This window comes from Triticum urartu, chromosome 1A, assembly GCF_056163025.1.
Source record: "Triticum urartu cultivar PI428250 chromosome 1A, HENAU_Tu73, whole genome shotgun sequence".
Classification (NCBI taxonomy): domain Eukaryota; kingdom Viridiplantae; phylum Streptophyta; class Magnoliopsida; order Poales; family Poaceae; genus Triticum; species Triticum urartu.
In genome coordinates this window covers 487,809,390-487,881,478 of record NC_141873.1, presented here as the reverse complement: position 1 = coordinate 487,881,478, position 72,089 = coordinate 487,809,390, and the positions used below count along the sequence as shown (strand labels likewise).

General features: G+C 44.8%; 4 protein-coding genes across 4 annotated transcripts; 2 read left to right on the top strand and 2 right to left on the bottom strand.

Moving 5' to 3' along the window:
- Positions 1-28,061: 28,061 nt before the first annotated feature.
- On the bottom strand, positions 28,062-29,048 carry LOC147991847 (uncharacterized). Its single transcript, XM_087538841.1, has one exon. It carries the CDS (start codon positions 29,046-29,048, stop codon positions 28,062-28,064), a length of 987 nt encoding a protein of 328 aa, XP_087394967.1.
- An 806-nt stretch (positions 29,049-29,854) lies between these two features.
- On the top strand, positions 29,855-33,266 carry LOC125536081 (uncharacterized). Its single transcript, XM_048699209.2, has 3 exons — positions 29,855-31,127; positions 31,670-31,781; positions 32,779-33,266. The coding sequence occupies exons 1-2, from the start codon at positions 29,855-29,857 to the stop codon at positions 31,759-31,761; spliced, it is 1,365 nt and encodes a 454-aa protein (XP_048555166.2). The 3' UTR covers positions 31,762-31,781; positions 32,779-33,266.
- Positions 33,267-38,030: 4,764 nt separating this feature from the next.
- Positions 38,031-41,453, top strand: LOC125536071 (uncharacterized). Its single transcript, XM_048699199.2, has 3 exons — positions 38,031-39,271; positions 39,764-39,873; positions 40,620-41,453. The coding sequence occupies exons 1-2, from the start codon at positions 38,083-38,085 to the stop codon at positions 39,838-39,840; spliced, it is 1,266 nt and encodes a 421-aa protein (XP_048555156.2). The 5' UTR covers positions 38,031-38,082; the 3' UTR covers positions 39,841-39,873; positions 40,620-41,453.
- A 2,957-nt stretch (positions 41,454-44,410) lies between these two features.
- LOC125536065 (cytochrome P450 89A2) lies at positions 44,411-46,257 on the bottom strand. Its single transcript, XM_048699191.2, has one exon. It carries the CDS (start codon positions 46,208-46,210, stop codon positions 44,681-44,683), a length of 1,530 nt encoding a protein of 509 aa, XP_048555148.1. The 5' UTR covers positions 46,211-46,257; the 3' UTR covers positions 44,411-44,680.
- Positions 46,258-72,089: the final 25,832 nt, after the last annotated feature.

Below are 72,089 nucleotides of genomic sequence, written 5' to 3'. Positions count from 1 at the left end.
TTGGGGGGTACGTGAATATATATAGGAAGAAGAAGTAGGTCGGTGGAGCAATGAGGGGCCCATGAGGGTGGAGGGCGCGCCCAGGGAGGGTAGGCGTGCCCCCTGCCTCGTGGCCTCCTCGATTGTTTCTTGACTCCCACTCCAAGTCTTCTGGATAACGTTTGTTGAGAAAATCACGTTCCCGAAGGTTTCATTCCGTTTGGACTCCTTTTGATATTCCTTTTCTGCGAAACCCTAAAATAGGCAAAAACAGCAATTTGGGATGGGCCTCCAGTTAGTAGGTTAGTCCCAAAAATGATATAAAAGTGTAAAATAAAGCCCATTGACATCCAAAATAGATAATATAATAGCATGGAGCAATCAAAAATTATAGATACGTTGGAGACGTATCAAGCATCCCCAAGCTTAATTCCTGCTTGTCCTCGAGTAGGTAAATGATAAAAGAAGAATTTTTGATGTGGAATGCTTTCTAACATATTTCTCAATGTAATTTTTTCTTTATTGTGGCATGAATGTTCAGATTCGAAAGATTCAAGATAAAAGTTTAATATTGACATAAAAATAATAATACTTCAAGCATACTAACTGAGCAATTATGTCTTCTCAAAATAACATGCCCAAAGAAAATTATCCCTACAAAATCATATAGTCTGGCTATGCTCTATCTTCACCACACAAAATATTTAAATCATGCACAACCCCGATAACAAGCCAAGCAATTGTTTCATACTTTTGATGTTCTCAAAGTTTTTCAATCTTCACGCAATATATGAGCGTGGGCCATGGATATAGCACTATATGTGGAATAGAATGGTGGTTGTGGAGAAGACAAAAAAAGGAGAAGATAGTCTCACATCAACTAGGCGTATCAACGGGCTATGGAGATTCCCATCAATAGATATCAATGTGAGTAAGTAGGGATTGCCATGCAACGGATGCACCAGAGCTATAAGAAGCTCAAGAAAAGAAACTAAGTGGGTGTGCATCCTACTTGCTTGCTCATGAAGACCTAGGGCATTTTGAGGAAGCCCATCATTGGAATATACAAGCCAAGTTCTATAATGAAATATTCCCACTAGTATATGAAAGGGATATCATAGGATACTCTCTATCATGAAGATCATGGTGCTACTTTGAAGCACAAGTGTGGAAAAAGGATAGTAGCATTGTCCCTTCTCTCTTTTTCTCTCATTTTTTATTTGGGCCTTCTTTATTTTTTCTTGTTGGCCTCTTTTCTCTTTTTTATTTTTATTTTTATTTTTCGTCCGGGGTCTCATACCGACTTGTGGGGGAATCATAGTCTCCATCATCCTTTCCTCACTTGGGACAATGCTCTAATAATGATGATCATCACACTTTATGTACTTACAACTCAAGAATTACAACTCAATACTTAGAACAAAATATGACTCTATGTGAATGCCTCCGGTGGTGTACCGGGATGTGCAATGATGCATGAGTGACATGTATGAAGAATTATGAACGGTGGCTTTCCAAAAATATGATGTCAACTACATGATCATGCAAGCAATATGACAATGATGAAGCGTGTCATAATAACGGAACGGTGGAAAGTTGTATGGCAATATATCTCGGGACGGCTATGGAAATGCCATAGTAGGTAGGTATGGTGGCTGTTTTGAGGAAGGTATATGGTGGGTTTATGGTACCGGGGAAAGTTGCGCGATACTAGAGAGGCTAGCAATGGTGGAAGGGTGAGAGTGTGTATAATCCATGGACTCAACATTAGTCATAAAGAACTCACATACTTATTGCAAAAATCTATTAGTTATCGAAACAAAGTATTACGCGCATGCTCCTAGGGGGATAGATTGGTAGGAAAAGACCATCGCTCGTCCCCGACCACCACTCATAAGGAAGACAATAAATAAATAAATCATGCTCTGACTTCATCACATAACGGTTCACCATACGTGCATGCTACGGGAATCACAAACTTCAACAGAAGTATTTCTCAAATTCACAACTACTCAACTAGCATGACTCTAATATCACCATCTCCATATCTCAAAACAATTATCATGTATCAAACTTCTCATAGTATTCAATGCACTTGTATGATTTTTTTTTATTATTGCCATGTTGTTCTAAAGGACTCTCAAAATAATATAAGTGAAGCATGAGAGATCAATTATTTTTATAAAATAAAACCACCGCCGTGCTCTAAAAGATATAAGTGAAGCACTAGAGCAAAAACTATATAGCTCAAAACATATAAGTGAAGCACATAGAGTATTCTAATAAATTTCAAATCATGTGAGTCTCTCACAAAAGGTGTGTACATAAAGGATGATTGTGGTACACTAAAAAGCAAAGACTCAGATCATACAAGACGCTCCAAGCAAAACACATATCATGTGGTGAATAAAAAACATAGCTCCAAGTAAAGTTACCGATAGACGAAGACGAAAGAGGGGATGCCTTCCGGGGCATCCCCAAGCTTAGGCTTTTTTGTGTCCTTGAATTTTACCTTGGGGTTCCATGGGCATCCCCAATCTTAGGCTCTTGCCACTCTTTGTTCCATAATCCATCAAATATTTACCCAAAACTTGAAAACTTCACAACACAAAACTCAAAATAGAAAATCTCGTGAGCTCTGTTAGCGAAAGAAAACAAAAAACCACTTCAAGGTACTGTAATGAACTCATTATTTGTTTATATTGGTCTTAAACCTACTGTATTCCAACTTCTCTATGGTTTAGAAACTCTTTTACTAGCCATGGATTCATCAAAATAAGCAAACAACACACGAAAAGCAGAATCTGTCAAAAACAGAACAGTCTGTAGTAATCTGTAGCTAACGCAAACTTCTGGAACCCCAAAAATTCTAAAATAAATTTCTGGACGTGAGTAATTTATATATTAATCATATGCAAAAAGAATTAACTAAATATCGCTTTCCAAATAAAAATGGCAGCAATTTTCGTGAGCGCTAAAGTTTCTGTTTTTTACAGCAAGATCAAAAAGACTTTCCCCAAGTCTTCCCAACGGTTCTACTTGAAACAAAAACTAATTAAACACAAAAAACACAACCAAAACATAGGCTAGATAAATTATTTATTACTAAACAGGAGAAAAAAGCAAGGAATACAAATAAAATTGGGTTGCCTCCTAACAAGCGCTATCGTTTAACGCCCCTAGCTAGGCATAAAAGCGAAGATAGATCTAGGTATTGCCATAATAATAGGATAGATCACAAAAAATCATTTCATATTCTCTACGTTCAGCAGCAAGTTTTCTTTGAGGCAAGCAAAAGTAATCAAAAGGGCTAAATTTAATGGGACAGAAGTCCGCAAGATCAATATTGCGAGGTATAGGTTCCTCCTTTGGCCCTTCATATTGCACAACCAATTCATCATTATAAGCATTCTTTTGACAAAACTTCGTGAGCCTATACTCGAGAGAATATCCTAGCTCATTATCTCGAATAGCAAAATCATTATTAAGTTCGGAAATTCAATCAACTAGAACATTGGTAGGAACCTTTTGTCTAAGGTTCTCATTAAAAGCAACAAAGTCTAAAGATTGAAAGTGCATTATTTCCTCTTGATCAAAGAGGATTGCCTCTGTGGGAGGGCGGCCAGCGTCCACCCTATAGTGCGCAAAGATTTCTTTGGCCTCTTTTATGATAAATCTGAACTCACGAGCGAAAAAGATAGTAGTGGCACACTTAACAGAAGAGTGCTCAATATTAGAAAATTCTTGGAAAATCCTTTTATGCAAGGATGCATGTGCATAAATTGCCTTTCAAGTTCAACTACAAGCATGGCGATAGCGTCCGCAAGACTACTAGTTCTATGATTATGTATTGCTATACAACTCTCGTTTAAGATATTTTGCAGGCAAACTTCTCTATAAATGGGAAGGTCCTTACGTTATCAAGGAGGTCTATCGTTCCGGTGCCATAAAAATCAACAACTTCGAAGGCACAAATCCGAGGGTGTTGAACGGTCAAAGAATTAAACATTATATCTCAGGTAGTCCTATAAATGTTGAAACTAATATTATTGAAACCGTAACCTCGAAGGAATACATAAGGGACACTTTCCAGAATGTTTCAGACTCCGAGAAGGACTAGGTATGTGGTACGGTAAGTAAACCGACTCCAAAACAGTTCTAATGACAATATTTCTTCGTTTTGGAATATTTAATAAAATAGGAAAATAAGAAGTAGAATGGAAAGGACACGAGGCTCCCACGAGGGTGGGAGGCGCGCCCTACCCCACTGGGCGCGCCCCCTACCTCGTGGGCACCTCGTGTGCTCTCCGGACTCCGTTTTCTTGCATGATACTTCTTTTGGTTGGTAAAAATTCATTATATAATCTCCCGAAGGTTTTGACCACCGTATCACGCAAATATCTCTTGTCTTTGTTTCGAGCTGTTTTCTGTCATGGTTGTCAAGGCCAGGCATTATATCGTCTCCCTCCTCCAACAATGGTGACAACGATGCTTGGATAATGAAGATAGAGCTGAAGAGGGAAGAACCTATGGAGATCAACAAGGATGAAGAGATCAAGAAGGCCACGGAGGACCAAGTTCCGGCAGCTGGAGACATCCTTGAACTTGATCACAATCTTCTTACGCCAACTGAGATCGAAGCTTTCAAGATGATTGAGTTAGCTCGTATACAAAACAAGTATCTCACACATGAAAATATTTTGTTGAAGGAGCATATCATCGCACTCAAGGGCATTATCCGCAAGCTGGAAGACCTCCTATGCTCAATGTGCGACTATCCATCATCACCAACACCCTCTTCGCCGACAAAGAAGGAGATATAATCACATTGGTATGGGCACTCCCCTTAGCAACTTCCAAGCTTGGGGGAGTGCCCCGGTATCGTATCACCATCACAACTTTTATCTTTACTGTTTTTCTTAGTTCGATCCTTTTGGTAATATCTTGATCTAGTAGAATAAAGTTTTAGTATGATCTAGTAGTGAGTTTTGCTTTATGATCCCTCTATGTAATCGAGTCCGTGAGCTATATAATAAAGATTAGTGTTGAGTCAAGGGCTTGATTATTTTGCTATGATCCTGAGGGAATTAAATAAAATAAAAGAGAAGAAATAAAAATAAACAAAGAGATCATATGGATCTTATGGAAAGTAATGAGCTCACATATAAAGAGTATGATGAATAAAAGTTGTTGAGAGTTGACAAACATAGTTTTGGTCATCGTTGCAATTAATAGGAAGTAATAAAGAAAGAGAGCTTCACATATAAATATACTATCTTGGACATATTTTATGATTGTGAGCACTCATTAAAGTATGACATGCTAAGAGTTGATGTTGGACAAGGAAGACAACGTAATGGGTTATGCTTTCTTATATCTGAGATAAATTATATTGTCATGGATCATTCAACATGTTGAGCTTGCCTTTACCTCTCATGCTAGCCAATTTCTTTGCACCAAGTAGAGATACTGCGTGTGCTTCCAAATATCCCTAAACCCAGCTTTGCCATGAGAGTCCACCATATCTACCTATGGATTGAGTAAGATCCTTCAAGTAAGTTGTCATCGGTGCAAGCAATAAAAATTGCTCTCTAAATATGTATGACTTATTAGTGCGGAGAAAATAAGCTTTATACGATCTTGTGATATGGAAGAAATAAAAGCGATAGACTGCATAATAAAGGTCCATATCGCAAGTGGCAATATAAAGTGACGTTCTTTTGCATTAAGATTTTGTGCATCCAACCATAAAAGCGCATGACAACCTCTGCTTCCCTCTACGAAGGGCATGTCTTTTACTTTTATCTTCTACCTTACATAAGAGTCATGGTGATCTTCACCTTTCCTTTTTACATTTTATCCTTTGGCAAGCACAATATTTTGGAAAGATCATGATATATATATAGCTAATTGGATGTGTGTCTTCATGAACTATTATTGTTGACATTACCCTTGAGGTAAAACGTCGGGAGGCAAAACTATAAGCCCCTATCTTTCTCTGTGTCCGATTAAAACTTCATACCCATAAATATTGCGTGAGTGTTAGCAATTGTGAAAGATTAAAAGATGGTTGAGTATGTGGACTTGCTGAAAAGCTCTTATATTGACTCTTTCGTATGTTATGATAAATTGCAATTGCCTCAACGACTGCGATTAGAGTTTGTTGGTTCTCAATGAAGTTTATGATTCATACTTGAAATTTTGATTGAATTGTTACTTTAGCATAAGAGATCTCATGACAATATATGTGTGTGTGTGTGTGTTGTTGTTGTTCTAAGAATGATCATGATGCCCTCATGTCTGTATTTTATTTTTATCGACACCTCTATCTCTAAACATGTGGACATATTTTTCGATTTCGGCTTTCGCTTGAGGAGAAGCGAGGTCTAAGCTTGGGGGAGTTGATACGTCCATTTTGCATCATGCTTTTATATCGATATTTATTGCATTATGGGCTGTTATTACACATTATGTCACAATACTTATGCCTATTCTCTCTTATTTTACAAGGTTTACATGAAGAGAGAGAATGCCGGCAGCTGGGATTCTGCGCTGGAAAAGGAGCAAATATTAGAGACCTATTCTGCACAGCTCCAAAAGTCCTGAAACTTCATGGGCATTATTTCCAGAATATAAAAGATACTGAGCGCAAGAAGTACCATAGGGGGGCCACCCACCAGCCACGGGTGGGGGCGCTCCCTACCCCCCTAGGCGCGCCCCCCTGCCTCGTGGCCCCTTGGTGGCCCTTCGATGCCCATCTTCTGCTATATGGAGTCTTTCGTCGAGGAAAAATCATAAGGAAGCTTTCGGGACGAGACTCCGCCGCCACGAGGCGGAACCTTGGCGGAACCAATCTAGGGCTCTGGCGGAGCTGTTCTGTCGGGGAAACTTCCCTTCGGGAGGGGGAAATCATCATCATCGTCATCACCAATGATCCTCTCATCGGGAGGGGGTCAATCTCCATCAACATCTTCACCAGCACCATATCCTCTCAAACCCTAGTTCATCTCTTGTATCCAATCTTTGTATCCAAACCTCAGATTGGCCTGTGGGTTGCTAGTAGTGTTGATTACTCCTTGTAGTTGATGCTAGTTGGTTTACTTGGTGGAAGATCATATGTTCAGATCCATTATGCATATTAATACCCCTCTGATTATGAACATGAATATGCTTTGTGAGTAGTTACGTTTGTTCCTGAGGACATGGGAGAAGTCTTGCTATTAGTAGTCATGTGAATTTGGTATTCGTTCGATATTTTGATGAGATGTATGTTGTCATCCCTCTAGTGGTGTCATGTGAACATCGACTACATGACACTTCACCATTGTTTGGGCCTAGAGGGAGGCATTGGGAAGTAATAAGTAGATGATGTGTTGCTAGAGTGACAGAAGCTTAAACCCTAGTTTATGCGTTGCTTCGTAAGGGGCTGATTTGGATCCATATGTTTCATGCTATGGTTAGGTTTACCTTAATACTTCTGTTGTAGTTGCGAATGCTTGCAATAGGAGTTAATAATAAGTGGGATGCTTGTCCAATTAAGGACAATACCTAAGCACCGGTCCACCCACATATCAGATTATCAAAGTACCGAACGCGAACCATATGATCGTGATGAAAACTAGCTTGACGATAATTCCTATGTGTCCTCGGGAGCGCTTTACATCATATAAGAGTTTGTCCAGGCTTGTCCTTTGTTACAAAAAGGATTGGGCCATCTTGCTGCACCTTATTTACTTTTATTACTTGCTACTCATTACCAATTACCTTATCACAAAACTATCTGTTACCGATAATTTCAATGCTTGCAGAGAATACCTTGCTGAAAACCGCTTATAATTTCCTTCTGCTCCTCGTTGGGTTCGACACTCTTACTTATCGAAAGGACTACGATAGATCCCCTATACTTGTGGGTCATCAGTGCCAGAAATGGCTCGTTGTCGGGAGTAAAATCTTGACTTGACTTGGCGCGAATCTCCCCGGTAACAGCGCCAGAAATCCTTCTTGCTACCTCTTGAGCACTGTGTTGGTTTTCCCTTGAGTAGGAAAGGGTGATGCAGTAAAGTAGCGTAAGTATTTCCCTCAGATTTGAGAACCAAGGTATCAATCCAGTAGGAGATCACGCTCGAGTCCCACGCACCTACACAAACAAATAAGAACCTCACAACCAATGTGATAAAGGGGTTGTCTATCCCTTCATGGTCACTTACGAGAGTGAGATCTGATAGATATGATAAGGTAATATTTTTGGTATTTTTATGATAAAGAGAAATAAAGATGCAAAGTAAAATAAACGGCAATAGAAATAACTAAGTATTGGAAGATTAATATGATGGAAGATAGACCCGGGGGCCATAGGTTTCACTAGTGGCTTCTCTCAAGAGCATAAGTATTACGGTGGGTAAACGAATTGCTGTCGAGCAATTGATAGAATTGAGCATAGTTATGAGAATATCTAGGTATGATCATGTGTATAGGCATCACGTCCGCGACAAGTAGACCGAAACGATTCTGCATCTACTACTATTACTCCACACATCGACCGCTATCCAGCATGCATCTAGAGTATTAAGTCCATAAGAACAGAGTAATACTTTAAGTAAGATGACATGATGTAGAGGGATAAACTCATGCAATATGATATAAAACCCATCTTTTTATCCTCGATGGCAACAATACAATACGTGTCGTTTCCCTTTCTGTCACTGGGATCGAGCACTGCAAGATTGAACCCGAAGCTAAGCACTTCTCCCATTGCAAGAAAGATCAATCTAGTAGGCCAAACCAAACTGATAATTCGAAGATACTTTCAAAGATAAACCAATCATACGTAAAAGAATTCAGAGGAGAATCAAATATTGTTCATAGATAAACTTGATCATAAACCCACAATTCATCGGATCTCGACAAACACACCGCAAAAGAAGATTACATCGAATAGATCTCCAAGAGAAACGGGGAGAACTTTGTATTGAGATCCAAAGAGAGAGAAGAAGCCTTCTAGCTAATAACTATGGACCCGTAGGTCTGAAGTAAACTACTCACACATCACCGGAGAGGCCATGGAGTTGATATAGAGGCCCTCCGTGATCAATGCCCCCTCCGGCGGAGCTCTGGAAAAGGCCCCAAGATGGGATCTTTCGGGCACAGAAGGTTGCGGCGGTGGAATTAGGTTTTCGTGGTTCTCCTGGATGTTTGGGGGGGGTACATGGATATATATAGGAAGAAGAAGTAGGTCGGTGGAGCAACGAGGGGCCCACGAGGGTGGAGGGCGCGCCCAGGAGGGTAGGCGCGCCTCCCTGGCTCGTGGCCTCCTCGATCACGTTTGTTGAGAAAATCACGTTCCCGAAGGTTTCATTCCGTTTGGACTCTGTTTGTTATTCCTTTTCTACGAAACCCTAAAATAGGCAAAAAACAACAATTTGGGCTGGGCCTCCAGTTAGTAGGTTAGTCCCAAAAATAATATAAAAGTGTAAAATAAAGCCCATTGACATCCAAAATAGATAATATAATAGCATGGAGCAATCAAAAATTATAGATACATTGGAGACGTATCATCACTAGGGCCCGAGTGCCATGATTTCAGATCTGAACCTATTATGTTTTCATGAATATATGTGAGTTATTAATCCTATCTTGCAAGTCTATAGTCACCTATTTCGTGTTATGATCCGTTAACCTTGAAGTGACAATAATCAGGATACTTACCAGTGATGACCGTAGTTTGAGGAGTTCATGTATTCACTAAGTGTTAATGCTTTGGTCCGGTACTCTATTAAAAGGAGGCCTTAATATCCCTTAGTTTCCAATAGGACCCCGCTGCCACGGGAGGGTAGGACAAAAGATGTCATGCAAGTTCTTTTCCATAAGCATGTATGACTATATTCGGAATACATGCCTACATTACATTGATGAACTGGAGCTTGTTCTGTGTCACCCTATGTTATAACTGTTGCATGAGGAATCGCATCTGGCATATTTATCCATCATTGATCCATTGTCTACGAGCTTTTCACATATTGATCTTTGCTTAGTTACTTTTCCGTTGCCACTGTTACAATTACTACAAAACTGCTACTGTTACCTTTGCCACCGTTACCACTATTATCATATTACTTTGCTGCAGATATTAAGTCTTTCAGGTGTGGTTGAATTGACAACTCAACTGTTAATACTTGAGAATATACTTTGGCTCCCCTTGTGTCGAATCAATAAATTTGGGTTGAATACTCTACCCTCGAAAACTGTTGCGGTCCCCTATACTTGTGGGTTATCAGCGACCGGGCGACAAAGGCAGCCCAAACGGCCGCTGTTGCTTCTCAGGTGGCGGCAGCAACATCTGCCTCGGGGATAGCAACTGGCGAGAGCGGCACAACAGCTGTTCGTTCCGCAGCGGTGGCCTTAGCCCTGATGGAGGCCGCCCACAACCATGTCGAGGCCGCCCACACCCAGCTCCTGGCGGTCACGGCACAAATCGAATGAAGCTTCTCCGACAACAGTCGATAGCCCACGGCCGAAGAGCTGGCAATCATCGAGAGTGTTCGAGCAGCCGTCCGTTCCTCCGCCGCATACCTTGCGACGGCGGAGCCCGTCCAAGCCCAGATTGCGTCCGCCCACGCCCAGCTCGTGGCGGCCTTTTCGAAAGAGATGGTGGACGTGGATGGCGAGATGCTTGCTGAGTATGGTGCGATGGATGCCATGGAGCCCCTTCCCCAGGAGACCGTCGGGCGCGAGCTGGACATGGAGGCGGCGGCAGAGATCGACGAGCACCAGCCATAGTAGTACTCTTTGTTTTGTTTAATTAAGAGCGCTGGTCTTTAATTTGTTAGAGTAATGTTTAGGTCAGCTAGCTCTGTTTAATTGCTGAACTTGCTTGATTAAGAAGTGTGGGTGTACTGTAGTCTCCTTTGTGTACCCAAATTATGCAATGACGTGGATGACCACTGTAATGGAAATTCAAACCAAAACTTTTGACGTTCAAACTCATCACACACGGGTGAAGCTATCTAAATCGTTTGTGATGTCCACATATCGTACACAGTTTTGAATAAGGGACCGTGTCTGATGACACTTTGCGCGCAAGATTTTTGGCTGAAGCGATTCCAAATTTTCGGTTCCCGCAGAAATATCTACCTCCCCGCCCCCTCCCCCTTACCAAAAGCCACATTTCCCCTATTTTCGCCTTCCTTTCCAAGTTGAAACCTTCACTCCTTACTTGCAGCGCCGCCTCCTCATCGGTGACCCTCCTTCACGCTGCTCGGCCTCGTCTATCCAGGCATGTAATCCACACCCAACCCCCATCCTCCTCCTCCTTCCACATCCCACATGCCCCGACCGCTGGCGCGAACGCGACACCTTCCACCCAAATCACCGACCCCTCCACCAAACAAGCGCCGCCCTAAGCCATGGTGCACACAGTATAGCTAGGATCTCAAGGAGCATTTGGCAGCGGAGAAGCAAATCGCGACCGCACGCGCGGATGAGGTCGCGATGGCTGTCATTCGTGCCGACCCCCAGATCTTGGAGGAGCGCCTTGCCATTTGCTAGCTACACCGGTTAAGCATGCTCGGTTTACCCGTTGCGTGTGCTGCTCCTGCCTTTCCTTCACAAATTCTAGTGAATTGTGCTATCTAATTTTACCATGCAATCTGTTGCTCTAGTGTATATGTTCTATATGTCGTGCAGTGTGGTGCTCACTTATTAACTATTTTGTTAATTAGTTGTCGTCTTCAATTAACTGTTTGGTCCAATTCTGCAAATGTGATGTTCAATTCTTCAGGCTGCAATTTTGTATTGTCTTCCATGTGAGAAATAAATCGAATTTATCTTTACAAAATACATGAGAAACAAATACAATTGCTATATTTTCAAGTTATCAAGCATGCTTGGTTTGGTTATACATTGTGCAATGTGGTGCTCAGTTAATGTTTGGTTCATTTGTGTTGTGGTGTTTAGTTAACAGTTTGGTTCAATTCTACAATGCGATGTTCAATAGTTGTGGGTGCATTCTATTATTGTATACCATGTGCGGAATAAATTGAATCTGGCTATAGTAAATACATGAGAAACAAATACAATTGCTACAATTGGCTATAGTTAACTATTTCGTTAACTGTCTGATCTTCTAGTAGGAGTATGTTATATTGTGCAATGTGGTGCTCAGTTAATGTTTGGTTCATTTGTTGTGGTGTTTACTTAACTGCTTGGTTCAATTCTGCAATGCGATGTCCAATTGTCGTCGGTAGAATTTTGTATTATTGTGCATGTGGGGAATAAATCAAATTTGGTTGCACTTAATACATGGGAAACATATACAAGTGATATATTTCCTAGTTCTTAATCATGCTTGGTTTGGGTAAATGGGTTTTCCGTGTGGCTTGAATTAATCTGATGAATCTGCAATGTGCTTATTTTTCATCAACATATTTTACTGATAGCATGTGAACCCTTACTTTACCTGATGATTAACTACCTTATATGTGTTGCGGGGAAACAATGGGAAGCAATGAGGTTTACAATCGAGGTTAGCACGTGCATGGTCCGTTCTCTAATAGCACATTATTGTGCAATTGAAGGAACCATTCTAATATTTTGGTTTTTAACAATTTGGTCTTGCACGTGTAGGTCCTGCTGTCAGAGGTTTTGACCCACTGTTCGCCCCTTTTTGCATATGGGGAAATGAGTTGTCCATGAATATCAATCAAATCAAGAAACTCAGAAAGATTGTTAGGATAAACAAATTAGTGACAAAAAACAACAAGATCTTTGTCTGCACAATGAAGAAGACATCAGTTCACTACAAGATCGTACTAACTATTATACCTTGCCTTTTTTATTCCTTTGTCCCATTTCCAATATAGAGAAGATATTTATGCACATCCTTATTTTCAGGCCTTTCCAAAGCAGTTCACTAATGATTACCTCTCAAACCACCTCTATGGTCAGGAGGCGAGGAAGGTTTTCATACAACACTCACGGTTCAATATTGAAGTGTTCCTGAAGAGGACGAAGGACGGACGGTCAATCATCCACAGGCACTGGCCTAAAGTTGCAAAGACCTTCAACATGAATGAAGGCTCAATATTCGCCTTCTGCTTCAGCAGTTTTCCAGATGAGATGCATCTGTCTATATACCGTATATGATGCTAATTTCAAAAGGTTCTACATGTTGCATGTGGAACTTGTTGCTGGTGCAGTTGTGTAATGGGGTAGCTGAGTGCTGAAGCTATATCATGTTGTACTCTGATGTATTTCAGTTACGAAATTCTGCTTCCTTAATATGGAGATGAAATATATTGTGTGCTTAATATGAAATGTCAATTAGATTAATAAATGGATTATGAATAATCGGATTATTAGCATGCTAATGGCAAATTAGCCTGCTAATCGGGTTTTTCTATTCCAGACGGTTGTTGAAAAAATACCATGGGCGATGACCTCAGGCAACGCACACCGTTTCTAGGAATAAACCGTGTTGGATCAATGAACAATCACACATGACTTTCTCTTGAAAACTGTTAGCGTTAGGCCACCTTGCGCAAACGTTTACCACATAAAACCTGTGTGTGATGGACAGCCTTTGCCACACAGTTTTTTCTACGGACCGTGTGTGATACATTCAATAACGCAAACGATTTAACGGGAAAAATTGTGTGTGATGTACCTGTGAACGGAAATGTTTTCCTTGGAGCGACTGTCTGGGATGTACATATGAACGGAAACGTTTAGCGGGGACTGACTGTGTGGGATGTACTTGCGACCAGAAACAATTTCGCCGTATAATTGTATTTCTTTAGCTCTACTGTACGTGTTTCTGTATTTGAGCGCTGGCCGGTCGCACACGACCTCATTTTGCCGAGCGTGTGTGCTAGGAGGGCATATCCCCGACGGTTTCTGGGTCGTGTGGGAAGGACCCCCCTATCGCCCACACTCACTTGGCGATGGTTACAAATGTCATTACGGAAAGGGGTTAAAAATCGTTTGTTTAGGACCGGCACACACCAGTGTGCTAGTGTTTCTATAATTCCGAAATCTTTATATGATGTGCTTGGTCTTACTAATCTTGAAGAATGTTCTTTGAATTTGCACTTGGCGGATTCTATTATTAAAAAGCCTATGGGAAGAATTAATGATGTTCTTATTCTTGCAAATAGGAATTATGTGCCCATAGATTTTATTGTTCTTGATATTGATTGCAATCCGTCTTGTCCAATTATTCTTGGTAGACCGTTTTTACGCACTATCGGTGTCGTGATTGATATGAAAGAAGGCAATATTAAGTTCCAATTTTCTTTGAGGAAGGGTATGGAACACTTCCCTAGAACTAGAATTAAGCCACCTTATGAATCAATCATGAGGGCATCTTATGGATCTCGAACCAAAGATGACAAAACTTAGATCCTTGCTTTATGCCTAGCTAAGGGCGTAAAACTATAGCGCTTGTTGGGAGGCAACCCAATGAATAAAATTTATTTTTTCTTTTTTCTTTATGTTTTTGTGTGTTAGCACAATTATGATATGTGTTTTGCTTGGAGCATCTTGTATGATATGAGTCTTTGCTTGTTTTATTTTGTTTTTTAAGTCATCAATCCTTGCTGGACACACCTATTTGAGAGAGCCAAAATTATGGCATGACTTGTTAGAATTGCTCTCTATGCTTCACTTAAATCTTTTATGAGCTAGGACTTGCTCTAGTGCTTCACTTATATCTTTTTGAGCATGGTGTGCTTAGTATTTTTGAAGAAATGCTCTCTTGCTTCACTTAGATTTATTTTAGAGTTAGTAAAATTTTGAAGAAATTCTCTCTTGCTTCACTTAAATTATTTCATGAGAAAGAACATTTGTTATGCTCATGATCTTCACTTATATTTGTTTGAGCTTATGAAAAGCAACACAAGAAAATTAGTCCCGAAGTGATAGATATCCAAAAAGGATAAAGAAAAATAAAAAATATCATGAAGATCGTTGGACAAAATAAACTTGATTCTTAGTGATAATTTTGAGATATGATGATGTGATATGTGAGTTATGTTGATGAGTAATTATGCTCTAGTAGGAATATTGGTGTTAAGGTTTGTGATTCCCGAAGCATGCATGTATAGTCTCTCATTATGCTATGATGTTGGAGCATGATTTATTTTTGATTGTCTTATGAGTGGCGGTCGGGGACGAACGATGGTCTTTTCCTACCAATCTATCCCCCTAGGGGCATGCGCAGTAGTACTTTGCTTCGAGGGCTAATAAACTTTTGCAATAAGTATATGAGTTCTTTATGACTAATGTGAGTCCATGGATTATACACACTCTTACCTTTTCGCAATTTGCTAGCCTCTACGGTACCGTGCATTGTCCTTTCTCACATCGAGATATGGTGCAAACTTCGCAGGTGCATCCAAACCCTGTGATATGATACGCTCTATCACACATAAGCCTTATTATATCTTCCTCAAAACAACCACCATACCTACCTATTATGGCTTTTCCATGGCCATTCCGAGATATATTGCCATGCAACTTCCACCGCTTCCGTTTGATGACTTTAGCATTCACAGTCATATTGCTTTGCATGATCATATATCTGACATAGTAGTTGTGGCTCAGCCACCGTTCATCATTTTTCATACATGTTACACTAGATCATTGCACATCCTGGTACATGCCAGAGGCATTCATATAGAGTCATACTTTGTCATAGGTATCGAGTTGTAATTTTTATTTCTTTTGAGTTATAAGTAAATAGAAGTGTGACGATCATCATTATTCATTTTTAGAGCAGTGCCCCAGTGAGGAAAGGATGATGGAGACTATGATTCCCCCACAAGTCGGGATGAGGCTCCGGACAATGAAAAAAAAGAAAAAGAAAATAAAAGAAAAGAAAAAGAAAAAATAAACAAAGAGAGAAGGGGCATTGTTAGTATCCTTTACCACACTTGTGCTTCAAAGTAGCACCATGTTTTTCATATGGAGAGTCTCCTATGTTGTCACTTTCATATACTAGTGGGAATTTTTCATTATAGGATTAGATGCACACCCACTTAGTTTTTATATTGAGCTTTCGTACACTTATAGCTCTTAGTGCATTCGTTGCATGACAATCCCTACTCCTCACGTTGATATCGATTGATGGGCATCTCCATACCCCGTTGGTTAGCCGCATCGATGTGAGACTTTCTTACTTTTTGTCTTCTCTATATTTACCCCTATCATCATACTCTATTCCACCCGTAGTGCTATATCCATGGCTTCTGCTCATGTATTGCGTAAGAGTTGAAAAAAGCTGAAGCGCGTTAAAAAGTATGAACCAATTGCTCGGCTTGTCATCGGGGTTGTGCATGATAAATACTGTGTGTTAAGAAGACAGAGCATGACAAGACAATATGATTTTGTAGGGATAACTTATTTTAGCATTGATATTTTGAAAGACATGGTTGCTTGTTGATATGCTTGAGTATCTAAATTATTATGTCAACACTAGGCTATTGCTTTGAATCACATAAAAAGTCCAAATGTCCATGCTATAAAGAAAATAATATGATATGACATGTTAAACATCACTCCACATCAAAAATTCTGTTTTTATCACTTACCTACTCGAGGACGAGTAGGAGTTAAGCTTGGGGATGCTGATACGTCTCCAACGTATCTATAATTTTTGATTGTTCCATACTGTTATATTATCAATCTTGGATGTTTTATAATCATTTTATATCATTTTTTGGTACTAACCTATTGACATAGTGCCAAGTGCCAGTTCCTGTTTTTTCCGTGTTTTTTACATCGCAGGAAATCAATATCAGACGGAGTCCAAATGCCACGAAACTTTACGGAGATTTTTTATGGACCAGAAGGAACATGTTGGGCCCTGGTTGCACCTGGGGGAGTCCCGAGAAGGGGACAACCCACCAGGGCGCGCCAGGAGGCCCAGGCGCGCCCTGGTGGGTTGTGCCCACCTCGGGTGCCCCTCGGACCGCCTCTTTGCTATATAAATACCCCAAAAATCTCCGAACCCTAGGGGAGTCGACGAAATATTCATCCAACCGCCGCAGAGTCCGGAACCACCAGATCCAATCTAGACACCATCTCAGATGGGGTTCACCACCTCCATTGGTGCCTCTCTGATGATGCGTGAGTAGTTCTTTGTAGACCTTCGGGTCCGTAGTTAGTAGCTAGATGGCTTTCTCTCTCTCGCTGAATTCTCAATACAATGGTCTCTTGGAGATCCATATGATGTAACTCTTTTTGCGGTGTGTTTGTTGGAATCTGATGAACTTTGAGTTTATGATCAGCCATATCTTTTTATATCCATGAAAGTTATTTGAGTTTCTTTGATCTATTATATGCGTGATCTCTTATAGCCTCGTATTTCTTCTCCGATATTTGGGTTTTGTTTGGCCAACTTGATCTATTTATATTGCAATGGGAAGAGGTGCCCGGTAGTGGGTACAATCTTACGGTGCTTGATCCCAGTGACAAAAAGGGAACCGACATGTATGTATCGTTGCTACTAAGGATAAAAAGATGGGATCTATATCTACGCAATAGATAAACGGATCTTCTCTACATCATGTCATCGTTCTTATTGCATTACTTCGTTTTTCCATGAAATTAATACACTTGTTGCATGCTGGATAGCGGTCGATGTGTGGAGTAATAGTAGTAGATGCAGACATGAGTCGGTCTACTAATCTTGGACGTGATGCCTATGTAATGATCATTGCCTGGATATCGTCATAATTATTTGAGGTTCTATCAATTTCCCAACAGTAAGTTGTTTACCCACCGTTTGCTATCTTTCTCGAGAGAAGCCACTAGTAAAACTTACGACCCCCGGGTCTTCTTTCTCATATATTTGCTTGCAATCTACTTTTCCTTTGCATTTTTATTCAGATCTATTAAACCAAAAATACAAAAAAAATTACTTTGTTGCACTTTATTTTATTTGCGATCTATTATTTCAATCTATCACAATCTTTGGCATCGTTACCCGAAAGGGATTGACAACCCCTTTAACACGTCGGGTTGCGAGGTGTTGTTTACGTTGTGTTGCTTGATTCTCCTACTGGTTCGATAACCTTGGTTTCTTCACTGAGGGAAATACCTACCGTCGCTGTGCTGCATCATCCCTTCCTCTTTGGGGAAATACCGACGCAGTCCTAGCAGACATGAGCTTTTTTGGCGCTATAGTCAAAGAGGAATCAGAGACTAGCTCCGGTGGCTCCGGCACCCAAAGCCTCCGAAACACCGGCACCTCCTCAGGATCCACGCACCAAGCCCTCAACTTGAACAACCACAGATCCTCCTTGCTGGCCGTCTCTAGCACCAAGCTATATATCAAGCACGCACTTCCAAGAAGCTCTGCCGCCGTCTCTTGAGCCCAAGCATGGGACGGGACACCCTCGATCATGACATCAACCTGAACCCGCATCAGCCTCGAAGCCGCTTGCGCCTGCCTAAGCCATGGCTTGATGAAGAACTTGACACCAAGATGCTCAATCGAAGGAACTGCCAGTGCCCTTTTCCTGAACTCGTGCGCCGCGAACACAACCAAGAAATCTTCCGGGTGGAACTTGTGGACTGAAAAACGAAACCTTTGAATCCCCAACTGCGCCGAGATCGCCACCGCCGCATCCTCGCAAGAAATGCCCGGCCGCGCCCCGCCCACATACATCACCACCACCAGATGTAGCCGGCGCTCGAGATCATCCATACCCTCAGAGCGCTGCAGCATGCAGATTTCGGACGGCACCACCGGTAAGGCCGCACCCGACGGCACAGGGTGAAGGTTGGGTGCAACTGGCGAGAGCGGCGCCACCGGCGCGCTCTACCTAGGCTCCGACAACATCCGTCGTATGGCCAGTGCCTGCCTGGGTGCCTCCGACCTGCGAGCAACCTTGGCAATCACCGCACGGCGCAGCTCCTTCGCAGAGATGGGACTGCGTGGCTCCTGGCACTGGGATGAAACATGCCTGGCGTGGCCACAGCGGATGCATAGAGGCTCGTTGGTGCAGTCTTGACGCCGGTGACCATCCTCGAAACACCTGAAGCATAGGCCGATCTCTCCCCTCCTCCCATGGCATCTGGATCCCACAGTCCCCCATCGGTCTCGTCGGCATTCCCGAGGGAGCGGCCTATCATCTCGGGGCTGGGGCTTTCGGGGTCGCCAGGCTCGGCGCGCTCCTCCTCGGCCACTGGTGGTCAAGCGGCCAGCCCCACGCCGGCACAAGCGGAGGGCTGGCGCCGGCCGGGCCCCTCCCACAAGGCCATGTGGCGGCGGCGTCGTGCTCTCAGGAGGCAGGATCTGACGCCGCTTGATGTATACTACACAACCATCTTCTTGTAGACGTTGTTGGGCCTCCAAGTGTAGAGGTTTGTAGGACAGTAGAAAATCTCCCTCAAGTGGATGACCTAAGGTTTATTAATCCGTAGGAGGCGTAGGATGAAGATGGTCTCTCTCAAGCAACCCTGCAACCAAATAACAAAGAGTCTCTTGTGTCCCCAACACACCCAATACAATGGTAAATTGTATAGGTGCACTAGTTCGGCGAAGAGATGGTGATACAAGTGGTATATGGATGGTAGATAATAGTTTTTGTAATCTGAAATTATAAAAACAGCAAGGTAACTAATGATAAAAGTGAGTGTAAATGGTATTGCAATGTGTGGAAATAAGGCCTAGGGTTCATACTTTCACTAGTGCGAGTCCTCTCAACAATACTAACATAATTGGATCACATAACTATCCCTCAACATGCAACAAAGAGTCACTCCAAAGTCACTAATAGCGGAGAACGAACGAAGAGATTATGGTAGGGTACGAAACCACCTCAAAGTTATTCTTTCCAATCAATCCGTTGGGCTATTCTTATAATTGTCACAAATAGCCCTAGAGTTCGTACTAGAATAACACCTTAAGACACAAATCAATCAAAACCCTAATGTCACCTAGATACTCCAATGTCACCTCAAGTATCTGTGGGTATGATTATACGATATGCATCACACAATCTCGGATTCATCTATTCAACCAACACAAAGGACCTCAAAGAGTGCCCCAAAGTTCTACCAGAGAATCACGACGAAAACGTGTGCCAACCCCTATGCATAGGTTCATGGGCGGAACCCGCAAGTTGATCACCAAAACATACATCAAGTGAATCATGTGATATCCCATTGTCACCACAGATATCCACGGCAAGACATACATCAAGTGTTCTCAAATCTTTAAAGACTCAATCCGATAAGATTACTTCAAAGGGGAAACTCGATTCATTACAAGAGAGAAGAGGGGGAGGAGAAACATAAGATCCAACTATAATAGCAAAGCTCGCGATACATCAAGATCGTGCCAAATCAAGAACACGAGAGAGAGAGAGATCAAACACATAGCTACTGGTACATACCCTCAGCCCCGAGGGAGAACTACTCCCTCCTCGTCATGGAGAGCACCGGGATGATGAAGATGGCCACCGGAGAGGGATTGCCCCTCCGGCAGGGTGCCGGAACGGGTCTAGATTGGCTTTCGATGGCTACGGAGGCTTCTGGCAGCAGAACTCCCGATCTATTGTGCTCTCGGATGTTTTTAGGGTATATGGAGATATATAGGCGGAAGAAGTACGTCAGGGGGCCACGAGGGGCTCACGAGGGTGGAGGGCTCGCCCAGGGGGGTGGGCGTGCCCCCCTGCCTCGTGGCCTCCTCGTAGAGCCCCGACGTGCACTCCAAGTCTTCTGGGCTTCTTTCCTTCCAAAAATAAGTTTCGTGAAGTTTCAGGTCAATTGGACTCCATTTGATTTTCCTTTTCTGCGAAACCCTAAAACAGGGTAAAAATAGAAACTGGCACTGGGCTCTGAGTTAATAGGTTAGTCCCAAAAATGATATAAAAGTGTATAATAAAGCCCATAAACATTCAAAACAGTAAATAATATAGCATGGAGCAATCAAAAATTATAGATACATTGGAGACGTATCAGCATCCCCAAGCTTAATTCCTGCTCGTCCTCGAGTAGGTAAATGATAAAAATAGAATTTTTGATGCGGAGTGCTACTTGGCATAATTTCGATGTGATTCTTCTTAATTGTGGCAAGAATATTCAGATCCATAAGATTCAAGACAAAAGTTCATATTGACATAGAAATAATAACACTTCAAGCATACTAACTAAGCAATTATGTCTTCTCAAAATAACATGGCCAAAGAAAGTTCATCCCTACAAAATCATATAGTTTAGTCATGCTCCATTTTTGTCTCACAAGAATGCTCTCATCATGCGCAACCCCGATGACAAGCCAAGCAATTGTTTCATACTTTAGTAATCTCAAACCTATAAACTTTCACGCAATATATGAGCGCGAGCCATGGACATAACACTATGGGTGGAATAGAATAATGAGGGGGTTATGTGGAGAAGACAAAAAGGAGAAAGTCTCACATCAACGAGGCTAATCAATGGGCTATGGAGATGCCCATCAATTGATGTTAATGCAAGGAGTAGGGATTGCCATGCAACGGATGCACTAGAGCTATAAATGTATGAAAGCTCAACAAAAGAAACTAGTGGGTGTGCATCCAACTTGCTTGCTCACAAAGACCTAGGGCACTTGAGGAGGCCCGTTGTTGGAATATACAAGCCAAGTTCTATAATGAAAAGTTCCCACTAGTATATGAAAATGATAACATGAGAGACTCTCTACTATGAAGATCATGGTGCTACTTTGAAGCACAAGTGTGGTAAAAGGATAGTAACATTGCCCTTTTTATTTATTTTCTTTTTTTTGGGCCTTTTTTTTTTCTTTGGCCTTTCTCTTTTTTGGGGGACAATGCTCTATTGAAGGATGATCATCAAACTTCTATTTATTTACAACTCAATGATTACAACTCGATACTAGAACAAAGTATGACTCTATATGGATGCCTCCGGCGGTGTACCGGGATATGCAATGAATCAAGAGTGACAAGTATGAAAAAATTATGAACGGTGGCTTTGCCACAAATACTATGTCAACTTCATGATCATGCTAGCAATATGACAATGATGAATGTGTCATGATGAACGGAATGATGGAAAGTTGCATGGCAATATATCTCAGAATGGCTATGGAAATGCCATAATAGGTAGGTATGGTGGATGTTTTGAGGAAGATATAAGGAGGTTTATGTGTGAAAGAGTGTATCATATCACAGGGTTTGGATGCACCGGCGAAGTTTGCACTAACTCTCAATGTGAGAAAGGGCAATGCACGGTACCGAAGAGGCTAGCAAGGATGGAAGGGTGAGAGTGCGTATAATCCATGGACTCAACATTAGTCATAAAGAACTCACATACTTATTGCAAAAATCTACAAGTCACCAAAAACCTCGGCACTACGCGCATGCTCCTAGGGGGGTAGATTGGTAGGAAAAGACCATCGCTCGTCCCCGACCGCCACTCATAAGGAGGACAATCAAATAACACCTCATGTTTCAAATTTGTTACACAACGTTTACCATACGTGCATGCTACCGGACTTGCAAACTTCAACACAAGCATTTCTCAAATTCACAACTACTCAACTAGCACGACTTTGATATTATTACCTCCATATCTCAAAACAATCATCAAGCATCAAACTTCTCTTAGTATTCAAAACAATCATAAGAAGATTTTACTAATCTTGAATACCTAGCATATTAGGATTTTAAGCAAATTACCATGCTATTTAAGACTCTCAAAATAATCTAAGCGAAGCATGAGAGATCAATAGTTTCTATAAAACAAATCCACCACCGTGCTCTAAAAGATATAAGTGAAGCACTAGAGCAACAACAAACTACTCCGAAAGATATAAGTGAAGATCAATGAGTAGTTGAATAATTATGCAACTATGTGAAGACTCTCTAACATTTAAGAATTTCAGATCTTGATATTTTATTCAAACAGCAAGCAAAACAAAATAAAATGACATTCTAAGAATGGCAAACATAATGTGAAGAAGCAAAAACTTAGGATCAACCGATACTAACCGATAGTTGTTGAAGAAGAAAGGTGGGATGCCAACCGGGGCATCCCCAAGCTTAGATGCTTGAGACTTCTTGAAATATTATCTTGGGGTGCCTTGGGCATCCCCCAGCTTAGATGCTTGAGACTTCTTGAAATATTATCTTGGGGTGCCTTGGGCATCCCCAAGCTTGAGCTTTTGTGTCTCCTTAATTCCTATTATATCAAGGTCTCCCTAAATCTCAAAAGCTTCATCCACACAAAACTCAACAAGGACTCGTGAGATAAGTTAGTATAAACCATTGCCAAAACCTTATCATACTCTACTGTAGCAAATCGCTAAAATTATTATTCAACATTGCATACTAAATGTCTCTGCATATTTAATAGTCCTATCCTCAAATAGAATCATTAAAGAAGCAAACATATGCGAACAACGCAAACATAACAGCAATCTGCCTAAACAGGATAGTCTGTAAAGAATGCAGCAACATCCATACTTCCCTAGCTCCAAAAATTATGAAAGAAAATTCCCACTGTAATAAATTTATCAGATCTTAATATGCAAAAGGTTTCAACATTTTATCACATTCTGACTTTTCTAGGCAATTATTGCAACAGCGGTAAACTTTCTGTTTTCAAACAGCAACATGTGGACTTCTAAAATAGGCATAGTGAAGGCTATCAATGCCACTTTTATTGAAATAAAAGATGCAAAACATTGTTATAAATAACAGCAAGCAAATCCTAATAAAATAAATTGACGCTCCAAGCAAAACACATATCATGTGGTAAATAAAAATATAGCTCCAAGTAAAGTTACCGATGAATCAAGACGAAAGAGGGGATGCCTTCCGGGGCATCCCCAAACTTAGGCTCTTGGTTGTCCTTGAATATTACCTTGGGGTTCCTTGGGCATCTCCAAGCTTAGGCTCTTGCCACTCCTTATTCCATAGTCCATCGAATCCTTACCCAAAACTTGAAAACTTCACAACACAAAACTTAACAGAAAACTCGTAAGCTCCGTTAGTATAAGAAAATAAATCACCACTTCAAGGTACTGTAATGAACTCATTCTTTATTTATATTGGTGTTAAACCTACTGTATTCCAACTTCTCTATGGTTTATAAACTCTTTTAATAGCCATAGATTCATCAAAATAAGTAAACAACACATGAAAAACAGAATCTGTCAAAAACAGAACGGTTTGTAGTAATCTGGATCTAACGTATACTTCTGGAACTCATAAAATTCTCAAATAAATTGCTGGACCTCAGGAATTTATCTATTAATCATCTGCAAAAATAATTAACTAAATATCACTCTCCAAATAAAAATGGCAGCAATTCTCGTGAGCGCTAAAGTTTCTATTTTTTACAGCATGATCAACAAGACTTTCCCCAAGTCTTCCCAAAGGTTCTACTTGGCACAAACACTAATTAAAAGCATAAACCACATCTAAACAGAGGCTAGATGAATTATTTGTTACTAAACATCAACAAAAATCAAGGAACAAAAAATAAAGTTGGGTTGCCTGCCAACAAGCGCTGTTGTTTAACGCCCTAGCTAGGCATGATGATTTCAATGATGCTCACATAAAAGATAAGAATTGAAATATAAAGAGAGCATCATGAAGAATATGACTAGCACATTTAAGTCTAACCCACTTCCTATGCATAGGGATTTTGTGAGCAAACAACTTATGAGAAAAATAATCAACTAGCATAGGAGGGCAAAACAAGCATAACTTTGAAACTTTAAGCACATAGAGAGGAAACTTGATATTATTGCAATTCCTACAAGTATATATTCCTCCCTAATAATAATTTTCAGTAGCATCATGAATGAATTCAACAATATAACCAGCACCTAAAGCATTCTTTTCATGATCTACAGGCATATAAATTTTATTACTCTCCACATAAGCAAAATTCTTCTCATGAATAATAGTGGGAGCAAACTCAACAAAATAACTATCATGTGATTGAAAATTAAGATCAAGATGACAAGTTTCATGGTTATCATTATTCTTTAAAGCATACATGTCATCACAATAATCATCATAGATAGGAGGCATGCTTTCATCATAATAAATTTGCTCATCAAAACTTGGGGGATAAAAAATATCATCTTCATCAAACATAGCTTCCCTAAGCTTGTGGCTTTGCATATCATTAGCATCATGGATATTCAAGGAATTCATACTAACAACATTGCAATCATGCTCATCATTCAAATATTTAGTGCCAAACATTTTATAGATTTCTTCTTCTAGCACTTGAGCACAATTATCCTTTCCATCATACTCACGAAAGATATTAAAAAGGTGAAGCGTATGAGACAAACTCAATTCCATTTTTTTATAGTTTTCTTTTATAAACTAAACTAGTGATAAAACAAGAAACTAAAAGACTCGATTGCAAGATCTAAAGATATACCTTCAAGCGCTAACCTCCCCGGCAACGGCGCCAGAAAAGAGCTTGATGTCTACTACACAACCTTCTTCTTGTAGACGTTGTTGGGCCTCCAAGTGCAGAAGTTTGTAGGATAGTAGCAAATTTCCCTCAAGTGGATGACCTAAGGTTTATCAATCCGTAGGAGGCGTAGGATGAAAATGGTCTCTCTCAAGCAACCCTGCAACCAAATAACAAAGAGTCTCTTGTGTCCCCAACACACCCAATACAATGGTAAATTGTATAGGTGCACTAGTTCGGCGAAGAGATGGTGATACAAGTGGTATATGGATGGTAGATAATAGTTTTTGTAATCTGAAATTATAAAAACAGCAAGGTAACTAATGATAAAAGTGAGTGTAAACGGTATTGCAATGTGTGGAAATAAGGCCTAGGGTTCATACTTTCACTAGTGCAAGTCCTCTCAACAATACTAACATGATTGGATCACATAACTATCCCTCAACATGCAACAAAGAGTCACTCCAAAGTCACTAATAGCGGAGAACGAACGAAGAGATTATGGTAGGGTACGAAACCACCTCAAAGTTATTCTTTCCAATCAATCCGTTGGGCTATTCCTATAAGTGTCACAAACAGCCCTAGAGTTCGTACTAGAATACACCTTAAGACACAAATCAATCAAAACCCTAATGTCACCTAGATACTCCAATGTCACATCAAGTATCCGTGGGTATGATTATACGATATGCATCACACAATCTCAGATTCATCTATTCAACCAACACAAAGGACCTCAAAGAGTGCCCCAAAGTTCTACCGGAGAATCACGACGAAAACATGTGCCAACCCCTATGCATAGGTTCATGGGCGGAACCCACAAGTTGATCACCAAACATACATTAAGTGAATCACGTGATATCCCATTGTCACCACAGATATCCACGGCAAGACATACATCAAGTGTTCTCAAATCTTTAAAGACTCAATCCGATAAGATTACTTCAAAGGGGAAACTCGATTCATTACAAGAGAGAAGAGGGGGAGGAGAAACATAAGATCCAACTATAATAGCAAAGCTCGCGATACATCAAGATCGTGCCAAATCAAGAACACGAGAGAGAGAGAGAGATCAAACACATAGCTACTGGTACATACCCTCAGCCCCGAGGGAGAACTACTCCCTCCTCGTCATGGAGAGCACCGGGATGATGAAGATGGCCACCGGAGAGGGATTGCCCCCTCCGGCAGGGTGCCGGAACGGGTCTAGATTGGCTTTCGGTGGCTACAGAGGCTTCTGGCGGCGGAACTCCCGATCTATTGCGCTCTCGGATGTTTTTAGGGTATATGGAGATATATAGGCGGAAGAAGTACGTCAGGGGGGGCCACGAGGGGCTCACGAGGGTGGAGGGCGCGCCCAGGGGGTGGGCGCGCCCCCCTGCCTCGTGGCCTCCTCGTAGAGCCCCTGACGTGCACTCCAAGTCTTCTGAGATTCTTTCCTTCCAAAAAAGAGTTCCATGAAGTTTCAGGTCAATTGGACTCCATTTGATTTTCCTTTTCTTCGAAACCCTAAAACAGGGTAAAAACAGAAACTGGCACTGGGCTCTGGGTTAATAGGTTAGTCCCAAAAATGATATAAAAGTGTGTAATAAAGCCCATAAACATTCAAAACAGTAAATAATATAGCATGGAGCAATCAAAAATTATAGATACGTTGGAGACGTATCACCGCTCCGAGGAGGATGGCGACGCAGCGCGGCCGGAGCCATCGCCATCCACGTGCTGCCTCCTGAGAGCACGATGACGCCGCCACATGGCATTGTGGGAGGGGCCCAGCCGGCGCCAGCCCTCTGCTTGCGCCGGCGTGGGGCCGGCCGCCTGATCACCAGTGCTCGAGGAGGAGCGCGCCGAGCCTGGCGACCCCGAAAGCCCCAGCCCCGAGACGATAGGCCGCTCCCTCAGGAATGCCGACAAGACCGACGGGGGACTGTGAGATCCAGATGCCATGGGAGGAGGGGAGAGATCCGCCGGGAGGGGGATGCCGGGACCAAAGAGGTCACCGGCGGGGAGGGGGTGGACGCTGGTGGCGGAGTGGCAGCCGGCGTGAGGGGAGGGAAGGGGCTCTCGCTCTTTGTGGAGAGATTTAGGCCAACTCCACCGCGCGACCCCAAACGGACGTCCGTTTTGTCCGGTTTCTATCCGTTTGGGTAGGGCAATGGGGTCGTGTCCGGGCGTGTCCTGGGATGCGGTGGCCATGCGCCCAGCGCGCGGCTGCATCCATTTGCCCCATCCTGTCCGTCAGGGCCAAAAATGCCCAAATTTTCATCAAAACTAGTTTTCCAACCCAAATATTTGTCTGAAAATAAAAATAGTTTTACAACCCAATTGAAATTGTCTTTAATAAAATAGTTTTACAACCAAATCGAAATTGTCTTGACTGAACATAAAATGGACCAATACATCTATTGGTTGCCAATGTGATCCCACACGTGCTCAACCAAGTCATTTTGAAGATTCAAATGAGTGTTCCAATCACACATCTCACGGTGGAATTGGGCAAAGTGTTCAAATGTGGCCGGGTCTTGGTGCAGGGGCTCAATATTTTCACCTTGATGATCAAATCCTTGGTCGAAGATACTCTCATCACGCTCGTCCTCGACGATTATGTTGTGCATGATCACACAAGCAGTCATCACCTCTCAAAGCTTCCTTTCATCCCATGACAGTGCAGGGTTTCGAACGATACCCCACCGGGATTGAAACACACCAAAAGCACGTTCCACATCCTTTCTAACACTCTGTTGCATTTGGGCAAATCTCTTTCTCTTCTCACCTTGGGGTTTCGAGATTGTCTTCACAAAAGTTGACCACTGAGGATATATACCATCTGCTAGATAGTATCCCTTGTTGTAATGGTGGCCGTTGATCTCAAAGTTGACAGGTGGGAAGTGGCCTTCTGCAAGCCTCGCGAAGACTGGAGAACGCTGCAGCACGTTGATATCATTGTGAGAACCTGCCATGCCGAACAAAGAATGCCATATCCAAAGATCATGCGATGCCACCGCTTCTAATATGACAGTGCACCCGTTGACATGCCCCTTGTACTGGCCCTGCCAAGCAAATGGACAGTTCTTCCATTCCCAGTGCATACAATCTATGCTGCCAAGCATGCCTAGAAAGCCTCTAGCTGCATTGGTCGCCAACAATCTCTCTGTATCAGTGGCAGTTGGCTGCCTCAAGTACTCTGGGTCAAACACCTCGATCACAGCCTGGCAAAACTTGTACATTGACATCAGACATGTTGTCTCACTCATACGCACATAATCATCCACCAGATCGCCTGGAATTCCATATGCAAGCATGCGGATGGCCGTTGTGCATTTCTTGTAAGAGGATAATCCAAACTTGCCAAGGGCATCCATCTTGCACTCGAAGTATGGGTCATGAGCAACCACTCCCTCTCGGATACGATTGAACACAAGCCTTGCCATTCGAAAACGGCGACGAAATTTATCCGGCTTGAAGAGCGGGGTGTTGGCAAAGTAATCAGCATAGAGCAGGGCGTGGCCTCTCTCCCTGTTGCGGTTCAGGTTGGGAGCACGGCCAGGGACTGACCCACCTGTACCGAGGAAGCTGCCGTTGAATGTGGTCGTGAACGACCAGTGCAGCCACCACAAGATCTTCATTATCCGACGACGAATCGTCCGATGAACAAAGGAAGTGATGGAAGAAAAACTCGTCTCCACTGTCCATACCTTTGTGGGCAAAATGCCGAACACCTTGCGGTCGTGGTGGCGAAGAGGCCGTGATGATCACCTTGACGCAACAGGGGTGGTTGTCGGCCGGCTACTGGCCGCTCTGGAGCTCTCGTCGGAAGCTGCCGAGGCCGCCGTGGTGCGTCGCCGACGGTCCTGTCCCCTCTGCGGCCGGCAAAGACGGCGATGGCCAAACCTCCGATCGACGGCCAAAACACGGGCTTGGTGGCGACCATGTCGAGAAGTGGTTGGGTAGGGACGGCCGGAGGCTGGGCGATGAGGAGGCGACCGGAGAATAGCGGCGGCGGCGGCGGAGACGGGGCGGGGCGGGAGAGAGAGGGTGAAAGCGTTGGGAGCGGAGGGACTGCTACTGTCCCTGACAGGCGGGCCACGGGGGGAGGGGGGACAAGGGCGTGCGTCCAGACCGTCTGCGCGCGTCCGTTTCACCCCAAACCGAGCACAAGTTTGGGCCGGAATGGGTCGAAAACGGACGAAATCCGGACATTTGTCCATTTGAGGCCGCGCACTGGGCCACGCTATTCGTCTGTTTTACCCCAAACGAACAAGGTCGGACAGGATAGGTCGCGCGGTAGAGTTGTCCTTAGAGCCGCCAGGTAGCCGCGGAGTACTATGTATTATTTGGATTTGGAAATTCGAACTCTCCTTTCTCGCTGTCGTCTTCTCTGCGAGACCAGGGAGGGACCCCTCCTTGTGCCAGAGCCGGCTGGACCGAGTCCATGTGCACCAACCAAACCCCCCTTCCTTCTTTCCCTTCCCCGTACCGTCTCTCTCCACCACGGCACCACAGACAGATCGCTCGCGGCCGCGCAAAACCCTCCCCCCTCTCCACTCCAGTCTCCGCCCCCAGAAGCAAAATGCTCCGACGCGTCGCCGGCGCCGTCGCGGCGCCCCTCCGACGCTCCCTCTGCACGGCGGCCTCGCGCTCGCACCCTCCCTGGGCCCTCACCTACAGGATGGCGCCGCTGGGCGCGCCGTCGCCGGGCGCGCGCCCGTCCTTGGACCTCCACCAGCCCCCCCGCGTCTCCCAGCTCTCCGTCCCCGCCCACCTGGCCGACGGCATGGACTTGGCCGCCGTAAGCATCCAGGCCGCCAGCTGTGACGGCCTCCTCCTCCTCGACTTCGCCGGCACCCTCCGCGGTGACCGCGACTACGGCCACAGCCTGCCCGCAGTGGCCGCTTTTGCCGCCGCCTACGAACCGGGCGTCAGGCGCTTCGTCTGCAACCCCCTCAGCGGCGAGCTGTTCCGCCTCCCGCTCCCCAACATGGACGCCGAGAAGATAACCATGCCCTTCGGCCTGCTCACCCAATCCGACGCCTCCCACGGCCCGCCTGACAGGTTCGTGGTCGCCCAACTCTGCCTCCGGGAAAGGGACGGCCAAAGGGTCGTGCGCCGATTTCTGTCCGAAACAGGGGAGTGGGACGAGCCGCCGCTGTTCGTCCCGGCCGAGGCCCCGGGTTGGCGCGCCATGCCCCTCCACGAGGTGGTGGCGTTCGGGGACCGGCTGTGGTGGCTCGAGCCTTACTTTGGCGTCTTCTCTGTCGACCCATTCAGTGACCGGCCGGAGCACGGCTTCGTCGCGCTGCCGCGCCCGCTGCCCAACTTCGACATGGAGGTGCAGCCAGAACTGTACCGGCTCTTGGGTGTCAGCGAGGGGAAACTGCGCTATGTCGAATTGACCATCAAAGAGCCGTTTATGCTCTACTCCTTCTCGCTCGACGATGAGGGATCCTCCTGGAAGCTAACACATGAGATGAGAATGCACCTGGTGTTGCCTGACAAGTCTACACCACGGTTAGACCAACTGCCGTGGATTTCTGCAATTGATCCATTCAATGCCAACATATTGTACTTCCAACATGGTGAAATTATTAGTGCCCTCGACTTGGCTGAGGGGGAAAGGATTGGGAGGAGTGCTTTTCCACGCGACATCAAATCTCTGTACCACGGCTTTGTGCCCCTAGTACTCCCACCATGGCTCCCCAGCGCAGGTATATATATGTGCTCCTTTGACATGCATGTTTGATTCATTTGCATATTGAAGCTTTGAAGCTTATTGCACTTTAATTGTTAGGGTGCACAGGTTTTAGTCGAACATATTTTCCAGTTCATGTGCTTGGAACCTTTGTACACAGCATGGATATGTTTGTTAATTGACCTGAATTGTATCTGTATTGAAGTTTCTGAAGGGGGTGATTTGGTGGCTGATATCTCAAATGTTGTGTAGACTTAATCATTTCATATAGGCTCATACGTTTCAGAACTAAACTGGCCATGATTAGAAGTGGTCTATCCTGAACTTAAATTCCGCAGGCGGAATTATGTATTACTAGAGAATCTGGTGTATTTTGTTGATTGCACTGGACATGTGATATATCACGTAGAGTAAATATGTTTTTCTTCTCTATTTAATGTCTAACATATATCTGTGCAACTGTCATGTTAAATGCCTAGCAGTATTTTCTGATCCAAATCTTGCTGTGATGAAGAAACATATACATTTGTGTTTAAGTTCTTGTATCTATGGATATAGCTGAAGGAACACTTTCGAGCAAGACAACCAATTGCACAAGCAAGACTTTGGCAGACATACTGGTTCGTGTTGACAAAGACCGGAGAAATTGATGCCAGCTAACTTATCTTTGGTAACTCATCTTAATAATTCTTTCTTGTTTGGGTACCACTTATTATTTTCATTCGATATTTAGTCTTATATTTTCCTTTCTCGTGTTCGTTCCGCGTATCTCATATACTTGCAATGTGTTACTTCTTACTTGTAGGAGCAAGTAGTTTGATCATGTTTCCGAGGGCATGTTTGGATGGTAACCAAAACTAACTGTATTAATTTTTTTGTCATAGCTAAAATTTTGGCTCTTGGTTGGATTATTGCCAATATTTTGGTATGCATATACACTCTGGCAACGCCAACTCTAGTTCATTTTTCTTGCCAACATTGGTCAAAACATGGGCAACCATTTTTGGAGGGTTTGGCTTGGCCTCAGATGAAACACACCCCAAGTCACTATGTGAAATTGCTTGTCTTAATTGTCCGATCCTTATACTACAATACTATTGTTATCCTTAATTGAAACTTCTTTTGTTGAATCATGTTCAGTCACATATGCCTACGAGATAATGATGGTGTCTTAGTTTGGAGTGGCATTTATCAAATTAACCCTTGAATATTTTTTTTTCTCAAATGTACTGCATTTTAGGGGGGCTGGGGGTGGAAGCATGCTTTTGTACGGGAGCATTGTCTGAGCTACGTACTCTAGTACCAGGCTGGTCTGACTTGACCCATTTTTTATCGAAAAGAGGGGAAAGTCCCTCGGCCTCTGACTTAACCCAATACCCAGACATAACTAATATGAGGAAAAGGCTACAAGTTGTCCTGCCTTTTCACCTTGATCAGCCTTTTCTTTTACTAGTCACTAATCCTGATATGTTATTACCAAATCAAGGCTGAGCTGAAGTATGTTTCTTGCTAGTATCTCTTACGAGGTAACCTTGCTGTGTTTGAGATTTGCAAAAACAGGCATACAGTGTTGTATTCTGGTATGAGTATACCATGTTTTTTGGAGAAAGGTGTCCAAGAGAATATCCTGGTATTTCTGTTTTACTGTCTACTCTTTTGCCTTGCAGATTCCTTACAATGGACCGACAACTGAGCTGCTGGTGGTACCGGAAGACATGAACTCTCATTTTGGGGAAATTCTGGGACAACCTTGGCATGCTTCGTTTGCTGACGCGCTCTCTGAACCATGCTCTTGGCGCACCAGTTAAATAGAATGGCTGCATTCCATCGGCAATTTAGATGGAACAGTCTAACAAATGCACTGTTACTTGCAAGGCACGATGCTTTATCTTCTCTGCAGAATGTTATTTGCTTCATCGGTTCGCGTTACTCATCTCTGAGATCAAAGGATGTGTTTGATCGGATTGTTTTGCTGCGCTCTCTTTAATCTAGAATAGAATACAATGGCCTGAAAAATACTCTTTCCACAGGAACATGGGCTATTTTTCCTGGTCTAAATGTTAGTTTGGTGCTATTGACCGGAGTTTAGGCCATCATTCCTAGTACTGCAATTTGCTTTCCAAACCTATTATTGACGTATAATCCATTGAATAACTTTTGTATTCTGGTTAATGGTACACGTTCTGGATGGGCATGATGGGGTTCTCGCACTGTTCTATCAGCTGCGCTGGCCGTCGTTGGGTACTGAGGCGTGTGGGCGGTCAAGGATTTTGTGGGCAGCTAGAATATCGTGGAAGACTTTAGTGATACTCTGTACACTGATAGAGGGAGTGCTATGCAGGTTGTTAGGCCAGCTCCAATGCACCTACCCAAATGGACACAATTTTCTTCTGTTTTTCGTTCGTTTGGGTCGGCCAGACGGATACCAGCGTCCGTTCTTGTTCGTACACCCATATATGTGCCCCAATGCAGCCGACACATTTCAGCAAATTGAAATTGAAAATATTTCATGTTGCCACCAAAAATCCAGGCCATACATTAACTTAAACTAATAAAAGGACATAAATAACTTGGACTAAATAGAACATCGCTGTTGCTGTCGCCCGCGGTGAGGTCGACGAAGGGTGGAGGCTACCATGGGAACGACCACGGGACAAGTGGTGTCGGCTCATGCGGTGGTGGAGTAGGTGGTACCTGTTGTGGCTCCAATTGCATCCGCACCACAGGTTGTTGCGGCTCCAGTTGTGTCTACACCACGTGTTGTTGCTGCGGTGACCACGGCTCCGCGCCCACCCAACTGGCCAGAGCCGACACCAATTCCAGCATGCAGGGCACCATGGTTGTCCACGACTAAGATTGCCCCACCAATGCCTCAAATGGCATGGCCGGCTCCTCCTCCTACTTCTCCACCTCCAACTCCCCTGACTCGGGGATGGGGATATCGGCTGCGGCCGATAAGACTAGCTACGTCGCCAGGCCCTCCCATTTGGAGAGCTAGGTGAGCTCCGATAACTCCGTGGCCTTTTTAAGGTGATTGTTTTCCTCCTCGACGATCTGGAAGGCCTCGTCAGACACAACAACTTGGGGCGGTGGACTAGGAGCTGAGAATAGGAAACGAAAGTCTAGATAGTCCTGTATGAAACTCATATTGCATAATCGCTGTTGCCTCTGATACTGCTAGGCTACTAGCAAATATTTGAAAATCCTCAGACATTCAAATGCTCAGTGGTACCAAATAATATGCAGAATGTGGCCCAGAGCCTGCATACCCTCAAACAGGGTCAACTGGGTCACATATGCAAAGTGCCCAAAATCCGTGTGAATAACCAAAAGCATCCTTAGGTCATTGTTGTAATCTGATTTAGGAAAAATAAAGTGACTCAAAGGAACTGACAATAGGAAACGAAAAACGTAGATACTGCTGTATGAACAACTCACATTGTATAATCGCGATTGCCTCAAATACTGCTGCTACCAGCAAAAAATTGAAGATCCTCGCACCAAGGTTTAAGTCATGTTTAATTTCTGGGGTGTTTTTTTTTGTAACTTATTTTCTCGACAAGTCTTGTGTTTTGTGTCTTGTACTATTTATCGTGCGGTTCTATCCGACAGGCCCATTATCCGGTTCGTTTTATCAGGATTGACAGATAATTTAGGCAGGACTGTATACAACCCATGGGCTACTTTGTACTAGCAGATGCCCCAGGTGTACAACATTTTGACTCTGAAACAGGGGCATCGCTATGTCTCGCGTTCAGCAAGTCGAGGCTTCTGACTCGCTAAAGCGCGTGACCTTATGAGCCGCCCAGGTTCGCGGGTACTACACTGCCTCGTTTTCTTTTCTGTTTTTTTTCACATTTTTATTTCGTTTTTTGATTCCATTTTTTATTTTGTTTACACTTTCAAATAGTCAAAAAAATATTAAAAAATATAACTTACATAATATTTAGAAAAATATTAATCATGCATTTGAAAAATGTTGAACAAATATTTAAAAGATGTTGAACAAGTATCTAAAAAAAATGTTGAACAACTATTTGAAAAAATGTTGATCATGTATATAAGAATGTTGAACAAGTATTTGAAAAATATTGAACAAGTATTTGAAAAAATGTTGAATAAGTATTTGAAATAATGTTGATCATGTATATAAAAATGTTGAACAAGTATTTGGAAAATGTTGCACAAGTATTTGAAAAAAAAATACTGATCCGGTATATAAAAATGTTGAAAAAGTATTTGAAATATGTTGAACAAGTACTAAAAAATGTTAGATGTGTATTAGAAAAATGTTATTGACGTATACAAGAAATATAAAATACTAACCAAAAGAACAAAGAAAACCAAAAAATAAAGAAAAGAAATGAAAAAAAATGAAGAAACAAAGTGCAAAAAAGTATGAAAAAATGGAGAAGAAATAAGAAAACCAAAACCCCCAAAAGAAAAGAAAACTCAACGAAAATTGGCTTGAATCGCCTCAAGTACAACGCGCACCTACAACTTATCACTAACATGACTTGGGCGGGGTGGTAGCAGGTCCCGCGGTCACCCATGCTCAGTGGTGCGAGTGCAAGGTACGAAATAATATGCAGAACGTGGTCCAGAGCCTGCATACCCTCAAACAGGGGTCAACTAGGCCACATATGCAAAGTGCCCAAAATCAATGTGAGTAATCAAACGCATCCTTATGTCACTGTCTGATTTAGGGGGGGGGGGGGGGGAGTTACTCAAAGGAACCAAGAACAAGAAACGAAAAAAGTAGATACTGTTGTATGAACAACTCACATTGTATAATTGCTATTGCCTCTAATACTGCTATGCTACTAGCAAAAATTTAAAAATCACCGCTTTATTTAGACAAGACTGTATACGGCCCATGGGCTACTTTGTACTCGCAGATGGGCCAGGTTACAACATTTTGACTCTGAAACAGAGTAGTTTTGTTGAGTACACTAAAAAAAGAATAGTTTTGTTGAGGAAAAAGCATGGGTGGTGATGATTTTGGATTTCTAAATTCGAACTCACCTTTCTCCTTTCGTCTTCTCTGTGAGGGCCGAGCTAGATCCAAGCTGGCCAGGCGTGAGGGCAGCAACTTGAGCTTGACTGGAGGCGTGGTGGAGCGGCGGGTTTGGCGGGGACCGGCGGCGGTGCAGTAGCACGTCGATGGTGGAGGAGGCGGCATGAGCTCAAGATCACGTGGGTGACGACGCTGAGATGGCTTGGCCAGACTGGGGTTCTAGCGAGCAGCAAGCGACCGATCACCCCTCCGTAGTGTGGCGAGTGGCGGTGCTCTCCGGATGGTGTCGATATGTGTGTTCTTCGTGGTGAGGCATGTCTAGCCATCACAAAGCTGTCCCGTGGAGTGGGAGATGGTCGTCGCGGGCGGTCCTGCACATTGCCGGAGGAGCGGGTGGCTGCGGTTCTCCATGCAGGGCGGGAGATGGTGTTGTGGCCACGTCCCCCCCCTGTTGCGCGTGTGGCCGGTCTCCAACCCTCGGCTTTGCGGCTAAGTCGACTAGGTGTTACAGTGGCAATGATGTGAGGTTACTTGGATGGTGTCGCCAAGTCCCTGGAGGTGTGATGAGGTGCGAAGCGCGGTTGAAAATCTTGCACGGACATCGCCCGGCCGGCGGCGGTGGCACCTGTGGTTGTCATTCCCCTCCTTGGAGGCATCGTCGAAGCGTGTTCGTCATTCCCCTCGCTCTCTTGGGTTGGTGGCTGTCTCAAGGTGAAAGCCTCGATTCGGTGGTGGATCGAGATGATGGCGGCGTCCTTAACGTTATTCCTCTGTTGAGAGCATGGTGTTGGGAGACATGACTACTTCCTTGTTGTTGTTCTCCGATGCTCGCCGATGTCCTTTCTTGATCCTCAGTGGTGCCATGTACGCCCGCCGCCGGTGTGCCCAAGACGGTGTTTTCTTTGGATTGGATCGGGTCTTGCCATACACTTGCCATTTTTCTCTTAGGTGCTCAAAGTGGATGATGCATCGTCAAGAGAAGTTCTGCGGAATTTGGTGGTCTTTGAAGGTGACCGGCGTCGGTCGTGACGCGGTGTTGTGTATTAGCTAGAATAGACGCTTTTGTGTTGTAGTTTGCTTTTCAGTGGTGTTCGTCTTTGATCTTACTTGAGTTGATGTGCGTACTACATTTTATTATTCGTAGTGAGTGCTAGTTTTTTTATAATTGGCATTCTATCTTTTATAAAGCCATGGTATACCTAGATGTATTTCCTCCGTTTTTAAATATAAGTCTTTTTAGAGATTCCAACAAGTGACTATATACGAAGCAAAATGAGTGAATCTACACTCTAAAATATCGCTACATACATCCATATGTTGTAGTCAATTTAAAATGTCTAGAAAGATTTATATTTAGGAACAGAGGGAATACTTTCTTAAAGAAAACTTAAGAGCTCGAACTTCACCGGCTCACCTAGTCCCGGCCATGGGAAGCCCGGCCCCGCCCGACGCTGCTCCCGGACCAAGATTGGGCCTATATTTTGAGCCCGAAGGCCGGGCCTGGGCCTGTCATTTTTGCAATTTCCTGAAGAGGCCTGGCCCGAGGCCCGTCGGGATTTTATGTGTTCGGGCCAAGCTCGGGCCTAGGTTTTTTTACTCGGCCTTTTATGTGTTTGGGCCAGGCTCGGGCCTAAAAACCAAGCCCGATGACCGGGCCGGGCTCAGGCCTAGGTTTTTTGACTCGGGCTTGGCTAGGCCCGGCCCGGCCCAAGTTTTGGCCAGGTATAGGCTCACCCATCCTGTCCTCTCCTCCACGAGACGATTCGAGCTGACTCCAAGACCCCTCCTTTTGCCTAAAGCTGTCAGAGCCGTATGGACCGAGACCATGTGCACCAAACCCCCTTCTTTTCCATCCCCAGGTGACTCACGGGCAGAACCACAAAGCCCTCCATTCCACCGTAGATCGTACCGCCAGCCTGCCACACACAGCGTCACCGGCTCCTCCAGAAGCAAAATGCCGCTCCTGCTCCAGCGCCTCGTCGCCGCCGTCGCCGCCGCGGCCCCCCTCCGCCGCTACCTCTGCACGGCGGTCCCACGCCCTCCCTGGGCCATGGTGAACAGCCAGGCGGCGCTGGACGCGTCAGGGGCGCCGTCGCAGAGCGCGCGCGCGCTCGTCGACCTCAACACCACCCCCTGCGTCTCCCACCTCTCCGTCCCCGCTCGCCTCGTCGCCCCCCACGGCGACGACATGGGTTCCCTCGTGGGCATCGTCCGCGGCGCCAGCTGCGACGGCCTCCTCCTCCTCGACTTCATCGACGCCCGCCACCGCCCCTTGTGGCCACACGAGTTCGCCGCGGCCCGCGGCGGCGTGGAACCGGAGGGCGAGCTCTTCGTCTGCAACCCTCTCAGCGGGCAGCTGGTCCGCCTCCCGGCCCCGGGCATGGATGTCCCCAAAATGGGAAGTACCTCTTTCGGCCTGCTCACCCAATCTCAAGGCTCACACGGCCCGCCTGACAGGTACGCCGTCGCTCAGCTCAGCAAAAGCAGTCGCGGGGGAGGGGGGTGCCGCAGGGTCGTGCGCCGGTTTCTGTCCGAGACAGGGGAGTGGGACGAGCGGCCGCTGGTCGGGGAGTTGAAGATGGATCCTGGGCGGAGCATGATGATCAACCATGAGGTGCTGGCGTTGGGCGACCGGCTGTGGTGGTTGGACGTGGCCTGGGGCGCCTGCTCCGTCGACCCCTTCAGCGACCGGCCGGAGCGCCGCTTCGCCGAGCTGCCGCGCTCCAGCGTGCTGCCTGTTTCTGATTCCCCGACGCTGAGCAGGTACCGGCGCATGGGGGTCAGCGGCGGGAAGCTGCGTTACGTCCAAGTGTCCCATGGACACAAGCACGACAAGTGGTGCGTGATCCTTTCCTTTTCGCTGGATGACGAGACCTACAGCTGGGCGCTGGATCGCGGAGTTGAAATTACAGATCGGCACGACCCTTGCTATGTTCAAATTGCTGCCATAGACCCATTCAATGCCAACCTTGTGTACCTCCAACATGGTAGCGCTGTTATTGCCATGGACCTGGCTAAGGGGGAGGAGATTTGGAGGGGTTACCTGGCCAAGGAATTCGTCTTTCAGAAGTTGCTCCACTGTAGTCTTCTTGTTCCGTGCGTGCTCCCAACATGGCTTGCCACAAGCCATATCCCTTCTGCAGGTAAATATAAGATTCATACACTTGGTACTGAATCATCAATCCAAATTTTACTGTCCTATAATCAGTTTGTTAGATTTCACAGGATTTTGTTTGTTAACATACACCAGTTGCATTTGTATTGAAGTTTCTGAAGGGTGTGATGATATCTTACACATTGGGGTATAATAATTGCACATAGGCTCATACTTTTCTGAATTATAAATTGGCCATGGTTAGCATTGTTTTTTTAAACCTTTTTACGATATCAAAGGTGGAATCTGGCATTGCTAGAGAATCTGATGTATTTCATTGATTGCATTGGTTATCAGATTGTCTATGATGTTACTAAAATATATTTTGCCGATCTAATTAATGTCAGCATATAGATACGGAATTGTCCTGTTAAATGCCTATATGTTGTTTTCCATTGAAGCCTTGATGTAACGATGCACATATATTGCTCTTGTTGCTCCGTGTCATTTTTATTCAAGTTCTTGTATCTATTAACTGAAGGAACCCTTTCAAGCAACAAGGCCGATTGCAAAAGGAAGACTTTGGCAGACATGCTGGTTCGCATAGACAAATGCTAGACAAACTGAAACGTGACAACTAACTTATCTCCGGTACTCTCTCTCTCAAGTAACTCTTTTCTTGTTTGGGTACCTTTCCTGTTTCGTTTGATTTTTTTTTCATATCTTGTTCTTTCTTGTGGCATGATTCTGCATTTCTCCTACACTGCCTGTAAAATGTGTTACTTGCAGAAACAAGAAAGTACCAGTCATGTTTCCAAATCAGTATGTTGAACTGGTCATCTTAATTGTTCAATAGTTATACTCCATCATTGTTATCCTTAAATCGAACTTGTCAGGATTGTATGTACAAATCGTGGATGATTGCATGACAGGACACTTCCTTCTCTCCAATCATGCTGCACATATGATGCTTGAATATGTTGCGACCAGTCAATGAACCAGTACCATGTTGACCTATTTGGCTTCTACATCTTTTTGGCTCTTATAATCGCTGGTTTTGTCTTCAGTGCTGGACTGCTACACAGAGTAGTATTGCCTTGTCTGAACTACTACATATTACCCGGTCTGACTTATCCCAGACATAAAATTAGGGGAAAGCTAAAAGATGCATGCTTCTTCACCATGATAAGGATTTGTCTTTCATTAATAATGTGCTGAAATGTTATCAACAAATCATGACTGAACTGAAGCAAGGTGCTTGCTATTTCTTACCAAGTGACCATGCAGTATATTGACTTATCACCAAAATTGCAATGCTATCCAGTAATCCTTCAACAGAAGCGTTCCCCAAGTATGTCATCACTAAACCTATTTCTATTTACTACTTTGTCTTGCAGGTTCCTTAAATTTGACCAACAACAGAGTTGAAGGTGGGACCTGTGAGACAAGAGCTCTTTTTTTTTTGAAAGGAGGCAAAAGACTTGCCTCATTCATTAATTAAGAGGGAAAAGAGAGTTTGAATTTTGTGTTACAACACACATCGTGCTACAACACCACTACAAAAGGCCTACTCTCGTGGCATGATGGATCCCAAATTCTTTGCACCCGCGGTGACCCAAGTATGAGCCTCAATCTTGATGTTAGCTAGTAGAATCGTCGGCGGGGCACTCTTGAGTTGGAAGATCCGGGCATTTCTTTCATTCCAGATTGTCCAAGAGGTGAGCATGGAAAGGGTGGCCATGGCCTTCCTATTTGGTATGGTAGAGTCGGAGAGCCCGATCCACCACTCTTCGGTTGACCGTGCCAGGTGCCAAGCGGAAGTGTTGATGCTTTCGAGCTGGAGCCAATCTTTTAGCATTTCCCAAAGTCTAGTAGTGTATCGGCATCTGAAGAGGAGGTGGTCGATGGATTCTTGCACACGCTTGCAAAGAGGACAAAGCCCGCAATTGGGCCACCCCCGGTTGGTCAAACGGTCGGCAGTCCAAACCCTATTTTGCATGGCCAACCATGCGAAAAATTTGACCTTGGGCGGGGCCCAGGCCTTCCACACTGTAAGCTCCATGGAGGAGCGGATGGTGCCGAAAAATTGGGCCAAGTAGGCGGATTTGGCAGTGTATATCTCGCTCTCTGTGTGTTTCCACACGATGTCGTCTTCGGCGTGCGCCTCAAGATGGAAATCGCGGATGGTGGTCCAAAGCTCAATAAATTGTCGAAGATGTTCGAAAGTGAAGTTGGAAGTGACCTTGATCTTGCGAACCCAAGCATCATCCTGGAGGGCTTCCCGAAGTTTCCAAGTCTTCCGAGAGGAAGCGTCGTAGATAAGTGGTGCGATGTCTCTTGGCTTTTGGTCCCGCACCCAAGGGGAGTCCCAGAAGGGTGTGCGCACACCGTTGCCAACAGTTATGGTCGTTGAAGCATAGAAGAGATTTTTGTCCATCTCGTCGCACGGGTTGCCGGTCCCAACCCATAGCTTGGTAGGCTCCTTCCACTCGAACCAAAGCCAACGCAAACGAAGAGCCCTTGCAAATTTCTCCGTGTTTAGCACCCCAAGACCTCCATATTCGACTGGCCGACATACGGATTCCCAATTAACTTTGCACTTCGTGCCGGTAGTCTTATCTGTTCCCGCCCAAAGGAAAGCTCTCTCAAGCTTGTTGACATTGTGGAGGATGCTTGGTGGAACGACCAGTGGGGTGATGAAGTAGATGGCTTGTGAGGATAGCACAGACTTGACAAGGGCAGCCCGACCAATGGTAGTGATATTTTGCTCGTCCCATGGAACAAGTTTGGAAGCGGCCTTGTCCACGAGGAATTGGAAATCCCGAACTTTTAGTCGCCAAACCGAGAGAGGTAGCCCCAGATATTTTATCGGGAAGGAAGCACGGGCAGCTGGGAAATTCTGGAGGATGTTGTCGAGTTGTAGGTGTCTGCACCGAATCGGGACCACAGAGCTCTTCTGGAAGTTAGTGCATAGTCCCGTGACATCACAAAACGCATCGAGCAACACAGAGAGGTTGTTAATATCCTTCTTGATGGGTGCAACGAAGACGGCCGCGTCATCGGCGTAGAGGGATGTTCTCATGATGGGCCCACGGCCACGGATTTTGTGAAGCAGCTTCTTCCTAGTTGCCAACTCGAGGATCTTTTGAAGGGGGTCAATGGCAATGACAAATAGCAGGGGTGAGAGAGGATCCCCCTGTCGGAAGCCGCTTCCGTGGGTAATGGGGTTGCCGGGGATGCCGTTGAGGAGAACCCGTGAGGAGGAGGTGCATAGGAGGGCGGTGATCCAATTCCGAAAGGTGCTCGGGAACCCCCTCTGCTGGAGGATGTCAATGATATACTCCCATCTCACGGAGTCGAAAGCCTTTCTTATATCAAGCTTGAAGAGGAGGGAAGGAGTTTTGCTCTTGTGGAGGCGACGCGCGAGGTTGTTCACATACATGAAATTGTCATGGATACTCCTAGTCTTGATGAAAGCACTTTGCGCGTTGGAGACAAGCTTGTTCATGTGAGGCGCTAGCCGAATTGCTAAAATTTTGGCAACAATCTTCGCAATGGAGTGGATGAGGCTAATAGGCCGAAAGTCGGTGATCCCCTCAGCACCCTCTTATTTTAGGGAAATTCTGTGGACCATTCTGGGCTTGTTCTTTCGGCTGATGCAATTCTTTTTGAAAGGACATATGTTCTTACGTATTTCGGAGAATTGTAGTTGCACACCTATCAGAAAATCCAAGAGAGTGGATTTTCTACCATGCACGGGACCTCCCGTGCATGCATCCATCACATTTTTTATTGCTGTGTGGGGCCTCTATTTTCTCCCACCTAACATACATTCACATGTTAATCTGTACTGACAAGGTTTTATTCAAATAAATAGATGCCTAATGCATGTTGAAACAAAAGTTTGTTTTACATTCTGTTTGCACAATTATGTTTTTTACAAAGTCTTTAAAACAAGACCAATATTGAATATATTTTTAGAAATTAATTTTTGACAACTAAATCACCATGCTTCGAACTTGTTCCATACATATTTATTAATTCCATGTGAAAAATTTAATAATGTATTTCACAAAATTATTATCTTATTGTTTCACTATGGCTCCCCATGTTCCGTTGCATTTCATAATGATACATTGTGTGCCAATGTGTATCAAACTGATTCTTAGTAATCTAAGAGTTTGTAAATATTAATATATTTTATTGCAACAAAACTTTGACCTTATCTAGTGTTTAACAAAACATGGCATAGTTATGTGTACTCTTATAGTGTTTCACTATGTTTCAGAATTTGAATTTTAAAATTTATTGAAATTTATTCAAAAGTGGTCTCATTTCAAAGGTCTCGTCGCCAAAAACACAAATACGAAAACGGATCATAAATTGTACTTTTGGTTCATAAGACAAATTAGATTTGAACTTGGAAATAAAATGAAAAACATGGGATGATGGAACATAGGTGAAACAGTGTATTTGCATGTGATGAGAGAAATAACTAACTAACTGCCAGCGGTATAAATGCATGGCATCAATCTCCAAGCAAACCAACGGCGCATGCATGCACGGTACCTCCGAGTGCATGGGAGATTAGCTTTTCTCGAAAATCCAACACTACTTGTGAGCTGCGAGAGAGAGAGATGATGCTTATGTTCTTTGCAAAAATGTTATTGCCCAAAGTGTTTTGTTCTGACATGTTCCGCTGTGTATTCATCAAATCTGGGATATGCTTGATTGGATATTTGCATGCTGATGATGGGAAACTTGTGAGTCTTATTAAATGCTTCTGCATAACTAGAAAACGGACCTCTCACTGGCATACATGTTGATTTGATAGTATTGGTTATCACGGTATGTGTTGATGTAGAGCATACCTTTTTTGTTGCAGTTATCTGCCATATCCAATATAAAGCAGAACTCATGCTAGAATATGCATGTGTTCTAGATTGGATGACTGAAATATTCATCAGAAAATTTTCTTTTTGATGAAGGAGGAAAAATGTATGATTTTTTAGTAGAAAACAGGAGGTGATCTGCCTACTGTGAAAATTGTGTTAGTAAGTCATGATGCAGAGGTAAATTACAAACAACCTAAAAACTAGTGTTATACAAATCTGGCCAACCAGCCTGCCGAGATCAGAATGGGATCTTTTCCTAATTCATAGATCTTGTGTTGATGAATGCTTTTGTTATTATTATTATCATTATCATGCTCCGCTGCCCATGGGTAACTTAGGTCACCATTGTAATCTGAATCAGGAAACAAAAAACATTACAATTGGCAAACCTAGACACTGCATTATAAACTGAAACTCCAACAATGTTCCTTGCTAGCTCTAAACATTTCTCTCTGAAATAAATCTTAAACTAGGTAGTAGACATGTTCATTATGATAATCTAATCACACACGCAAAACAACTCGTGCAAATTAAGCTAAAAGGAAATATAGACTACTGTTTTTTCAGTTCCTGGGCACAAGGCGCGGGCGCAGCGGGTTGGCCATGACGGTGGTGAACTCGCGCTTCTCGGCCAAGTCCACCTCGTGGCCGGCCACCTCCTTCCACTCGAACTCCTTGACCATGTTGGCCACGAAGTACTCGAGGTGCAGCATGGCGATGCTCAGCCCCGCGCAGATCCTCCGCCCCACGCCGAACGGCATCATCTTGATCCCCTTGCTGCCGTACAGGTCCACCGCCGCCAGCTTGTCGCCGGCCTCCAGGAACCGCTCCGGCGCGAACTCCATGGCCTTGTCCCACGTCCCCTCGTCCCGGCCCATCTCCGCCACCATGAAGTTCACCGTCGTGCCCTTGGGGATCAGGTACCCGCCCACGTCCATGTCCTGCGCCGCCTTGTGCGGCAGCACGAAGTGCCCCGGCGGGTGCTTGCGCAGGCCCTCCAGGACCACCGCCTTGAGGTACGGCATGGTGGCCGCGTCCATCTTCTCCTCGGAGACCTCCTCCGCGCCGTCCTCCCCGCAGGTGGCCTTGATCTCCTCGTAGAGCCTGTCCTGCACGGCCGGGTTCTTGACCAGCTCCGCCATGATCCACTGCAGCCCCGTGGAGGTGGTGTCGGTGCCGGCGTTGAGGAACTCGGAGCAGAGCGCCACGATCTCGTCGTCGGTGAGCGGGCGGTTGCCCTCCTCGGGGAGCGTGACGTCGAGCAGCGTGTCCACGTACGAGTGCTCGAACGTGGTCTCCTTGGCCGGCGCCCGGCCCTCGCCGACCAGCCGCTTGTACTCCCGCCGCGCATGGATGAGCGGCACGAAGAGCTCCCTCTGGCGCATCCGCAGGGCGTGCGCGACGCGGAGGCGGTCGCGGAAGAGGTGCTTGGTGACGGCCGGGACGAAGAAGAAGACGGTGAGCTTCCTGGAGATGTAGAGCAGCCAGGCGCGCTCGGCCTCCTCGATGGCGCGCACCGCGGGCTCGTCCAGGCGCTCGCCGAAGCACATGAGCACGAGCAGGCAGAACATCGTGTACTGGAACGCCTCCATGACGTCGGGCGTGTCCTCCTCCCGCAGCTTCTCCATGAGCACGCGGCGCACCCAGGCGCGCGCCGGCGCGAACAGCTTGACGCGGCTGGGGTGGAGCGTCTCGGAGACGAGGTTGCGGCGCAGGAGGCGCCACACGGGCCCGTAGTTGGCGCGGGTGATGATGTTGTCCGTGACGCCGAGGAGCGAGCTGGTGGCGGCGCGCGGGCGGTCGGCCAGCGCCACGCCGGCGCCCACGAGGGCCTTGTGCGCGAGGTGCCGGTCGGCCACGAAGACGGACAGCCGCGACCCGATCCGGAGCGCCACGATGGGGCCGTACTGCTTGAAGAGGCCCAGGAGGAGGGGCTCCACATCGGACGCCGAGTTGCGCAGCCAGAGCAGGTTGCCGAACAGCGGCAACGCCGGCGGGCCCGGCGGGAGGCGGCGTCGGGCGGCGGCGTTGCGGAGCAGGGCGACGAGGGAGAGGAGGAGGACGGCGCCGGCGATGAGGAGCGACGTCTCCATGGCGCGTAGATCGATCGGCTAGCTAGCTCTGGGTTTTGGGTTTTCGATGTCGTGGACTCGTGGGAGGGTGGAGATGTACGAGACCTTTTATAGGCGGAGGAGATGTACGGGGACGTTCGTGCGTGCAACGAATTGCCTTCCAGAAGGGTAATCTTATCTGATGGCGAATTCAATTCAAAGGCGGGAGCCTACCGTGTTGGATATGTCGGTTGTTTGATTTGATTTGATTTGAAGAAGAGTTGTGGTGGGTTTGGGTTCCTGGCAGGAATCTAGAACCCCAAATCTATCTCGTTCTTGAACGGCAAGATGTAAAGGGCACGTCACAATCCAGTCATGTACGTAGATGCATTCCCGCAAAACAAAACAAAATAGGTATCTACTCCTACATGCATTTGCATTTTGGTTTTTCTTATCTCTCCTTTTTTTTTGCGGGGAGTTTCTTTTCTTATTTCTTACTGCTACTAGCTAATTCCCCGTGTGTTTCAACGGGCGCCATACATAATCCTACGCGGAGATTCGTATGGATATTTTGTCTTTCTTTTATGCTTTGATTAAGTCACTTAGATGTGCGATAACTAGATGTGCCCTAGGCAGACCCTGTATCTAACACATATTCTAGATTTTTGATAAGATTTAATTTGATTTTAGCATGGGTAGGGAATGCAAGGAAAGTTTTAATTTGGTTGAGATTTTGGTAAGATTTAATTTGATTTGGGTGATTGTATGGGAAGAAAAGGAAAGTTTGGATCTAGTTGTGAATTTGGGAAGATTTGATTTGATTGTGTTAATGCGACACGTGATTTCAGAAAAGTATTGATTGGTTTAGATTATTCCAAGTTACTCTATTTATGTTGGTTTTAATTTTGTGCAACGTCGGTTGAGAGTACCAAACAATCAACAAAAAATCAAGGAGGGAGGGGGTCGTGCGGAGTAAAAATCGAGGAAGGAGGTTGATTTGATTTGGGTATTTGTATGGGAGGAAAAACAAACGAGTAGTAGAGATATATCGTTTTCTGTTGGTTAGGTGGTTGGCGAAATAACCGGCCCCTTGCCCCCACCCGATTGAAGAACATTTAAAAACAACATATGCAACAAAAAATTATGTCTATGCAACAAGTCTATTGATCGCAACAAATTGTTGGGAAAAAAACCACAACATGCATGCAACACGGAAACTAGTGTTTGTGGCACCGCAAAAATACACTCAGCATGAACGCACCATTTACGGTTGACAAACAAAGTCACCGCACCATGTCACTTGCACGCAACTATAGCAAAACACGCATAGCTTGTTGCATGTCACAAATACCTACTTTTTTCTACCATTGTGTTCTTCTGTCATATTATAGTTAAAAATGCAGCTTGGTGCACGTAGCTCCTGCATGTGCAGGGTCTGGACAAGGGTACGACCACTTTGAGCCTTTTGTATGCAGCATTTCCCTGCATTTCGCCAAGAGGCTGTTTTCATGACTCAAACCCGTAACCTTATGGTTACAAGGAAACAGATTCACCCATGCATCATATTATAATCGACTTGACTAAAATCATGTTTCATCGTTAAGAGTAGGACTAGTAAATATGCCCATGCGTTGCAACGGAAGAAAATTGCACATCTCTAACTCAAGTATGTACATGTCCATTGCAACGAGAGAACACTTACACATGCATGATTGATATAGTCAAGTGATGCTATCAAGATTCGTCTTAACAACAACTTTCTCATTTTCAAATTAAACCTAGGCACATTGTTTCACCCTTAACTCTCTTGTCACGTAAGTACCAACTTAAACCTACTTTAATGTTACAACTAAAAGATAGTGAACTGTTCATAAAATATTCTTTTATTTCTACTTTATTATAAAATATTCTTTTGTTTCTACTTTCTTGTGCATGAACGATTAAAAACATAATACTTGTAAAAAATGATCAACCAATATATGGACCATAATTTTTTTATTGAAATCCTTACACTTGTATGAGTCAAAAATTGAAACACCAATAATTATCCAATTCAATGGTTAAGGGACCTAATTTAGCTCAGCGGTTTTGATAGGGAGCAAGCGTCAATTGCCATAAATCATGGTTGGTTGCCGGATATGTTTTGTGGGCGACTAAAATGATTGATCGGTCAAGAATAGGGCTCTTCGGGGGGATACCTATATACTCAATGTGTCACACCCCTATTTTTATGTGCCTAAAAGTAAAGGTGAATCTTCTAGTAAGGAAAATGCAGATCTCAAATCAATAAGTGTTCACCTCAACTTTTTCGCTATCATTAAGGAACCTTTTGCTACAAATGAATTTCTTGATTTCTTACCTAGGAGTTTGATCATTAATAAAAAGAAGGAAACTCCCAAGGGTTATAAGTGTTCTATTGAAGAATTGCAAACCAAAGGTGATAATACCTAGATCTATTCTTACTTTTATGCCAAGCTAGGGGCGTTAAACGATAGCGCTTGTTGGGAGGCAACCCAATTTTGTTTTTGTTCCTTACTTTTTTGTTCCTGTTTAGTAATAAATAAATCATCTATCTACTGTTATGATTGTGTTTTTATGTTTTATTTAGTGTTTGTACCAAGTAAAGCCTTTAGGATCTTCTTGGATGATAGTTATTTGATCTTGCTGAAAAAAACAGAAAGTTTGCGCTCACGATAATAATTTTCATTTTTAACCACAGAGTGATAAAATAATGATTCCAATTGTAGTAGATCAATATACAAATTATTTAGGTCGTGTTAATTTGGTAGGATTTTTGGAGTTACAGAAGTATTCGAAACCTATATATTACTACAGACTGTTCTGTTTTTGACAGATTTTGTTTTTCGTGTGTTGTTTGCTTATTTTGATGAATCTATGGCTAGTATCAGGGGGTATGAACCATAGAGAAGTTGGAATACAGTAGGTTTAACATCAATATAAATAAAGAATGAGTTTATTACAGTACCTTGAAGTGGTGGTTTGTTTTCTTATACTAACAGAGTTCATGAGATTTTCTGTTAAGTTTTGTGTTGTGAAGTTTTCAAGTTTTTGGGTAAAGATTTGATGGATTTTGGAATAAGGAGTGGCAAGAGCCTAAGCTTGGAGATGCCCAAGGCACCCCAAGGTAAAACTCAAGGTCAGCCAAAAGCTTAAGCTTGGGGATTCCCCGGAAGGCATCCCCTCTTTCGTCTTCGTCCATCGGTAACTTTACTTGAGGCTATATTTTTATTCACCACATGATATGTGTTTTGCTCCCCCAACATGAGTTGGAAAAGCACACGCTTTTCCATCATTAAGCTTTTTCCAGTTTCTAAAACCCTTGACCGATAATGTGTCAGACCCACATCTCCCAACAGGTTTTTTGAGAAGAGAAAGCACGACAAATAATATGCGCTATCAGTGTGTGTTGAATACTCAAGCCACCAGAAATTTGTGTACCAATCTTTTTGAAATCACCGGCGGTGTTTAGACTTTTCATCAAATGGGTATTCCCCTGCTTCCAACTCCGGTCGATATGCTCCCTTAGATATACAAAAATGTCGAGCGTCATCTTGCTTGTCCGTTGGAGCTCCCAAATTTGACAACATGTACCAGGGTCTCACTGATAAGGTGTGGTTATAACTTCTGCTTGCTCTGCAACATTTACCATGTCTGGCATATCCTGATCAGAAGCGTTAACTGGACTCGGATTTGTAACTTGCACATCCACCTTGAAAGGATCGATATGGTTGACTAGGAGGGGGGGGGGTGAATAGGCAACTAACAATTTTTAGCTTTTCTTTAACAATTTAAACTTTGCATCAAAGTAGGTTGTCTAGATATGCAACTAGGTGAGCAACCTATATGATGCAACAAGGATAGGAACACAAGCAAGCAAGAGATATAACACAAATTAGCTTGCACAAGTAAAGGCACGAGATAACTAAGAGTGGAGCCGGTGGAGACGAGGATGTGTTACCGAAGTTCCTTCCCTTTGAGAGGAAGTACGTACAAATGTGTTACCGGTTCAAATCTGAGAAAGCCCGCGAAACCACGGCGGTACTACGGTTGGACAAATCTATCATAGGACAACATATCAAGTATGATTCCTACGCAACACGACTCTCCTACATCCTACTCTTGCACAGATTTGGCCTAAAATCTCAAGAACAGCATGCATCTACCCAAAAACCTAGAAGCGAGAGAACAACCAAGAAAGAGAGGGATTTGGGGGAAAAACCTTGTTCCATGGCAAGAGGAAGTGGTGGGGAACGATCCCACCGGTCGGAATCCGAGGAGAGTGGCCGGAGATGGAGATCCGGCGAGGACCTCCGGCGCCGTTCTTGAGCGAGAGAGAGAGACGTGGGGAGAGAGTCAAGTGAATGGATATGGGGAGTTGGAACTCCCCTGCCCGAGTCATAACCCCCACGCCCACTCGACGGCGCGGTAGTACCGTGCATCATCGCGGTAGTACCGCTTGGCGGAAGTACCGCACCTGAGCAGTAGTACCGCTCTCCGGCGTGGTAGTACCGTGCCCTCTCAACGCGGTAGTACCGCGGCAAGCCGCAGTAGTACCGTGGGCTCAAAAAGTTGCAAGTTTCAAGCACACGAAAAAGAGGTCTTTGCACAAAAACTTCGAGGCAACACGACACCACAAGACCACGCGACACACGAAGGCAGAAAGGCAAACGACAACACGAAACAACCACGAGACACCACCTCTCCAAAGAGAGGGCGGTGGCCGGAGCCACCTATGTTTGAGTCAATTGGTATGGCACCGCGAAGAATTATCCTTGGGCCCATGACCAAAACTCGTCTTTGAAGCACAAGTACCATCAAACATGGCTAATGTGAAAGACTCGGTCAATTTATGCATAAAGGGGGGAAGGAGAGTTCATTGAGAGAACAACACTCCCCCTATGTCCATGCCTACATCTAAACAAGACAACAAGTTGAGTATGGTGGGGTGTGCAAGGGTTCAAGCAACATTTCTCGAATCAATGATATTTAGCTCATGCCTTAACTCGTGAAATCTTGCTTCATCCAAGGGATTCGTGAAAATATCTGCAAGGTTATCATGAGTGTTGACATAGTTGAGCTCGATCTCTCCTCGCCTAATGTGATCCCGGATGAAGTGATACCGAATCTCAATATGCTTTGTCTTGAAGTGTTGCACCGGGTTGAGAGAGATCTTGATGGCACTTTCATTGTCACACCAAAGAGGTACTTTGTCACAAATGACACCGTAATCCTTTAAAGTTTGCCTCATCCATAGGAGTTGTTCACAACAACTACCGCCGCCACATACTCCGCTTCGATGGACGAGAGAGACACGCAACTTTGCTTTTTGTAAGACCAACTTACCAAAGAGCAACTAAGGAATCGGCACCCTCCGGAAGTGGACTTCCTATCCACTTTGTCTCCCGCCCAATCGGAATCTGAATACCCTACAAGCTTGAAGTTTGCTCCTCTTGGGTACCATAAGCCAAAGTTTAGGGTATGAGCCAAATATCAAAAGATTCGTTTGACCACCACATAGTGACTTTCCTTAGGTGCGGCTTGAAACCGTGCAAAAATTCCCACACTCAACATGATATCCGGTCTAGATGCACAAAGGTAAAGCAAGGAGCCTATCATGGAACAATATAACTTTTGATCCGCCGCTTTGCCATTGGGATCTATGTCAAGTTGGCACTTGGTGGGCATTGGAGTGGAAGCCGTCTTGACATCACTTAGCTTGAATCTCTTGAGCATGTCTTGAGTGTATTTGGCTTGGTTGATGAAGGTTCCTTCTCTTCTTTGCTTCACTTCGAACCCTAGAAAGAACTTCAACTCTCCCATGGAAGACATCTCGAACTTTGAGGTCATGAGAGTGGCAAATTCCTCATTGAAAGCTTTGTTAGGGGAACCAAAGATAATATCATCAACATATAATTGGCACACAAACAACTCCCCTTTGACCTTCTTAGTGAAAAGAGTGGGGTCAATTAGCCCAACTTCAAAACCACGGTCTTGTAACAACTCGGTAAGGTGGTCATACCACGCACGTGGGGCTTGTTTAAGGCCATAGAGTGCCTTATCGAGTTGATACACATGATCGGGAAAGTAGGGATCCTCGAACCCGGGGGGTTGCTTGACAGAAACCAATTCATTAATAGGAACATTAAGAAAAGCACTCTTCACATCCATTTGTTGTAACTTAAAGTTATGATGAGAAGTATATGCAATCAACATGCGAATGGACTCAGGACGAGCAACGGGAGCAAAGGTTTCACCGTAGTCGATACCCTCGACTTGGGAGTAGCCTTGTGCTACCAAACGAGCCTTGTTGCGAATGATAATCCCATGGGCATCTTGCTTGTTCTTAAATATCCACTTGGTTCCAATGACATTGTGGTTCCCCATCGGTCTTGGCACCAATCTCCACACTTTGTTGCGCTCGAAGTTGTTGATTTCTTCATGCATGGCATTGAGCCAATCCGGATCTTCGAGCGCCTCATAGACCTTGTGGGGTTCGACACAAGAGACAAACGCGTGATGCTCACAATAGCTTGCTAATTGTCTACGAGTGCTTACCTCCTTTCTTAAGCTTCCAAGCACATTCGTCATGAGATGATCCTTGGTGGAGAGCTTGGAAGCAACCTTGGCGGCACGACGCTCCAATTCCTCCTCGGGGGTGAGACGAGGAGTGGTCACTTGATCATCTTGAGCGTCGTCTTGAGCTTGTTCTTGTTCTTGAACTTGCTCGGAGGAGAGAACTTGACCTTGGGCATCACTTGGTGTGTCAACACCGTCTTGAGCATGATCTTGCCCTTGGTCTTGTTCTTGAGGATGAGAGCCTTCATGTTGTTCTTCGGAAGCGTGTGGGCCTTGGGTTGGTGATGGCTCCACTTGAGTGGAGCATTGTCCTTCTCCTTCGGCCACAAGGGGTTCCTCAATGGGTAGGATAAAGCCAACACCCATTCTTCTTATGGCTTGAGGAGGAATTTCATCACCTACATCACAAGTGCCACTTTGCTCCACTTGGGAGCCGTTATTCTCATCAAACTCCATGTTACACGTCTCCTCAATAAGTCTCGTAGATTTATTGAGGACACGGTAAGCATGAGAGTTTGTAGCATAACCAACAAATATGCCCTCATAAGCTCTAGCCTCAAATTTAGACAACCGAACACCTTTCTTGAGAATGAAACACTTACACCCGAAAGTACTTGAGGCTGGGCTTGTTACCGGTGAGTATCTCATATGGAGTCTTGTTCAAGCCCTTGCGAGGGTAGAGCCGATTGGATGCATGACATGTGGTGTTGATGGCTTCGGCCCAAAAGTTGTATGGAGACTTGAACTCCGCCATCATGGTCCTTGCCGCATCCATCAACGTCCGGTTCTTCCTCTCCGCAACACCGTTTTGTTGAGGGGTGTAAGGTGCGGAATATTGATGCTTGATCCCCTCATCACTAAGAAACTCATCCAAGGTGTAGTTCTTGAACTCGGTGCCGTTGTCACTTATTATTGTCAAGATCTTTGCATTGTGTTGACGTTGTGCTTCATTTGCAAAGTCAATGACGGTTTGTTGGGTCTCGCTCTTCCTCTTGAAGAAATACACCCAAGTGTATCTTGAGTAGTCATCCACAATCACCAAGCAATACTTCCTACCCCCAAGACTATCAAAGGATGGAGGCCCAAAGAGATCCAAGTGAAGGAGCTCCAAAGGCCTCTTTGAGTAAATGATAGTCGTGGGAGGGTGAGCCTTCTCATGTAGCTTTCCTTCGATACAAGCACTGCAAGCACGATCTTTAGCAAAACTAACATTCGTTAGTCCACGGACATGGTCCCCCTTGAGAAGACTTTGCAAAGATCTCATATTGACATGGGCTAGACGGCGATGCCAAAGCCACCGCACATCAACTTTAGCCATTAGGCATGTCGCGGTCTTAGTGGGTCGCTCCGAAAAGTTAATCACATATAGACCATTCTCGACATGCCCAACAAAGGCTACTTTAAGAGTCTTGCTCCACAAGAGGGCCACGGTATCGATATCAAAGAAAGTGGCAAAGCCCATGATTGCAAGTTGACGAACGGAAAGTAAATTGTATGCAAGGGACTCAACAAGCATGACCTTCTCGATCGTGAGATCATGAGAGATGACTACCTTGCCAAGTCCCAATACCTTAGAAGATGAGGCGTCACCCCACTCGACATTGGTGGGCATAGATGGAATCTTGTGCACGTCCACCACCAAGTCCTTGCTTCCGGTCATATGATTTGTAGCTCCGCTATCGAGCAACCATGATCCCCCACCGAAAGCAAACACCTACAAGAGATCAATGCTTGGTTTTAGGTACCCATTTTGTAATGGGTCCTTTGATGTTAGTAACAAGGGTCTTTGGAACCCAAATAGACCATTCAATGTACTCATGAGGAGAACCAACGAATTTGGCATAGACATGCCCATCACTAGCACGACATAACATATAAGATGGATTAAAGTCGCCGGCTTTGATGGGAGAAGTGGCATTGCCCTTTTTGACACCGCCACCCTTCGCATTGTTCTTCTTCTCCTTGGAAGCACTCTCTCCCTCCTTCACAAAGGTTTGCATGAGAGGATGAGGTCGTTTGGTCTTGTCATTCTTCTTCTTGTTCTTGGACTTGGGCACGTACCCAACCCCTACCTTGGCCACAACTCCCTTTTGATTGATCAAGAGGTCGTTGAGGTTCTTCTTGCCTTGTATGCAAGTCGCAAGACCTCTCTCAAGTTGCACCTTTAGCTTAGCGTTCTCCTCAACAAGATGCACATGCTCACAACACGGGTTAGTAGCATTTGCATTATCAATTAACATCATACGAGAAAAAGTGGCTTTTTCCTTGGTTAGCTTTACTTGAAGTTGATCATGAGACTCTTTGAGGCTAGCATGAGCACCCTTAAAGACCTTGTGAGCCTTGTTAAGTAGATCAAACTCCTCTTTGAGTCTAGCAAGATCAACCTCAAGTTCGGCCTTCTCGGAGTTTAGCACATGAGAAACAATGAGAGCATGATCATAATCTTTCTTTAACTTAGCATGATCAACGTTGTGTGACTCCTCAAGAGCCAAATGAAGACCACGCTCTTCCTCAAGAGCATTGGAAAGATCCGAAATCTCATCGGCATAGTCACGACTATTCCCTTCCATCTTAGTGATGGTATCTTCATGAGCCTCGATCATGTCATTGGCTTCACCAAGTTGTTCCAAGAGAGCCACAAAGTGCTTCTTGGATTTACCCTTAAGTTTACCCATAAAGGCCTCAAACTCATTCGCCTCCACATTAGCTCCCTCATGTTCATCAATGCTATCCGTCGAAGAAGGATGATTAATGATGGTAGTTTTGATGTTGGGGGTTACCTTGTTGGTGGCTTTAGCCATGAGGCACTTGGCGGTGATGCTCTCATCGGGTGAGTCGAAGAGAGACACCCATGGAGTCTTCGCAATGGCAACTGAGGCCATGGCAACCGACTCACCATCTTCATCATCGTCATCATCCTTATTGTACTCTTCTTGTACCACCAATGCCTTGGGAGGAGTCTTGATGAAGTTGCTCTTGTTGGGGAACGACTTGGCTTTGTCCTTTCGGATGAGCTTGCCACCATTGTCTTCCCTCTTCTCATACGGTCACTCCACAACAAAATGACTCACATTGCCACAATTGTAGCAAGTCCTTACACGTTGCTTGCTCTTCGTGCAACTTGAGTTGTTTTTGTTAAAGTTTGGCCTTGAGTTTTTCTTGCTCCAAAATTGCCTTGAAGCGAGTGCCATGTGTTCATGATATGCATACTTTGTATCTTCGGGGTTGCTCTCCTCTTCTTCCTCCTCTTCTTCTTCTTCAACGCAGAGCTTGGCCTTCAATGCAAGGTTGGGCTTCTTTGCCCTTTGAGAACGAAGCACCGCATTGTCGGCGGTCTTGTCCAAAATGTTCATGGCAACAAACTCATCCAACACTTCGCTTGAGGTCAAAGTGTGGAAGTTCGGCCTTTGACGAATGACAGAGGACATGGCCTTGTGGTAGGGAATCATCGCCTTGAGGAATTTGCACTTAATCCAATTGTCATCTGTGTCCTTGCTCCCGTGATCTCGGAGTGAGACCGCGAGTTTGGTGACTCTCCGATAAAGCTCACGAGGTTCTTCATCTTCTTTCATTGCAAACTCATCGGCCTCATCTTGCACCACTTCATAGTTGGAGCGTTGAATGCTTGCGCTTCCCCGGTAGAGAGAGACAACACAAAGCCATGCGTCTTTGGCCAAGGCAAAGGGTCGAAGATGAGGTAGATCTTCGGGTGGAATTGCATCTTGAATGATGAAGAGAGCATTTTCATTGAATTGATTATCCGCGGCTTCTCGAGGAGTGAAGTTGCTTGGATCATGCGGATAGAAACCTTCTTCAATGATTCTCCAAAGTTTAGTGTTCACATGATTTAGATGACGTTTAAAGCGGTAAACCCAAGAATCAAAGTCCTCATTTTTCACAATCTTAGGGGGAGGACCGACATGATTCAAATGAGTGGAAGGAACCGGTCCACCATAAACAAGTGGTGGTTCCACATGAGAAAAGATGCCGGTGCCATTCTTAACACTAGAAGAAGGAGCCTTTTCACTACTAGCTTCCCCCTTATCGGAGGTAGCATCCGTCACCTTGTCGGTGGAATTACCCACTTTCAACGGTGCGGTGGATAGTTTAAGCCCTTCAAGGAATTTAGTAAACATGCTTTCAACCTCGGTCGTCATGGAGGTTTTCAATGTCTCCAAGGCCACATTGAACTCCTCACGTGAGACCGAGGTTCCCCCATCGCCCGTAGACGAGATCGGATTCACACCGGAGTGTTCCTCCACACCGTCTACGGTATCAACCATACTCTTCGGATGGTAAAGTCCTCAATAAAGAGACAAGGCTCTGATACCAATTGAAAGGATCGATATGGTTGACTAGAGGGGGGGGTGAATAGGCAACTAACAATTTTTAGCTTTTCTTTAACAATTTAAACTTTGCATCAAAGTAGGTTGTCTAGATATGCAACTAGGTGAGCAACCTATATGATGCAACAAGGATAGGAACACAAGCAAGCAAGAGATATAACACAAATAAGCTTGCACAAGTAAAGGCACGAGATAACCAAGAGTGGAGCCGGTGGAGATGAGGATGTGTTACCGAAGTTCCTTCCCTTTGAGGGGAAGTACGTCTCCGTTGTAGCGGTGTGGAGGCACAATGCCCCCCAAGAAGCCACTAGGGCCACCGTATTCTCCTCACGCCCTCACACAATGCGAGATGACGTGATTCCACTATTGGTGCCCTTGAAGGCGGCGACCGAACCTTTACAAACAAGGTTGGGGCAATCTCCACAACTCAATTGGAGGCTCCCAACGACACCACGAAGCTTCACCACAATGGACTATGGCTCCGCGGTGACCTCAACCGTCTAGGATGCTCAAACACCCAAGATTAACAAGATCCGCAAGGGATTAGTGGGGGAATCAAAATTTCTCTTGGTGGAAGTGTGGATCGAGGCCTTCTCAACCACTCCCGAGCAAATCAACAAGTTTGATTGGCTAGGGAGTGAGATCGGGCAAAAATGGAGCTTAGAGCAACACTGGAGCTTAGGGTTGGAAGAGATAAGACAACGGGGAAGAAGGGGACCCCTTTTATAGTGAGGGACAAAGATCCAACCGTTATCCACCTACCAGCCCGCGGCCAGCAGTACTACCGCACCAGGCCAGCGGTACTACCGTGGGGCCACGCAGTACTTCCGCTTGCTGCCAAGCGGTACTACTGCAAGGTCACACGGTACAACCGTGCAGGCCCGCGGTACTACCGCTGCACCAGCAACAGCTAGGGCAGACCTGTAGCACAAGTGCTGAGGGCGGTACTTCCGTGGGCGCGGTACTACCGCTCCCCCTTGCGGTACTACCGCAAGGCAGGAACCCCCTAGTCTGGGAAGAGTGTGGATAAGGAAACATCTGTGCCTACTTCCGCTGAAAAATGGAAGAAGCAAAAATCCGACACAGTAATACCGCAGAGGGGCGGTACTACCGCCTGACAGCTGAGCACTGTACTACCGCAGAAGGAATGCGGTACTACCGTGGTAGGCGCGGATGTAAAAAATTACATCCGCCCCTACTACCGCGGGGGAGCGGTACTAGCCTGGTGGGCCACGGTAGTGCAGCTCCAGGGGAGTGGTACTACCGTGGGCACCTGCGGTACTACCGTGCCGCAGCACGGTACTACCGCTGGTGCCTACGGTACTGCCGCTCACCTGGGAGCAGTACTACCACGAGCCAACACAGCAGCCAGAAACAAGGTGACGAGATAACAACGGAGGAAGCTCCAAGGTGCAAGGGAAAGGAGGGGACTAGGAAGAAACGTGTACGTGATGATTCCACCCAAACCTTTCCGACGCGGACCCGCTCTTAATAGTACGGCTTTTGTACGACTCAAATCCACCAAAAAGAAACGTAGAAAAGACTGTTGGGGAACGTAGTAATTTCAAAAAAATCCCTACGCACACGCAAGATCATGGTGATGCATAGCAACGAGAGAGGAGAGTGTTGTCTACGTACCCTCGTAGACCGGCAACGGAAGTGTTGACACAACGTAGAGGAAGTAGTCGTACGTCTTCCCGATCCGACCGATCCAAGTACCGAACGTACGGCACCTCCGAGTTCTGCACACATTCAACTCGGTGACGTCCCTCGAGTTCCGATCCAGCAAAACGTTGAGGGAGAGTTTCGTCAGCACGACGACGTGATGACGGTGATGATGTTCTACCGACGCAGGGCTTCGCCTAAGCACCGCTACGATATGACCGAGGTGGAATATGGTGGAAGGGGGCACCGCACACGGCTAAGGAACGATCACGAGGATCAACTTCTGTGTCATGGGGTGCCCCCTTGCCTTAGTATATAAAGGAGGGAGAGGGGGAGGTGTGGCCGGCCCTATGGGTGCGCCTGGAGGAGTCCTACTCCAACTGGGAGTAGGACTCCCCCCTCTTGCCTTGTTGGAAAAGGAAGGAGGAAGGGAGAAAGAGGAAAGGCCCCCCCCTTCCTTGTCCTATTCGGACTAGGGGGGAGGGGGCGCGCGGCCTGCCCTGGCCGGCCCTCCTCTTCTCCCTTATGGCCCATGTAGGCCCAATAACCCCCGGGGGGGTCCGGTAACCCCCCGGTACTCCGGTAAAATCCCGATTTCACCCGGAACATTTCCGATATCCAAATTGTAACGCCCCGAGACCGATGTGCCAGGTGTCCTCCAGTTATTCGCTGTTATTGCATTGTCATTGCTTGCGTGTCATGCATTGCATATGATGTCATCATGTGCATCGCATTTGCATTCATGTTCGTCTCATGCATCCGAGCATTTTCCCCGTTGTCCGTTTTGCATTCTGGCGCTCCTATCTCCTCCGGTGGTCCTTTCTACCTTTCTTTCGTGTGTGGGGGTTAAAGGTTTCTGGATTGGACCGAGACTTGTCATGCGGCCTTGGTTTACTACCGATAGACCGCCTGTCAAGTTTCATACCTTTTGGACTTCGTTTGATGCTCCAACGGTTAACCGAGGGACCGAAAAGGCCTCGTGTGTGTTGCAGCCCAACACCCTTCCAAAGTGGCCCAAAACCCACCAAAACTCCCTCCATCATCTCGGTCGTTCGATCACGATCGCGTGGCCGAAAACCGCACCTCATTTGGACCCTCCTAGCTCCCTCTACCTATATATATGTGATCCCCTCCGAAATTCGCGCAGACGAAGCCCTAACTTCGTCCTCCTCGCGCCACCGGACACTTTTCCACCGCGCCGGACATGTCCACCCCGCCGCCACATCACTCCGGCCAATCGGGAGCTGCCACCTCAGCACCGCCGCCTCCCTCCTCCACTCGCGCGCCGCCATGTGTCCCGCGCCTCGTCTCCACCGCGCCGGCCCGCCGGGCCCATCGCGGACCCGCCCGGCCCGGTCGCCGCGCGCCGCCGATCCCGCTCGCCCGCTGCTCCCCGCCACCTAGCGCCTCCCCGCCGGCGACCATCGCCGCCCGCGCCACCGCCCGCCTCCTCTCACCGCCTCGCTGCCTCCATCGCCGGTCGCCGCGTCCGCCATCGCCAACCACCGCATCCGCCATCTCCACCTCGCCATCGCCCGGATCCGGCCAACTCCGGCCAGATCCGGCAGCCCCCGTGCCATTTCCGGCATTCCCCGTTGCTCTCCGGTCACCCCGCCGTTGCTGCGCCCTCGCCGGAGTTCTCCAGCGCTGCCACCGCCATGGATCGAGAGGAGCCCGATCCAGCCGGTCTTCGTTCGAGGCCGTTGACCTCACCCGCGAGCGCCCGCGTGGGCCGGCCCAATCGGCCTTGCCTGCGGCCCATGCGCAAGCCTCCCCGTGGTCCAGCTTCGTCCCCGCCGGCCCATTTCCTCCGGCCCAGTGATTTTTTCCTCGGGGGTATAATTTCTACTAAGTTTCCGAAATTTCCATGTTTCAATGCCCTTGTTCATCATGTCGTAACTCATCATCCGTAGCTCTGATTCATGCGTGTAGCATATCAAAATGTTTGTCTCAGAGAGCACATCATTTCATCTCATTGCATCATTTTCATTTGAGTTCATCTTGATGCCCGAAATGCTGTTGGAAGAATGCTATTTGAGATAATTGTCAGATCTGCTGCTCCAATTAGATATTTGTCATTTTTGCCATGATTATGGTGTGCATGATATGCCCCTGAGCTCTACATGTGTTTTGTTATATGCCTTGCCATCTTTCCAGAGGTGCTATCCATGTATTTTTGTGATATGTGTGGTGGCTAGCACAAGCTTGCAAAGTGGTGCATTCGTTAATGCTGTTTTCAGGGACTTAGCAATTCCACTAAGTCCTTGATCTATTTTTACCAGTATGTCATATGTTCATGTTGTTTCCTAGTGATCCGTGCCTCTTTTGAGGATGATCAGTAAGGATGACTTGTTAATCTTGTGGTGCTCTATCCATCCATGTCTTTGTTTGCAATTATGGAGCACCCTAGCTTGAGTCAATCGAGCTCTACTTTTGTTATTTCGTCAATCTGGGCAGATTGTCTACTTATTAGCGATTTTGCCGAAGATGTTGTAGTTGATCCATGCATGCTATGTTAATGTTCTTGCCATGTCTAGCTTGTATAATGTGTATTCTTGATGGGTGTATGCTTAGATTGTCATGACTTGCTCTGTAGTGAGTGCATCGAGCTCGTAAACATGCCTACTTGATATCTGATTTGCATGCTCCAGTTTTTCTCTAAGTCTGTAACCTGATTATGTTTTTGCCTTGTTCACATGCTTGCAATTGTATTTTCTGATCCCTTTTGGCTCAAGGTCACTAAGGGACTTTTGTTAAGCTCTTTGAGTAGATCCATGCCATGCTTTACTTTGCCATGTTCAGGTCCTGTAGCATATAGTTTTCATGCTCCAAAGTGTGCTACCTGATCTGAAATTCCAGGCTTGTGTTAATTTCACTAAGTCTGAAATCTGTTTACCGTTTGCTCTTTTGCCATGCTTGTTTGAACCTGTTAATAGATGAATTGGCCGTAGCTCAGTGTTCATCTTTTGTTAAGCATCATGAATGGATCCCTGCCATGTATTTTGTTGCCATGTTTGAGTGCTATAGCATGTTCTTCTTGTTGCATTTAGATGGCTACTTGCTGTAAATCGCAGACCGTGGTCATATTTGTATTGCTTGCCATTTCCAAACCGTAACTCCGATTCCGGTGATCTTTATATCGTTTTCAAGCAATTTCATCTCATCTTTCCAGTGGCATACTTGGATTTCCAAGTTGAGGCCAGGTTCATTCATTCCCTTGCAAATCATGCATATGCATCACATACCGCATCCCGCATATCATATCATGTTCATGTGTGGTTTGTTTACTATGTTGTGTGCTTTTTTCCGGTGTTTGCTTCTTCGGGTTGGTTCCGGTAACGTCGCGTTTGTGAGGACCCGTTCGTCTACGTCCGTTTGTCTTCTTCATGGACTCGTTCTTCCTTGCGGGATCTCAGGTAAGATGACCATACCCTTGAAATCACTTCTATCTTTGCTTGCTAGATGCTCGCTCTTTTGCTATGCCTATGATGCGATACCTACCACTTGCTTATCATGCCTCCTATATTGTTGAACCAAGCCTCTAACCCACCTTGTCCTAGCAAACCGTTGATTGGCTATGTTACCGCTTTGCTCAGCCCCTCTTATAGCGTTGTTAGTTGCAGGTGAAGATTGAAGTTTGTTCCTTGTTGGAACATGGAGATGTTGTTCCTTGTTGGAACATGTTTACTTGTTGGGATATCACAATATATCTTATTTAATTAATGCATCTATATACTTGGTAAAGGGTGGAAGGCTCGGCCTTATGCCTGGTGTTTTGTTCCACTCTTGCCGCCCTAGTTTCCGTCATATCGATGTTATGTTCCCGGATTTTGCGTTCCTTACGCGGTTGGGTTATAATGGGAACCCCTTGACAGTTCGCTTTGAATAAAACTCCTCCAGCAAGGCCCAACATTGGTTTTACCATTTGCCACCTAGCCTTTTCTTTCCCTTGGGTCGGCCAGCCCAAGGGTCATCTTTATTAAACCCCCGGGCCAGTGCTCCTCTGAGTGTTGGTCCAAACTGAGCGATGTCCGGAGCTACCAGGGGCAACTCTGGGCTGGCCCACCCGACGTCTGGCTCATCCGGTGTGCCCTGAGAACGAGATATGTGCAGCTCCTATCGGAATTTGTCGGCACATCTGGGTGGCTTTGCTGGTCTTGTTTTACCATTGTCGAAATGTCTTGTAACCGGGATTCCGAGTCTGATCGGGTCTTCCCGCTAGAAGGAATATCCTTCGTTGACTGTGAGAGCTTGTGATGGGCTAAGTTGGGACTCCCCTGCAGGGATTTGAACTTTCGAAAGCCATGCCCGCGGTTATGGGCAGATGGGAATTTTGTTAACGTCCGGTTGTAGAAAACCTGAAGTTGACCTTAAATAAAATACATCAACCGCGTGTGTAACCGTGATGGTCTCTTCTCGGCAGAGTCCGGGAAGTGAACACGGTGTTGGAGTTATGCTTGACGTAGGTTGTTCTAGGATCACTTCTTTATCATAGTTTCACGATCGTGCTTTGCCTTCTCTTCTCGCTCTCATTTGCGTATGTTTAGCCACCATATATGCTAGTCGCTTGCTGCAGCTCCACCTCATACCTTTACCTTACCCATAAGCTTCAATAGTCTTGATCGCGAGGGTGCGAGATTGCTGAGTCCCCGTGGCTCACAGATTACTTCCAAAACCAGCTTGCAGGTGCCGATGAGTCCGTGCAGATGACGCAACCAAGCTCTAGGAGGAGCTCGATGAAGATCTTGTCCTTTGTGTTGTTTCGTTCTAGTTGATCAGTAGTGGAGCCCAGTTGGGGTCGATCGGGGACCTTGTCGCATTTGGGGTAGTCTTCTTTTATTTTGGTTCCATAGTCGGACCTTGATTGTATCTGGTTGATGTAATGCTTTATTCATGTAATTGTGTGAAGTGGCGATTGTAAGCCAACTATGTATCTTTTCCCTTATGTATTACATGGGTTGTGTGAATATTACCTCACTTGCGACATTGCTTTCAATGCGGTTATGCCTCTAAGTCGTGCTTTGACACGTGGGAGATATAGCCGCATCAAGGGCGTTACACAAATATAGGCTTCCAATATATCAATCTTTATGTCTCGACCATTTCGAGACTCCTCGTCATGTCCGTGATCACATCCGGGACTCCGAACAACCTTCGGTACATCAAAACACAAAAACCCTAATTACGATCATCACCGAACTTTAAGCGTGCGGACCCTACGGGTTCGAGAACTATGTAGACATGACCGAGACACGTCTCCGGTCAATAACCAATAGCGGAACCTGGATGCTCATATTGGCTCCTACATATTCTACGAAGATCTTTATCGGTCAGACCGCATAACAACATATGTTGTTCCCTTTGTCATCGGTATGTTGCCCGAGATTCGATCGTCGGTATCTCAATACCTAGTTCAATCTCGTTACCGGCAAGTCTCTTTACTCGTTCCATAATACATCATCCTGCAACTAACTTATTAGTTGCAATGCTTGCAAGGCTTGAGTGGTGTGCATTACCGAGAGGACCCAGAGATACCTCTCCGACAATCGGAGTGACAAATCCTAATCTCGAAATACGCCAACCCAACAAGTACCTTCGGAGACACCTGTAGAGCACCTTTATAATCACCCAGTTACGTTGTGACGTTTGGTAGCACACAAAGTGTTCCTCCGGTAAATGGGAGTTGCATAATCTCATAGTCATAGGAACATGTATAAGTTATGAAGAAAGCAATAGCAACAAACTAAACGATCAAGTGCTAAGCTAACGGAATGGGTCAAGTCAATCACATCATTCTCCTAATGATGTGATCCCGTTAATCAAATGACAACTCATGTATATGGTTAGGAAACATAACCATCTTTGATTAACGAGCTAGTCAAGTAGAGGCATACTAGTGACTCTCTGTTTTTGTCTATGTATTCACACATGTATTATGTTTCCAGTTAATACAATTCTAGCATGAATAATAAACATTTATCATGATATAAGGAAATAAATAATAACTTTATTATTGCTTCTAGGGCATATTTCCTTCAGTCTCCCACTTGCACTAGAGTCAATAATCTAGTTCACATCGCCATGTGATTTAATACACGTACTTCACATCATCATGTGATTAACACCCATAGTTCACATCGACATGTGACCAATACCCAAAGGGTTTACTAGAGTCAATAATCTAGTTCACATTGCTATGTGATTAATACCCAAAGAGTACTAAGGTGTGATCATGTTTTGCTTGTGAGAGAAGTTTAATCAACGGGTCTGCCACATTCAGATCCGTAAGTATTTTGCAAATTTCTATGTCAACAATGCTTTGCACGGAGCTACTCTAGCTAATTGCTCCCACTTTTAATATTTATCCAGATTGAGACTTTGAGTCATCTGGATCAGTGTCAAAACTTGCATCGACGTAACCCTTTACAACAAATCTTTTATCACCTCCATAATCGAGAAACACATCCTTATTCCACTAAGGATAATTTTGACCAATGTCCAGTGATCTACTCCTAGATCACTATTGTACTCTCTTGTCAAACTCAGGGTAGAGTATACAATAGGTCTGGTACACCGCATGGCATACTTTATAGAACCTATGGCTGAGGCATAGGGAATGACTTTCATTCTCTCTCTATCTTCTGCCACGGTCGGGTTTTGAGTCTTACTCAACTTCACACCTTGTAACACAGGCAAGAACTCCTTCTTTGACTGTTCCATTTTGAACTACTTCAAAATCTTGTCAAGGTATGTACTCATTGAATAAACTTATCAAGCGTCTTGATCTATCTCTATAGATCTTGATGCTCAATATGTAAGCAGCTTCACCGAGGTCTTTCTTTGAAAAACTCTTGTCAAACACTCCTTTATGCTTTGCAGAATAATTCTACATTATCTCCGATCAACAATATGTCATTCACATATACTTATCAGAAATGTTGTATTGCTCCCACTCACTTTCTTGTAAATATAGGCTTCACCGCAAGTCTGTATAAAACTATATGCTTTGATCGACTTATCAAAGCGTATATCCAACTCCGAGATGCTTGCACCAGTCCATAGATGGATCGCTGGAGCTTGCATATTTTGTTACTACCTTTAGGATTGACAAAACCTTCTGGTTGCATCATATACAACTCTTCTTTAATAAATCCATTAAGGAATGCAGTTTTGTTTATCCACTTGCCAGATTTCATAAAATGCGGCAATTGCTAACATGATTCGGACAGACTTAAGCATAGATACAAGTGAGAAACTCTCATCGTACTCAACACTTTGAACTTGTTGAAAACCTTTTTGCGACAATTCTAGCTTTCTCATAGTTCGTAGGTTCGTCATGGTCAAGTAACATGACCTCCAGAATAGGATTACCGTACCACTCTGGTGCGGATCTCACTCTAGTTTACCTACGAGGTTCGGTAGTAACTTGATCTGAAGTTACATGATCATCATCATTAGCTTCCTCACTAATTGGTGTAGTAGTCACAGGAACAGATTTCTGTGATAAACTACTTTCCAATAAGGGAGCAGGTACAGTTACCTCATCAAGTTCTACTTTCCTCCCACTCACTTCTTTCGAGAGAAACTCCTTTTCTAGAAAGGATCCATTTAAAGCAACAAATATATTGCCTTCAGATCTGTGATAGAAGGTGTACCCAACATTTTCTTTTGGGTATCCTATGAAGACGCACTTCTCCGATTTGGGTTTGAGCTTATCAGGTTGAAACTTCTTCACATAAGCATTGCAACCTCAAACTTTAAGAAACGACAGCTTAGGTTTCTTGCCAAACCATAGTTCATACGGTGTCGTCTCAACGGATTTAGATGGTGCCCTATTTAACGTGAATGCAACTGCCTCTAATGCATAACCCCAAAACGATAGTGGTAGATCGGTAAGAGACATCATAGATCGTACCATATCTAATAAAGTACGGTTATGACGTTCGGACACACCATTATGCTGTGGTGTTCCAGGTGGCGTGAGTAGTGAAACTATTTCACATTGTTTTTAACTGAAGGCCAAAATCGTAACTCAAATATTTTACTTCTGCAATCATATCGTAGAAACTTTTATTTTTGTTACGATGATTCTCCACTTCACTCTGAAATTCTTTGAACTTTTCAAATGTTTCAGACTTGTGTTTCATCAAGTAGATATACTCATATCTGCTCAAATCATCTGTGAAGATCAGAAAATAATGATACCTGCCACGAGCCTCAATATTCATCGGACCACATACATCAGTATGTATGATTTCCAACAAATCTGTTGCTCGCTCCATTGTTCCGGAGAACGGAGTCTTAGTCATCTTGCCCATGAGGCATGGTTCGCAAGCATCAACTGATTCATAATCAAGTGATTCCAAAAGCCCATCAGCATGGATTTTCTTCATGCGCTTTACACCAATATGACCTAAACAGCAGTGCCACAAATAAATTGCACCATCATTATTAACTTTGCATCTTTTGGTTTCAATATTATGAATATGTGTATCACTATGATCGAGATCCAACGAACCATTTTCATTGGGTGTGTAACCATATAAGGTTTTATTCATGTAAACAGAACAACAATTTATTCTCTTACTTAAATGAATAACCGTATTGCAATAAACATGATCAAATCATATTCATGCTCAACGCAAACATCAAATAACACTTATTTAGGTTCAACACTAATCCCAAAAGTTTAGGGAGTGTGCGATGATGATCATATCAATCTTGGAACCACTTCCAACACACATCATCACTTCACCCTTAACTAGTCTATGTTCATTCTGCAACTCCCGTTTTGAGTTACTACTCTTAGCAACTGAACCAGTATCAAATACCGAGGGGTTGTTACGAACACAAGTAAAATACACATCAATAATCTGTATATCAAATATATCTTTGTTCACTTTGCCATCCTTCTTATCCGCCAAATACTTGGGGCAGTTCTGCTTCCAGTGACTAGTCCTTTTGCAGTAGAAGCACTTAGTCTTAGTCTTAGGACCGGACTTGGGCTTCTTCACTTGAGCAGCAACTTGCTTGCCGTTCTTCTTGAAGTTCCCCTTCTTCCATTTGCCCTTTTCTTGAAACTAGTGGTCTTGTCTACCATCAACACTTGATATTTTTCTTGATTTCTACCTTCGTCGATTTCAGCATTACGGAGAGCTTGGGAATCGTTTCTGTTATCCCTTGCATATCATAGTTCATCACGAAGTTCTACTAACTTGGTGATGGTGACTAGAGAATTCTGTCAATCACTATTTTATCTGGAAGATTAACTCCCACTTGATTCAAGCGATTGTAGTACCCAGACAATCTAAGCACATGCTCACTGCTTGAGCTATTCTCCTCCATCTTTTAGCTATAGAACTTGTGGAGACTTCATATATCTCAACTCGGGTATTTGCTTAAAATATTAACTTCAACTCCTGGAACATCTCATATGGTCCATGACGTTCAAAACGTCTTTAAAGTCCCGATTCTAAGCCGTTTAAGCATGGTGCACTAAACTATCAAGTAGTCATCATATTGAGCTAGCCAAATGTTCATAACATCTGCATCTGCTCCTGCAATAGGTTTGTCACCTAGCGGTGCATCAAAGACATAATTCTTCTGTGCAGCAGTGAGGATAAACCTCAGATCACGGATCCAATATGCATCATTGCTACTAACATCTTTCAACTTAGTTTTCTCTAGGAACATATCAAAAATAAAACAGGGGAGCTAAACGCGAGCTATTGATCTACAACATAGATATGCTAATACTACCAGGACTAAGTTCATGATAAATTAAAGTTCAATTAATCATATTACTTAAGAACTCCCACTTAGATAGACATCCCTCTAATCCTCTAAGTGATCACGTGATCCAAATCAACTAAACCATGTCCGATCATCACGTGAGATGGAGTAGTTTCAATGGTGAACATCACTATGTTGATCATATCTACTATATGATTCACGCTCGACCTTTCGGTCTCCGTGTTCCGAGGCCATATCTGTTATATGCTAGGCTCGTCAAGTTTAACCTGAGTATTCCGCGTGTGCAACTGTTTTGCACCCGTTGTATTTGAACGTAGAGCCTATCACACCCGATCATCACGTGGTGTCTCAGCACGAAGAACTTTCGCAACGGTGCATACTCAGGGAGAACACTTATACTTTGATAATTTAGTGAGGGATCATCTTATAATGCTACCGTCAATCAAAGCAAGATAAGATGCATGAAAGATAAACATCACATGCAATCAATATAAGTGATATGATATGGCCATCATCATCTTGTACTTGTGATCTCCATCTCCGAAGTACCGTCATGATCACCATCGTCACCGGCCTGACACCTTGATCTCCATCGTAGCATCGTTGTCGTCTCGCCAATCTTATGCTTCCACGACTATCGCTACCTCTTAGTGATAAAGTAAAGCATTACAACGCGATTGCATTGCATACAATAAAGCGACAACCATATGGCTCCTGCCAGTTGCCAATAACTCGGTTACAAAACATGATCATCTCATACAATAAAATTTAGCATCATGTCTTGACCATATCACATCACAACATGCCCTGCAAAAACAAGTTAGACATCCTCTACTTTGTTGTTGCAAGTTTTACGTGGCTGCTACGGGCTTAGCAAGAACCGTTCTTACCTACGCATCAAAACCACAACGATAGATTGTCAAGTTGGTGCTGTTTTAACCTTCGCAAGGACCGGGCGTAGCCACACTCGGTTCAACTAAAATTGGAGAAACTGACACCCGCCAGCCACCTGTGTGCAAAGCACGTCGGTAGAACCAGTCTTGCGTAAGCGTACGCGTAATGTTGGTCCGGGCCGCTTCATCCAACAATACCGTCGAACCAAAGTATGACATGTTGGTAAGCACTATGACTTATATCGCCCACAACTCACTTGTGTTCTACTCGTGCATAACATCAATGCACAAAACCTAGGCTCGGATGCCACTGTTGGGGAACGTAGTAATTTCAAAAAAATTCCTACGCACACGCAAGATCATGGTGATGCATAGCAACGAGAGAGGAGAGTGTTGTCTACGTACCCTCGTAGACCGGCAACGGAAGTGTTGACACAACATAGAGGAAGTAGTCGTACGTCTTCCCGATCCGACCGATCCAAATACCGAACGTACGGCACCTCCGAGTTCTGCACACGTTCAACTCGGTGACGTCCCTCGAGTTCCGATCCAGCAAAACGTTGAGGGAGAGTTTCATCAGCACGACGGCGTGATGACGGTGATGATGTTCTACCGACGCAGGGCTTCGCCTAAGCACCGCTACGATATGACCGAGGTGGAATATGGTGGAAGGGGGCACCGCACACGGTTAAGGAACGATCACGAGGATCAACTTCTGTGTCATGGGGTGCCCCCTTGCCTCAGTATATAAAGGAGGGAGAGGGGGAGGTGCGGCCGGCCCTATGGGTGCGCCTGGAGGAGTCCTACTCCAACCGGGAGTAGGACTCCCCCCTCTTGCCTTGTTGGAAAAGGAAGGAGGAAGGGAGAAAGAGGAAAGGGGGGTCGCCCCCCCCCCTTCCTTGTCCTATTCGGACTAGGGGGGAGGGGGCGCGCGGCCTGCCCTGGCCGGCCCTCCTCTTCTCCCTTATGGCCCATGTAGGCCCAATAACACCCCCCCCCCCGGGGGGGGGGTTCCGGTAACCCCCCGGTACTCCGGTAAAATCCCGATTTCACCCGGAACGTTTCCGATATCCAAATATAGGCTTCCAATATATCAATCTTTATGTCTCGACCATTTCGAGACTCCTCGTCATGTCCGTGATCACATCCAGGACTCCGAACAACCTTTGGTACATCAAAACACAAAAACCCTAATTACGATCGTCACCAAACTTTAAGCGTGCGGACCCTACGGGTTCGAGAACTATGTAGACATGACTGAGACACGTCTCCGGTCAATAACCAATAGCGGAACCTGGATGCTCATATTGGCTCCTACATATTCTACGAAGATCTTTATCGGTCAGACCGCATAACAACATACGTTGTTTCCTTTGTCATCGGTATGTTACTTGCCCGAGATTCGATCGTCGGTATCTCAATACCTAGTTCAATCTCGTTACCGGCAAGTCTCTTTACTCGTTCCGTAATACATCATCCTGCAACTAACTTATTAGTTGCAATGCTTGCAAGGCTTGAGTGATGTGCATTACCGATAGGGCCCCAAGATACCTCTCCGACAATCAGAGTGACAAATCCTAATCTCAAAGTACGCCAACCCAACAAGTACCTTCGGAGACACCTATAGAACACCTTTATAATCACCCAGTTACGTTGTGACGTTTGGTAGCACACAAAGTGTTCCTCCGATAAACGGGAGTTGCATAATCTCATAGTCATAGGAACATGTATAAGTTATGAAGAAAGAAATAGCAACAAACTAAATGATCAAGTGCTAAGCTAATGGAATGGGTCAAGTCAATCACATCATTCTCCTAATGATGTGATCCCGTTAATCAAATGACAACTCATGTCTATGGTTAGGAAACATAACCATCTTTGATTAACGAGCTAGTCAAGTAGAGGCATACTAGTGACTCTCTATTTTTGTCTATGTATTCACACATGTATTATGTTTCCGGTTAATACAATTCTAGCATGAATAATAAACATTTATCATGATATAAGGAAATAAATAATAAATTTATTATTGCCTCTAGGGCATATTTCCTTCAAAGACGCCGTCTTCAACAGTCTTCGAGGGGCACCCAACCGTCTTGTGCCTAGCGATGAAACGTCTGGGATACTCAAGGCACACGATTAGTCCGCAAACGCATTGTCATCAATCACCAAAACACCTTAGGGATAAATATGCCCTTACACACCTCACTATCAATTTCAATAGGTTGAGAACTTGAAGTAACTGGCTTAAAAAAGCATTACTCCTAATGGTGTTTGGCCCTACTTTTCTCTTCATAGATGTTGCCTGCGGATTGGAATGGAGTCATGGATTGCAATCACAGATAGGAACTAATACAAGATAATAGATAATTTGCATCACAAAATAAGAACTGACCGACACACACAGTACAACACTATCATGATTATTGTGGACATGTGAAAGATGGGAACTCTTCATAGAATCATAGATCATAGAGTCACAAATTACACAATCAAGTTACCAAAACAAAAAGAAATTTGAAGCATCAATTCGACACAGATACAAGATGAGAATCGACTTGCTGGTTCTTTGATTGAAGCGGGAAGAATTGACAAGTGTTGAAGTGCAGCAACCATTTACCTAAATATGTGAATCAGATCAGCTGATCGAGAAGACGAGAATTTGAG

Excerpts from the sequence above, each read along its gene's own strand:
- LOC125536071 (XM_048699199.2), top strand. The coding sequence starts at position 38,083 with ATGCCGCTCCTGCTCCAGCGCCTCGTCGCCGCCGTCGCCGCCGCGGCC. Across the intron at positions 39,272-39,763 it reads AAGCCATATCCCTTCTGCAG|GAACCCTTTCAAGCAACAAG; the intron begins GTAAATATAAGA and ends TATTAACTGAAG.
- LOC147991847 (XM_087538841.1), bottom strand. The coding sequence starts at position 29,048 with ATGAAGATCTTGTGGTGGCTGCACTGGTCGTTCACGACCACATTCAAC.
- LOC125536081 (XM_048699209.2), top strand. The coding sequence starts at position 29,855 with ATGTGCACCAACCAAACCCCCCTTCCTTCTTTCCCTTCCCCGTACCGT. Across the intron at positions 31,128-31,669 it reads ACCATGGCTCCCCAGCGCAG|CTGAAGGAACACTTTCGAGC; the intron begins GTATATATATGT and ends CTATGGATATAG.
- LOC125536065 (XM_048699191.2), bottom strand. The coding sequence starts at position 46,210 with ATGGAGACGTCGCTCCTCATCGCCGGCGCCGTCCTCCTCCTCTCCCTC.